Raw genomic sequence first — 70,312 nt, forward strand, 5'->3', positions numbered from 1 at the left:
AGAGACCGTTTCTTAGAAAAGCGTGGAGTTTTCTAAAGAATTTTAAGAGGGGCCGATTACCTGATATTGAAACCGTTTCTTAGAAAAGCGTGGAGTTTTCTAAGAATTTTAAGATGGTCCCGTCACCTGATATTGAGACCGTTTCTTAGAAAAGCGTGGAGTTTTCTAAGAATCTTAAGATGGGCAGGTCACCCGATATTGAGACCATTCCTTAGAAAAGCGTGGAGTTTTCTAAAGAATTTTAAGAGGGGCCGGTTACCTGATATTGAAACCGTTTCTTAGAAAAGCGTGGAGTTTTCTAAGAATTTTAAGATGGACTGGTCACCTGATATAGAGACCGTTTCTTAGAAAAGCGTGGAGTTTTCTAAAGAATTTTAAGAGGGGCCGATTACCTGATATTGAAACCGTTTCTTAGAAAAGCGTGGAGTTTTCTAAGAATTTTAAGATGGTCCCGTCACCTGATATTGAGACCGTTTCTTAGAAAAGCGTGGAGTTTTCTAAGAATCTTAAGATGGGCAGGTCACCCGATATTGAGACCATTCCTTAGAAAAGCGTGGAGTTTTCTAAAGAATTTTAAGAGGGGCCGGTTACCTGATATTGAAACCGTTTCTTAGAAAAGCGTGGAGTTTTCTAAGAATTTTAAGATGGACCGGTCACCTGATATTGAGATCGTTTCTTAGAAAAGCGTGGAGTTTTCTAAGAATCTTAAGATGGGCAGGTCACCCGATATTGAGACCATTCCTTAGAAAAGCGTGGAGTTTTCTAAAGAATTTTAAGAGGGGCCGGTTACCTGATATTGAAACCGTTTCTTAGAAAAGCGTGGAGTTTTTTAAGAATTTTAAGATGGGCCGGTCACCTGATATTGAGACCGTTTCTTAGAAAAGCGTGGAGTTTTCTAAGAATCTTAAGATGGGCAGGTCACCCGATATTGAGACCATTCCTTAGAAAAGCGTGGAGTTTTCTAAAGAATTTTAAGAGGGGCCGGTTACCTGATATTGAAACCGTTTATTAGAAAAGCGTGGAGTTTTCTAAGAATTTTAAGATGGGCCGGTCACCTGATATTGAGACCATTTCTTAGAAAAGCGTGGAGTTTTCCAAGAATTTTAGGATGAGTAGGTCACCCGATAATTGGACCATTTCAAAAAAAATTTCTAGAAATCTTAAATAGGCAGGTCATCTGATAGGGAGACCATTGTTTAGGAAAAGCAGTGAGATTTAGCAGGATCAGACGGTTTATCTTTACAACACTTACTACGCGAAGCGCTTGACAAGTTTTGCTTCGTAAGCATTGTAAAGAGGGGGCAACTGTTGTTACTCAATTTTGGACCCCACGTGCTGGAGACGGTGTATACCTCTTTTGACAGAGTGTAGGAGTTTAGCTCATATTCGCCAGAAGATTGACAAAAGCACAGAAAGAAATATTTTGTTTTTTTGAAACCTTGTTTGAGTTGTTTTCTGCTCTTTTTATCCTTCCCCTTTACTACCAAAATCATCAGGTTTTCTTAGGTTGATCAGGAGTCTTCATAATGCTAAATTCGTTCTTTTTTATCTGGTCTTTAAGGTTGAATAAATCCCTCAGAATTTGCACTAAAAAAATAGTTTTGTTGTTGTCGCAATTTTTTGTTCCAACTTAAGCTTTGATTTTGACTCGGTTTCGTACGATATCTGACCATCCTAGGTATATTTTGTCACTCATTACATGTTGAAAAATTGACGTACACCTCTATTAAGTCCTAGGGATCATTGTTTTTAGAGCAGATTCTCAGTCAGATTTGGATGCTCAGCATTGTCAGATCAAGAACCTTTTTGACCAACTAGATTACTGCTAGATTTTGTTCTGTAAAATAATTTTATCTCACTTCGACTCCTTCATCAAAGTTGTATTCCTAGACACGTAGATAAATTTGGGCTTTTGAATCACTTGATTTCGATATCAGAAGCTCAAGATATTCCCATTTGAATATCTAACGTGAGGGCAGAAAATTCTACCGCGAGAAGGATATAGCCCAAGTTCGCGGGACTGATTCGAAGGATTGTTTTTGGACCAAGGACTGAATCGAAAAGTGTTAAAATGAGGGATTGAATTGAAGAATGATATTGAAAGCTGGAGAGGGGGGTTGGATCATCATAAATGACAGGATTTTTACCACACTGAATAAGGAAAATAAGACCTTGCAGCTGCACCCTCCATCTGATTTCTTTCCTTTTTTCTCTGCAAATTCCTGCTGTTTTTCCTTTATCATCACGCCTGATTTTTGGAGCTGCAACCACGTTTTTATTGCCTCATTTCAAAGGGAGCAGCTGGCCCTATGGAAGGATAGAAAGAAGCCACACCATCCTCTAAAAAACTGGAAAGAAATTGGACATCAAAATCAGAATATGGCAGTTTTCTTTTTGCGTTTTTACTGCAAATCAGTAGGGATTTGCATCCTAGAATTAATGCATTAAATCTTTCCTAAATAGAGATATGTTAGATTATATATAAGCTCCTTTAATGACCTAGGAAAGGGGGTGAAAAAGGGAAAATGAGAGCAGAAAAATAAGAGAAAAAACGGAGAGAAAAACGCAGAAAAAAACAGCTAAAGAAAGAAAAGAAAAATGCAACAGAGGCAGGGAGTGAAAACACAGATAGCAGGGGAACATAGAGGTTTTTTTCTTTGATCCTTTCATCACTGTGAAAGAAAAAAGAGAGGAGAAAAGAGAGGCAGGCGACAGTAAAACCAGAAAAGCCAAGAGAACAAAAAAGGAAGTCTTTCTTTGGTTTTTCAGAGGCAAAAGGCAGAAGTTTTTTTCCATCGGTTTGTGTCTCATCTTCTGCATTTGAAACGTGCAGGATCTGCAGGTATGAGTCTCGACTTCCTTCATCTTTGACATATTTAAAGCTTTGTTTGGTTTTTTGTTCTTCTTTTCAAAAACATCTGTTGCTGCTTTTGTTTCGGGGACGTTCATTTTCCATCTTAGCAACAAAGTTGCTTGCTTGCCCACTGTCCCTCCCATGTCTTTAAGTTTAGTTTATTATCACTGTTAGAGCTGTGTTTTTTGTGTTTTACTCCCTGGTGATGAGAAACTGTGAGCTTTTAGAATCTCCACCACCCCTTTCTCTCGTCGCTCAAGCGTTCTCTTGCAATGAAACGCTATATAGAAACAAGTGTTTAGGTGCAGAATAAAGAGTTTGAAAAAAACGTGAGGGAGGGTCCCCTTTCTTCAGTTAAGGATTCTTTTATTTTCTGCCGATGCTGGGTTCACACTTTCTTCTTTGTTTTTTTAGTTTGCAGGGAGGGGTCACGGTTCATGTTGTAATTTTTTTAGCTTCAGGACTTTGTTTTTTTTTTTTTATGTTTTGTGCACGCTGACTTGTGTTTTAAATTGGCGTGCCGGACCTTGTTTATTTAAGATTAATTGTTTTAAGCTTCTTGTGAATTTTGGAACAAGTGAATATTTTTCGTGATGTTTGCGTTTTGACAAAAAAATATATATTAAAAATGTTTTCTTGAGTGTTGCATACGGCCAATACCCTAACATGTTTTGAACGCTCGTTTTTATATACAAAAAATATTGGAAGTTTTGAAAACGTGTTTTCGCATGGATTTCTTAAACACAACAAAATTATTTTCTTGCATTTCTGGATTTTACAACATGTTTGTAAAACTCCAAAGGGAATAGCCAATATTCCAAAAAATATAAAAATCTTATTTTGGGGGGAATTCATCTATTATTCACCGCTAATGTTTGGATAAAGAAATCCTTAAAGGACGAATATCCAAAATATTATTGGGAATAATTTGTTATTATTCACTGTTAATATTTGGATAAAGAAACCCGGAGTGGTAAATATCCAAAATAATTTTCTAGGAATAATAAATCCGCACACATCCTTGAAAGAAGCCTTGATTATAATCGAGGACATTTCATTTTTTTTTACTCCACGGTTCACGAGCCGTGAGAGTATAGAACACTAAGACAAAAAATTAGGTTTTTAAAGCACCCTAGATTTCTAAATTTTTGTCCCTCCTCCTTGCGATTTACGAGTCGCAAACTCTTGAAAAACTAAGGGGAAAAAGAGCTTTTAAAGCACATGAAACTTCCTTGGATTTCTATCTTAATAAATTTAGTTTGAATCAAACCTAGAAAAACTGATGGGATTAGAAAACACCAACACCATAGCAGATTATAAAGCAAACCAAACACCAAGCAGCTTATCTTAGGTAGGGCGCACTAGGGATGCTAATACCTTCCCTTTACGCAACCAGTCCCTTGCTTTAGAATCTCTGAAAGACCAGTTAGGGTTCCTAGTGACCAAATACTAGGTGGCGACTCCCCTTTACACAAAACAAAGACCCCGAAAGCAATCAAAAGTTGTCGCTCCGCCGTGAGGGTGCGACAAATAGGAAAATAAAACAATTCTTGTATATTAGATTCCGGAGCATATCGCAAGGTCTTTTTAATATTTGATCGCTATAAAATTATTTTTTTTTTTTTTTAGTTTAACGTGGGTGTTCGGACCAGCTTGCGCGCACCTCGACTAATCCCACAGGCCCTGAAGTTAACGACCATGTAAGCCTCCAGTGGCCATCATATAAGTAACCACAGGGCTCGAACCTGAGACCACAGAGGGAACAAACATCTTGGTCCCAAGCTCTTACCATTGGGCAACCACCTAGATGGTTGCTCTAAAATTTTAATCGTGTATAAAACACGATCTGTAAAAATTTATGGTAAAATCTTAGCCCGATTCAATGGTTGGATATAAAACTATGCTTGTTAGTGTAAAAATATGTATTAGAAAAAATAAGTCCAAAAACCATATCTAATGTCCTTGAATGATAAGAAACATTGCCAATGAGAAACCCGTTAAAGAAAAAAACAAGTTGCTAATTGGAAACCCTTGCTAAAATAATTCCAATTGCTACCACCTATGCTTTCCTTGTAGAAAATGAATCCTTGCTGAATAAGAAGTCCACAAATCATAAGAAAACAAATAGCAAAACTCATATAGAAACTTTTGACCTTGCTTCAAACACGTCGTTCTCTCTCATTTTGATAAATTACTAGGCATACTATATATTGATGAAAATATTTAGATGTCTAGTTTTCAACCCAACTAGAATCATATCAAAATGTCATTTATAGCTTCAGATGTGACCCAAATAGTAGACAACAGTTTAGATTGATAAATTTACAACTTGTAAGCCCAAATATCTAGAATCAACCAATCAATTACTCTAGGATCCGCTTAGTTTCATAACTTTTAATATGTTCAATTGGTACCTCTAATGAATCATTTGGTGATACTCGTTGATTTGTATCATCCAGGTAAGGGTTTGCCTTTATCTCTTCAATTTTCTCGTTATTGTTGTAAATGATAAAATTTGAGTTGTATTTATACAAGGTTATGATATTAAATAAATTTCAAATGATATTGATTATTCATGGTGGGAAAATGATATCTAAAACTATCGATTAAATTGTGCCTTCAAGGCAGGAAAATTATATAATAATAAGTTATGCCTTCATGGGAAATTGATATCGTATAAAAATATACCTTGAGGGCAGAAAAAACGGTATGAAAAGGAATACATCATTGTGTTGGGGAGGCAAATAGAAATTTTTTTCTGGTCAAATCCAGGGAAGGGATTTGAGATATGAAAAGTCAATCACATATCCAAGTACGTGGTTTACCAAGTATGAATGTTATTAAAGTAATCGTTCGAACAAATATGTGAGGAAACTTAATTTATGTAAAGGACCAAAATAAGCACAAACTTCGACAACAAATGAAGCCTGGTCTAAAATGTAAGATTGAATTCAATAAATAAATGAAGGGACACGGTTAAATACTAAAGAATAATTAAGAAAAAAACATGATTAGAAGAAGTTAATAAATTGAACTGGAGAAATACAAATAATCTTGAATTTCTTTGATCACATGAACATAACTAGACAATTCTTTGATCACACTAACTGGAGCAATGAAATAGCCGCCTCCTCTTCTTTTAATCTCTTTAATTTGCAATTTGCTGCGCGCTCGTTTTCTTGTTAATGCGTCTGCTTCAAATGGTCATGGTCGTTGACGAGCAAAACCTGGCTGAATGATATAATTGACGATGTGTGGTCCAAACATGAACACAAACCAGAAACATGGATATGCAAGCTGCATCAGTTATAGAAAAAGAAACTCATATCCATAAAAGACACATCTAGACAATATTTGGACCACCCTTGTTTCTAGGTGAACACTATATATTAGAATGTTTTGCAAGAGTCCTTTGAGCCTATGACATGAACTGAAAGAGAGATTATAAGGTCATGATACCTGAAGAAGCATGGATGGAGCTGCAGCAGTGTTATCAGCAATGACATGACTTCTAGTTTTTCTTCCATTTAGTGTAGCAACTGATGGGCTGTTAGCTGTTGTTATGTCCCAAAAGCTTCTTTTCTTTGCTGTTGGAATTGGGGACTTGAACCGGTGGCTTGGACTCTTCAATTCACCATTGTTTTTTTCCTTTGGCCGCAAACTAGCTCTTGTCACTACCCTCTTTGCTCCTTGCATTGTTCCTCCTGCTGATGGCTTTTCACTCTTTCGGGAAAGCTCATGTATACGATCATCCTTCTCCTTTAGCTGTGTAGCATGATCTTTCTTTAATTTCTCAATTTCTGCCTCTAATGCCTTGACAGTCTGCCGATGCTCTCTGACTGCTTCCTCTGCGTCCCTTTTTCTTGATTCTGGTGTGAAACAGTTCCCACCTAAGAAAGAGGGTCTAGCTTTCCTTTTTTCAATTGGTCTGGCAGTAGACGGAGGAGTCTGAGTAAAGGTAATTGAAGGAGGAGTTGGAGAGGTATTTGCAGCCAACAATTGTGCCTGGAGTGAAAGTAGCTTTTGTTGTTGGTGTACTAATTGCACTCGCAATTCGCGATTTTCTTTTTGCACTTCAAGCAACAGCTTGGCCTGGTCAGTTTCACATTCTGGTAACTGTATTTCTTCTAGGGTCTCGCATGCCTGCAATTAAAATGAGAGGTAAGAAAGCTTTTTTCCCCCATATTATAGTTTTATTATAGCAGAATCTCTAGGCAGTAAACTTTACTGTGGATGGTGCAGAAAAACCATTATGAATCCTCATTAGGAAAACAGATATGAGCTATTCCTAATGGAATAATAGTCAAAATTGCAATGAGTAGTATGGAATATAATGAACATGAACAGATGATCAGCTAAAAGGATGACCTTGGTTCGGATCTCCTTAGCTCGATCAGCCCAATGCAAGGTGTTTTGAGTTTCCCCAAACGAGAGATTACTTGGACTTATATTTGCAATCATTGCAGTGTTACAAGCTCCTCCTAACGAATCCTTGAGAAGTTGAGTGAGCTTTGAATTTCGGTATGGGATATGTTTCTTACCCTCTACAAGGGCATTGATGCAGCTGCTTAGTGCAAGAAGTGACCTATTTATATTGGCACCCTCAAGTGATCTAAGTGTTCTCTGATCAGTTGCAAGGGCCCTCTCTGAGCCAGCAAGGTCAATGAGTGACAGCTTTCCCACTCTTTGGACAACATTCATGGAAGCATCTCTAACTCGGTATTCAACAACCACCTGAAAAGAGCACAGCCAAACTTTAAAACAGCAAAAATACAAGAAAAAAAGGACCGTGTGCGTGTTTGTGCATGCTTGAGCAATATATACGTACGTAAAGAAACAGATATTACCTGCAGTATAGCATGGGATCGTGAAGAGGTTTCGTTGGCACGAGTTGGTTCAGTGGTTCGGTTTTGGTTTCCTTGCTGAAGCAATGCCATCACCTGCCACAATACAGGGCAAAATAGTAAGACGTTCCAATATACTCGCTTATGAAGAGTTCGAACTTTATCATATCTTTAATGTTCAAATTTATTGAAGTAGGAAATTACTTCATCAGTGGAATAAGCTCTGTACTGAGTGAGACCTGCTGCTACTATTCCCTGTTACATTGAAACGAATATCGTCAACAGCATATCAAATCTAAAATGACAAATGTAAGTTGAATAATTATCATGTTTCATTGCTGGGATCCAATCCTGATAAGCTGGACTAGAGGAAAATCATGATATAATCTCCTTTAACATTTACTTGCATCAAAATTATGTTATGCCTATACCACAAGATTAAACATAGTGAATATGTGAATTCTTCCTGGAAAAGAATGAAAAAGACGGAGCGTTTATGTTATGGCCTACGTTAGGGGAATATAAAAGGGAAAAAAAACCCACCAGGTCTTTCAAGGAAAAGAGGAACTTTCTCTATAAAACATCCTAAGTGACACAGGGTCATTCCAACTAGAGTAACAGAAAATTTAGTTGTTTTCTACTAAGAAAAATAGAGGGAAGACCTGTTTATCTTCTCGAAGCACCAGAGGCCTTCCTGGAGAGAGCAAATCTCTGACAGTTTCATTATAAACTTCAAGATATGAGAGGTGAACCACATGGTTTCCATCACAGCTCCTTTGCCTAATTTTGGTAAAAAGATCCTTAATTGCCAAAACCATCACTCCTGGATTCTCTACTGTCCCCAGCATTGTATATGTTTTACCAGCTCCTGTGGCACCATAACAGAACACTGATCCATTCCTTCCTTGCAATACTTGTTCTAGAAGATCTGCAGTCCTGAAATGCAATTCAAATGAATACCCATCTTGTTGGTTAAGCAATCTATCACATACACACATACGGTCCCCTGACGTTTCATATTGTGAAAATGAAACGCCGGGACAAATAATTGAGCTGCAGTTTCTCCGACAGGAAAACCTTATATTCTGTTTGGTTGCTCAGAAAATACGAGGTAGGAAACTAACAACAACACTAAGTTGTTCATAATGTGATTCGCTAAACAGCGACTCCATTGAATCATTAGACTTATTAACTTTATCACTCTTCAAATATTTAGCAGAGATTTGGTAAGTGATCCCATATCCGAGTACAAAGACCATGACATGTCGTAGACAACATTAACAGAGAGATTGCAGCGAGAACCATAAAATTCAGCTCTCAAAATTGTGTTTCTAGTATCCGAAACTTATTTCAAAAAATGGGCTAGCTACCAAATTACCAAATCAAACATTATAATTATGGAGAATTCAAACTGTGCACGAGAACCATAAAATTCAGGACTCAATTTTTGTCTCTAGCAACCAAAAAACTAGTGCCGGAAATGAGCCAACTCTACTAATCACCAAAACAAACACCAATATAATGAATAATTCAAAAGCACAATACCAAAGAAGCATTAAAATGTTGCAGAACCAGAAGGAAACAAATCCATGTAAAACTAATTAAAGCTGTTTTTTTTTAAACACTCACGTGGTGGAATAAACTTCCTTTTGAGATGTTGAATCTGGAAATGCAGCGTCAAATGCAAAATGCCGTCCACGGAGCCTCTTTAGCCTAAGATAATCATTCTCGTTAGCAAACTCAGTCAGATAAACATCTCTCCTATTCACAATCCTCACACAACACCTCAAACCAGCCTCTCTCTCCTTCTTGGCCATTGGCCTAAGCCTCACAAACACCAAAATCCGGCTTCCACTTGCATCATTTTTACCGGAAACAGTCTCCAATCTTTCATTTTCTTGCACTTTCTTAGGCACAATAAACCCTCTCGGCTCTGTCTGTGACACTGAGCTCTCCATTGAAAGCTTCCTCGCCACCGTACTTGAGTCTTTAGTCTTTCTTGGACATGTTAGAAACCTGATAACCCGATCCGGACCCATCACAAGATTCTCCTTGGCATCATCAACAGGCGGTTCTGGTAACACAAATGTTCTTGTCACTGTAGAACCAGGCTTTGCACTGGGCAATGTAGGCATTGTAGGCAATGCATTGTCTCTCATTATATTGTTTTGTTTCGGATCTTTTGTTTCTTTTGAATCTTTCTCTTCTCTCTTGCAACCATTCAGAAGATCCACACTCGAATGTGTTGAGAATCGCTTCTCTTCAGGTTTCGGAGACGGGTTCCTTAAAGTTAAAGAAGATTTCTTCTGCTGCTCATACAAGAGAGTTAAAGCTTTCATCTTTTCTTTCAAGCCATGATGTGGATTTCTCAACAGAACATCCATGTTACTGTCTTCTTGATTTGAGTAGCTGGGTGGTCTTGTTTTTAGATTTGGGTTTGGGCCATTTTGTTCTTGGCTGTTGGCTTTAGACCTTGTTGACACTGGCATTGTAAATTCTCTCTCTATCCAAACATGCCCTGATGGTTTTTTCAGTGACCCAGTTGGTGAAACTTATCAAAATGCAAGAAAGTTTGGATCTTGATGAAAAATGGATGGAAAGAAGGGTTTGGACAAGTGAATGGAAGCTAAAGAAAAGAAAAGGGAAGAGAGGGAAGATCAATATCACAAGTTTGACTGATTTGGTGGAAAATACGAGCCATTGATTTGGATTTAGATCGGACGGTTTGTAGTAAAGCGGGGAAGATGACTTTCAAAGTTTAGTGCCAGTGTCAGCCCTCTTTTTGCTTCTTGCACTCCGCTGGAATCCAAAGTAGTGCCCTGCATAGGAGTAGGAAGTGGAGTGGAAAGAGTTATAATTGGGGGAGTGTTAGGGTTAAATTTTTGAAATGAAGATTTAAAAAACGATTGATTGTAACGGTCAAAATATTGTCAGCCCTCCCAAACGGTTAGCTATTCGATGATGTGGGGTCCATCTGGGAATATTAAAAGCAAAATCTTTTTCAAAATCTTTTTTATTCTCAGTTAAACATAGGAAACGAACTAATGAAAATCGTTGGAACATCTCAAAAAAAATAAAATCGAACTAACCCATTGAATATATAAAAACGTTGGTAATTAATGAAAATCTTAAAAATCCCATATCCTATGAATATTATTTTATTGCTAAGATATATTTTTATTTATAATGCTTCGTGGACATGGTTTTTATTTTTATTTTTAAGTTCTTATTCTAGGCTTTTTAATTTTTTATGTTATTTGGCTTCTCATGTTTTGTTTAAATTAACTTTTCATTCTTTTATTTTTTTTATTTTGAAAATTGATTTTTCTTTTTATGGTTGTAATGCATATTCATCTAAAATAGTGACAAAGTGAATTTAAATTTTGTTAAGGATCTTCGAAAAATAAAATGTGAGTATGATAAGTTCAAGTTCCATATAAATAGTTTGCTTGATTTTACTCGCTGCTAATCTAATGACTATCATGCTTAAAGGCCTAAATTATGCATTTGATAGGGATGGATTGCCATAACCAAATTTGAGATGGCTAAGCAATAAACATTTGGCCATGCAATGTCATAATGATTTCAATTATGGAATAAAATGAAAAATATCATAATTGTTTTGGTCATTTCTTGGTTTCATCAATTTTTTTAATTTTTGCCAACAATTTCTATTTGTTGACAACTTTGAAGAAAAGTTCTCAATGACAAGGAAACTTCCAAAACACATGTATAATGTCTTTTGTCCCTTTACGTGCTATTTTATCTTATATTTACAATATCATATTGAATCAACTTACAATTTATGGGTCTCATTTTCTTTTTGTATAAAGTCTGAATTAATATCTTCTTATAAATTGAGTACTGATATTTTTTTCAAGAAGAAAATTTTTTTGCTTACTGTTTCGAATGGCCATATGGTGTTTGATAAAATGCTAATGTAAACTGGTTGGGATAGGCCATATGAATTTACTTTCTCTATCTCTTTTTATTTGTGCTAAAGTTTAAAAACTTATTGTGACATTCAACCTTTCAATTTGTAACTTTAGCTCTTTAAGAGATTATTTAGGAATTTAAAGTTAGGATTAGGGTTTAGAAAATGGAGAAAAGGTTAGGCATACAAAGTTAATGGATAAAAATTCACCATTTATAAGGAGATATAAATCTAAATAGGGTGCTAAAAAGCTAAATCAAAGACTTTTCATTTAAATTTTCACAAAAGATTCTAATACATGGTTTGAATGGTCATTATATACTTTGAACAACCCTTTAAGTCTAGGGAAAAACCATAATAATAGAGTTGAGACCAAAATAAATGAATTTGATAAAAAAAAAACTAGACAAATAATAATGAACACATGTTTTTTTACACATTACAAACACAAACAGACATAAAAGAAGCTAGAAAACTAAAATAACCATAACTTCTTTTACATAACTTTAATGCATGCATGGTTAGATAATCAGAAAAAATCATGTTTTGAACTTAAAAAACACACATGATTAACTTATTTTCTATGCAAATTTAGGCTCAAAGTTGGCCCATGAGTTGATAGTAAACAACATCAAGAACTTTATTCATTTGCTTTGCCAACCCAAACTCAAGTAGTTCAACATCAATAGGACCATTAAAGAACACTCACATGTCAAGTTTGGTCCTTTAATTTTTTGTAAATTTGGTCCTCTTTTTCTTAAAAAAAATATGTTTTAGTCTTAAACTTTATTTTGTTTACACTTCAATCCTTAATCATTATTGAAGAAGGGAGAAAGTCATTAAAAAAAAAAAAAGAGGAGAGATGGTTTGTTCAACCATATTCCAACCATTAAAAAAAATCAATCTTGTCAATGAATTCTTCTTGAAAAGTAGAGCTTAGTGGAGGTTGTGTTGCTCTTTAAACATGTCAGAAAAAATAGGTTGGAGCCCCTATAATTATTTTTTATTTGGTTGGATTTTTTTTAGAAGTGATTAGATGGTGTTTTAAGGTTGGAAATAAGTTTATTGAGGTTTTTAGATTGTTTTTGGGATTTTTTTCAAATGAAAAACAAGCTGAGAGTTAGGTTTTTGAGGTTTGAAGATTTGAATTCTATTTTTCTAATCATTAAAGGTGCCTAGAAAACATGATAGTTGATGACACATCGTCTGCCTAGAAGAACAACGAGTTATCTGATCAATTTTTTAGAAAAAATAGACAGATGACTTGTGATCCACACACGTTTTTTGAAAAAACAAAAAGATATTCATAAGCATTTAGACTTTTTCCTTTTTAACCCTTTTTAACTAGGCTTGTAGGCTTGACTTTCTAAGACCAGCAACTCTTGACATTTTTTTTTATATTTTTCATTAGTTTTATTTTTTTATTTGATTTTTAATTAATATCTTGTCTTTTATTTATTTTAATTTGTTTAGTTTAACTATTTTTTAACTTGTCCATATCATTACTTTATAAATCTTTTTTATTATTTTTTATAGTTACATAATACCTCAAAAAGATTATTTTAATGAATATTTACTTCTTTTTTTATTGTGAAATTTAAGATAGAACAATTTTATTTGCATTATATATTTATAAAAATAAAAATTATATGTACTTAATAACCATAGTAAATCTCAAAGATAAATAAAAAAAATGGGCAAAATAAAAAAAAAGTCGAGATAAAATATTTATATTTGTATCTATTTTTTACTTCTTGTTGAAAAAATTATCTTCTCACTTTAGTATTTAATTAATTTGTTTTTTTCAATTTATGATGTTAAGCATGAATATCATTTTTATATTTCTAAGCTAATAAATTTCATGATATCAAAAAACAAATTCATAGTATGAGTGCCTTCTTCTTTTATGTTTGAAATTAACTTGAAATTCTACTTGCATCATAGTGTGTCTATAATAGCTAGTTCCTCCGACAGATTTTATTTCACAACTCTCAAATAAATTACAGATAATAGTTCAAAATGAATAAATTAACAAAGAGAAAACAGTTTGCTTTTTTCCTTTGTATAGAGTTTTACAGAAAAGACAATTCTTTATTAACAATGCATCCTATATTTATAGGATTGGAGAAGTGCAGTATATGTAGGACTATACAACGTAAGATAAGATGAGAGTGATACAGGGGATAAGATATAGCTAATCTAAGGATAGAAATCAATAACTGTTACTGCTGATCTAGTGATAGAGATCAATGCAGTTACAACTACGTGATTTCTTTTACACGCCCCCGCAAGATAGGCGTTCCATCAGATAAGCCTATCTTGGAGCATAATGTTTGAAATTTCTGACGAGACAAAGCTTTGGTGAGGAGATCGGCAAGCTGATCGTGAGTGCTGACATGAGATACATGGAGCATTCCTTTAGAAACCAGATCACGGACAAAGTGAAGATCAATTGCAATGTGTTTCATCCGTGAGTGTAGTACAGGATTAAGACTTAATTGAGTAGCACCAATATTATCACAAAATAAGTTTGGAGGTTTGGTTATTGGAATACCAAGTTCACGAAGTAAAGAACGGATCCAAATAATTTCTGAAGTGGCAGAAGCAAGAGCCCGATACTCTGCCTCAGTGGAAGAGCGTGCAACTGCACGTTGTTTCCGTGTACTCCAGGAAATGGGACAGTCTCCTAGAAAGATAAGGTAGGCAGATGTGGAAACTCTGGTATCCTTATCACCTGCCCAATCTGCATCAGAGAACCCTTGAAGAGTGAGATCATTGGTGCGCTTGAGTAGAATTCCATGATGAAGAGTGCCTTTTAGGTAACGCAAAACACGTTTGGCAGCAATCCAATGAAGCTGAGATGGTTTTTGTAGAAATTGAGCCAGCTTGTTGACAGGAAATGAGATATCAGGCCGAGTCAGAGAAAGATATTGGAGAGCTCCTATAACGCGACGATATGCAGTAGGATCAACAGAAGAAGAGCCATCATTAAGTTGTAGACAATCCTTAGTGGCAAGAGGGGTCTTTACAGTCTTAGCACCATCCATATTTGTGCGTGTCAGGAGATCACAAATATATTTGTGTTGCGACAGAAATAACCCTTGTTTGACAGAGAACACTTCAACCCCAAGAAAATAATGCAATGAGCCAAGGTCCTTCAATGAAAACCGAGTGCTGAGGTGCTTGATAATTTTAGACATAGATGCAGAATCACTTCCAGTGATTAAAAGATCATCCACATAAACCAGAAGGAATATTGTAACCCCATCACATGTGTAAATAAATAAGGAAGAGTCAGACTTGGACTGCTGAAATCCCAGCTGAAGAAGAGAAGTGCGCAATTCTTGGTACCAAGCACGTGGGGCTTGTTTTAAGCCATAGAGAGACTTCTTTAACCTGCAAATATGAGAGGGCAGAGTAGAATCAATGAAACCTGGAGGCTGAACCATAAATACATTCTCTTGTAGTTGGCCATGCAAAAATGCATTATTCACGTCAAGCTGTCGAAGTGGCCACTTGTTGTTAACAGCAATAGAGAGAACAGTGCGAATGGTCACTGATTTCACAACAGGACTGAAGGTCTCAGTATAGTCAAAACCATGTTGTTGATGAAACCCCTTGGCAACCAGTCGTGCTTTGTAGCGAGAGATACTGCCATCGGAATTACGTTTAATTCGAAAGACCCATTTGCATCCGATAGGTTTAATGGTGAAGCTAGGTGGAACAAGCTCCCATGTGCCGTGTTTAACCAAGGCAGTAAACTCCTCAGACATGGCATTGCGCCACTTTGGATCCTGTAATGCTTGAGACACACAGGTTGGCTCTATAGGTGAAGGAAGAGGATATTTGGTGGCAAGGTAAAGTTGTTTTGGTTTATGAATATTATTCATAGATCTGGTGGTCATGGGATGTGTACGAATGGGTTGTTGTGAGGCTGCAGGACTGGTATGTGGATGGATGTCTGTAGATGGAGGTTGTGTTGGTGGAGGAGAAGGTAAGGATGAAGCAGTAGAAGAACTAGTCAGCACGGTGGTAGTCGAGGACGGTGGCAATCCAATGGAAGGCACTGCTGGTATATGAAGATCTTGTGCTTTAACACCTGAAATTGACAGAGAAGGCATAGTGACAGGGGCAAAGGTCGAAAAGGGAAAGTGACTTTCATCAAAAACCACATGGCGAGACAAGTAAATGCGTGAGGAATTAAGATCCATACATTTATAAGCACTTTGTGTGGTTGAGTAACCGAGAAACAGACAAGGCATGGATTTTGAGTGTAGTTTACTGGTTGTGTAAGGTTTTAACCATGGATAACATTGACAACCAAAAATACGCATTTTTGTATAATCAGGTAAGCGACCAAATAGACACTCAAATGGACTTCGATTTTGTAAAACAGAAGATGGCATGCGATTTATCAAGTAAACCGCTGTCTAAAAAGCATAGGACCAATAGGATGGAGAGAGATGTGCTTGACTTAATAGAGTTAATCCTGTTTCAACAATGTGACGATGACGTCGTTCACTGGTGCCATTCTGTTGAGGGGTATGGGGAGTTGTGGTTAGCCAACTAATGGAATTAGAAGAGAGATAGTTGCGCAGAGCATAATATTCTCCCCCATTATCAGAGTATAAATGCTTGATTTGAAAACCAAACTGTTTTTCAAGCAAACCTTTTAATTGGCAAAAAATGGAGCGAACATCACTTTTTCGATGAATTGGAAATAACCAACAATATTTGGTAAAATGATCAATAAATAGTACATAAAAACGAAATCCATCAATTGATGTTGAAGATGCAGGCCCCCAAAGATCTGTATAGATGTATTCAAGAGGATGAGTACTGGTAAGAGATGTAGAAGAAAATGATAATTTATGACTTTTATTGCATTGGCAAGCAGAACAAAGTGATGGTAAGGAAGGACGAGACCCGACAACAGGAAGAGAAAAACGACGAATAATAAAATCAACAATTTTATTTGACGGGTGCCCAAGTCGTTTATGCCATCTGTCAGATGTTGTTCGTTCACCAACAAATGCTAAAGCAGAAGATTGGATTGCAGCAGAGGGCATTGGCATTGGATAAACACCATCCTGACATTTACCGCGAAGAATAGTCGCCCCCGTGCTCCGATCCTTCACAAGAAAATAAAATGGATGAAACTCAATAGAAACATTATTGGAACGAGTGAAATTATGAACAGAAATCAGATTCTGATGAATATTAGGAACACAAAGAATATCTGTGAGTTTAAAGGATTTTGAGGCAGAGGGAAGAGTCATAGAGCCAACATGGGTGACTTGCAAACCTGAGCCATCGCCAATGACAACTTGATCAGTGCCATCATACTCTGAGTGAATAGACAAATTAGCAAGATCAGAGGTAATGTTGTGAGAAGCAGCTGAATCCATAAGCCATTTTTTTATCTTTGGTCCCACTAGAGGATGCACAATTGACAGACTTATTACTGGAAACCACACGACAGGTCTTTGCTGAGTGGCCAACTTTGTCACATAACTGACAAATAATTTGAGGCTTACCAAACCATTCTCGACGACTATGCTGATTATGGTTGGTGCGATTTTGTCCGGAGAAACCATTGTTAGAACGTTGGTTACGATGAAATTTGGAGTGCACTGGACGACGTTGAGTGTTGTTTGCAGTAGCAAGAGTGATAGAATTTGAAGCTTCAATACGTTTTAGATAGCTTTCGTGGGAAACCAACATATCATGAAGTTCTTCAAAGGTGAGAGAAGACTCACGATTTCGAATGAGTGCTGCAATGTCACGAAATTCAGAGCCAAGACCATTTAGAGCATAGAGGGTTATGTCATCTGCTGAGATTGGGGAGTCAATCACTGCAAGTTCATCAATAATAACTTTGATGGTATGAAGGTAATCTGAGACTGAGCGAGACTCTCTCTGAATGAGAGTTAAATTTTCCTTAAGTTGCATAACACGAGAACGTGAGCGATTGGCATACAATCGTTGCAATTTAGACCATGCATCATGAGCAGTAGATGAAGCAGCAATGAGGGGCATAACTGATTCAGAAACAGATGCAAGAATGGCATGAAGTATCAGCTTGTCTTGCCTCAGCCAACGCAAAAAGGCTGGATTTGGAGCATTTGCAGAGGCTGAGCCATCAGGGGAGATGTTTGGAGGAAGCGTTGATGATGGGCAGATAGTAGTGCCGTCAATATAACCCTGGAGATCATAGCCTATAAGCAAGGATGTCAGCTGGGCACGCCATAACGGAAAATTGGTGGAGGTCAATTTCAAAGGTAATTGAGAGCCAGCATTGAAGGCAACAAGAGTAGTCTCATTATTGATAAAAACTGACTCAGGTGATGTAGCCATTTTGAAAGAAAATCTCGTTAGAGGAAGAAGCTCTGATACCATATAGAGTTTTACAGAAAAGACAATTATTTATTAACAATGCATCCTATATTTATAGGATTGGAGAAGTGCAGTATATGTAGGACTATACAACGTAAGATAAGATGAGAGTGATACAGGGGATAAGATATAGCTAATCTAAGGATAAAAATCAATAACTGTTACTGCTGATCTAGTGATAGAGATCAATGCAGTTACAACTACGTGATTTCCTTTACACTTTGCACCAAGTTTTCAAGAGTGTTTTATTTCTCTTTTTTTTTTTTTTTATGTTTTGTGGGTTTTTATTGATTGATTGATTTGATAGTTCATCTGGAGCTTTACAAATATCAAGAGGAATAAAACGAAGCCATGAGTCTGCTTTATCACTAGTGGAACCAACTGGTAAAACAAGAGTGAGTGTTGGGCATGTTACTTCATCTGAACCTCCTCTGTGTAGGCCCTGGGACAGAGGAGATCTTGTGAGGAGGCTTGCCACTTTTAAGTCAATGACCTGGTTCGCTAAGCCCAAGGTTCGTTTACTTTCAATTTCTCTTCTTGTTGCTGACTTTGTGCATATGTATGGATGGGTTTTTTTGAGGAATGTCGTCTCCAGATGATTTAACTATTTCAATATGCGGAATCCAATCTCCAAAGCAACTTTTGTTGAACGATGGGGCTTCCTCTTCGGTGTATTTTATATTCCTCCCTCACTCAGTTCTGTAAGTGGTACATTCGTTAACGATAGGCCAAGTAAAATCAAGCCTGTTATACCATCCTAAAACATAATGAAAGCTAGCTCTGATAGTAGAAGCCCTTAACATCATCCTGAACTAGGAAACCTTTCTGATTTACTGTGAGGGACTTTTTTTTTCTTCTTATATATTACTGAATTTGTATGTACCTCTTTTGCTGTGCACTGCTTTCGCTTGTTTTTATAAATTTATGGCACTGCCTCTGCGCTTACATTAATATAGTATTCCTGCATCACCTCTCTCTCTCTCTCTCTCTCTCTATATATATATATATATATATATATATATATATATATATATTGTGTGTGTGTGGGTGTGGTTTTCATATTTGCATAATCTTTTTTTCATATATGCTTAAAGCTAAACAATGATTAGATGCATGGAATAGTTGCTATACATTCACACAACATGTCAATGGCTGTTTTCCTTGTGCTAGATTTGTTGGTGAAGGGTAAGAATAATTTTAGCTTTAAGCATATGCAGGCCCGTAAGCCTTTTTGTGAATATTATCTTTTCTTTTCAGTATATTAATTGCACCGTGTTTGTAGGTTCTATGCTCACAAGAATATGCAATGTGTGCCAAACAATGACCAGTACAAGAGATAATTTACTTTGCCATGTGTTCATGATCAATATGTTGATGGTAGTTTTCCTTGTTCTGGAATTTTGATAAGAGTAATGACAATCTCAAGCATTTGCAGGCACAAAAACTCGTCAGTTTATGTGGCTGGGAACCACGTGCACTGCCTTACGTTGTTGACTGCAAGGACAGATCTACACAGCTTGTTAAGGATTCGGATGTCAGGGATTCATACCATATGGTCATTAATGGGCAGAATCCAAGTATCCGAGTCCATTCTGTTGCTTCTGAGCAAAGTGTGGAGGCAAATGAAGAATCTGGCTCTTGTAGTGGGCGACATGCTGATCCTAATGCTGATGTTTTAGAGTGCAAGCTCTGTGGGGCAAGTGTGGGATTACGGACTTTTTCTATGGTTCCACAGCCATAAGAGTTGTTTAGATTGGTCGGATATACTGAAGTCATAGTGACAGTAATTCAGGACAAGATTCAGCTAACGAAAATCATGCGGGCAGCAGGGGAGTCATTGGAGACTCTGCCTCAAATGGTGCTTTGTCTTCCATGCATAGACCATCAGATTTAAGTGTGACGATTGTTGGGGGTCCACTCCCTACAAAACAGAACTTCAAAGCAACAATTTCATTGCCTGTTATTGGCCAGAATTTAAGGGCCAGGCTTTCTTATGATTCTGATTTTAGGGATCGTATATGTGATAGATAACCAAGAAATTACTCGATCTGGATCTGAAAACAATAATCTAACTTCAGAGGAATGGGAATCTGCAGAACAGAATTTTGGTGAACAAGTTTGTCAGCATGAAGCTGTGGATCTGTTGAAGAGCAATAATCATGATCAGGGCAGGGGCAGTGTAGTTATTCAAGAGGCAACCAATCTTCTTGTTTGAACTTTGAAAGTAGTGAAGGTGTTGCATTTAGAAAAGAGAATAACTCCCAGATGTCTTCAGAAAGGACAGATATCACTAGAGAACCAACTTTTCCTGAAACTGCTGGGCATGATTCTGCTGTGCAATGTTCGACACAGAGTCCAAGAAACACAGTGCATGGTTATGATGCAACTGATCAGCTTCCTTAAAATGCAAACAACATTGAATTGCTTGGTTCGGTAGTGGGGGCTTTTCGAGGTAATCAAGCTAGCACATCTCAAGTTGCCTGGTCAGATGCTATTGTCCCTGTTGGAAATGGAAAGAGAAGTGAAAGTAACTCCTCGGAGATGATTATTTCATCTATCAATCATCATGGACAACAAATTCCAGGAGCAGATATCTCAGGCAGTAAAAATAGATATGAGGAAAGGTCAAACTTGTTCTGATATCCAAAACACTATAGGTGCTCAAGAAAAAGGCCAAGGCACCACAGGTGTTGTGCAGGTTCCAGTGAACAGTGAAGTTGTGGCCAACAGTACAGGTAGCCTTCTTGTCCTTTGACTCTAATATTGAAGTTGGTTGAACATTCATCACACCTTGGATCTATAGAAGCATTTTCCAAATGAATGGAATACTGGCATATAAAATTCTGTCTAGATCTTTTATTGAAGTTTTTGATAAGTAGCTTGTCATTTGAAGAATACGTTTTCCCACCACGCATCTGCGGAGGTTGCAGTCAACATTCAAGTGCTTTTCTTTTCTAATTTTCATTTAATCATGAAAGATGTTTATTAACCAAGATGCCTTCATGTTCCAGGAAAGGATCCTAAGCAACTGGCATTAGACAAAACATTGGGATTTAATCCAATCAGGCAACGTAGACATTTTTGCACCTGGATTGTATCAACAAGCAGCGGGCCACCTGGTTGGCAACAAACACTATCTGCTTTAGAGCGTCAGAAAGAGTTCTCTCTTCCTTCTACAAATTCTCCTCCATCTTCCTCCCTGATCAAGGTAATGAGAAACCTTACATCCCTTTTGGTGACGCACTATGGTGCTAACTATGTTTAATGACCTCTCAGAGTCTTTTTCAAACTTTTGTGCCATCCACCAAATCAGTGATATCTTTTTTAGTTAAAATTAACATCATCATAAAGGCAATGTCAGGTTTTAGACAATTGAAATCAACTAGAGTGGTGTGTGAGATACTGGTAAATACTTGAGGAATATTGATGTTTGTAATGAAGACTACATATGGAGGGAAGTGATGATTCTGTCTCGGTCCCTCCATCTTGTAGATGTTGCCAGAATCAATGACACTAATAGCTGGGGTTTGTTTTGGTTGAACAGCCTTGTTCTGTAATTTTTATCTTCGATGGATGATTGCTCAAAATTTGTTATTTAAAAGGTGGATGATCCCATTGCTTCAGTTAGAAAGCTTTTCATGTCTCCTATAAAAAGAACGAAGCCTACTAGTGGATCAAGTTGAAGCAGCAGGTTCAGCTGATAAGTTTTGCAGGGTGTGGAAGTGCTTTCAGAGATATTATGAGATTGTAGTGAGGAATAGCAATAGAATTTTTTTCTCACAAAATTTGTGATCCCGTCATTTAAAAAATAAATCAACAGAAAAAGGGATGCAACTAACATTTGGTGTTACTCCAAGCCGCAATTAGTGACCACCACTTTAGAATACGGTCGGTTAAAGCCTCTTTCTGCAACCACAGCTCTCTTGTCCCCTATCAGCTTTGCAACTCTGCTCACCAAACGAAATAAATATTACTGTCAATGATTGATGCAATGCTACGTTATTATCAGGTTAGATTGAGGTATATAATCTTTGCTTTCTCCTGCAGATTCGTTAACTGACCTGAAATAAGGAGATGTGGTATTCTCCTGCACGGTCTTCACTTGTCCAATCTTCTCTACAACCTCCATCCCTTCCAATACTCTTCCAACTACCAGAGACGAGGCATCCAGCTCTGGTGAGTCCTTAGTGGCTATCACAAACTCGGTACCGTTGGGGTCAGTCCCAACTTCCTCTTGATCGATCTCAAGCTTTCCTTTCCTTGCGACCAACTTCAACTTTGGAGGCGGTTTAGAAGGATCCCTTACAATAATGCTTACAGTTCCAGCCAGATTCTTGATACCTGGACAGGTTTCATACTCCCTCTGCCATTCATCTACTAGACTTTCCGCTGCCAAGTTGCTTCCCGTTCTCTGCGCAAGCTCAGCATCCACACCATATGACCTTACCCCACCATGCTGCACATAGTTTGGCGTGATCTTGATGAATTCTTTTCTTCTGTAACTAACACCAGCAGCTCCTCTTACAAGATCGCTAAACCTAGCCGCTCCAGCCGGGACATCCTCTCCATATAGTCCAACAACAATGCGGCCAACAGGTTCTCCATCAATTGATATATCAAGAAATGCTCGCGCTGTAGTTTTATTGCTGCACTCTGGTCTAGTGCTTGTATTATTTTCTTCCTGTGGACCGTTTTCATTGGCATCTGGCAAAGCTTCTTCGGCTTTTGCTTTGGACGTATTGAATGGCTCTAGGGTTTGAGAGCTTAGAAGAAGAAGCAATGAAGAGTTGCCAAAAATGGCAAGCTTTCGTCGCGATAGTTTGCAGCATTGCTTGATTACGGTAGATGATGGAGAACTGGGTATGTTTTGGATCTGCGAAGGGTGTGTTGGTGGTATTGGAAGATGGAGTTTAATGGAGGACTGAAATACTTCTGGGTTCCGCAACATTTCCCTTTGAAGAGGTTTTTGTGGTTTTGTTTCTTGAACTTGTTCAAGATTGTTTTCTGGTGTCAAGGAAGTCTCTGTTTCTTCTACTGTTTTTTTGGTTTTTGTTTTAGGATAAGGAAGATGGAAGCACAATCCATCCACAGGATTACAGGAATAAAAATTGATGGTTTTTATGGCATGTAACGCACCCGATTTATCTGAACAAGACTCTGTGCCTGTGGGACATCCTCCAGGAGTACATGGAGTAGAGAGCAAAATTCAATTCAAAAAGAAAGGAAAAAGGAAATCCTGTCATTTCTACGGGGTGTCCATATTTCGAGTCCCATTCATGATTTTTTTTTTTTATTTATATGGGTGTCCGGATCAGCTTATGCGCACCCTGCAAACCTAGTAGATATGTAAGGCACCGCGGGGATGACAGGCGTGCACATGAGGGCTCAAACCCAGGAGCAACGGAAGGAGATAAGCCCCTCCCACCACCAGGCCAAGACCCTCAGTGCCCATTCATGATTATTAAACCTCACCGAGTACAAGGCATAGACCATATTTGGGGTAGATTAATTTTATTTTTCTTAAAAGAAATTAAATTAATTTTATTTTGAAATTTTTATATAAAAATAACATTAATAAGTTTTGATTAGGTGAATTGATTGTGGACTAACCATAGTTTTTTTATTTTTTATCATTGTCGTATTAGATTATTTTTTTTATTTTTTATTAAATTTAGAGCTTGTTTACTATTGCAGTGACGGTTGTTTTTCAAAATATTTTTTATTTGAAAATATACTAAAATAATTTTTTTATTTTTAAAATTTATTTTTAATATTAACATATTAAAACGATTTAAAAACACTAAAAAAATTAATTTAAAATTTTATGATAAATCAATTTAGCCTTATTTTTATGTTTAAATAAATTAAGCCCGAATATTTTGAGAAATCTTAGTAAAAGTAATCGTATTCCAAAATGGTTTAATTTAAAGAATTATACCATATATATATATATATATATAAACATTATTCTTCTCTTATCTCTCTTCAACCTAGCTCTTCCCTTCTATAACCCCGACCACTATAAACAAGCTAGCCAGCCACCACAAAACAAAGCCACCTCCATCAAAATCCAATATAAATATTTTTTTATACCAAATCATAAAAAAAATCCCCAAATATATAAACAGAAAATTCTTAAAATCTTAGATCTAAAAACCAGAAACCATAAGTCACCAACGCTACCATCTTCAACAAAACATAATATAAATTATTTTGTTTACCAAATAAAAATTCATAAACTAAAAATCATAAATCAAAATTGAATAGAAAGGAAAGGAACATTTAATTGATTTTTAGGGCATTTACACAATAAATAAACATTCACATGCCGATTAAGTGAGAATAGTAGTTATTCACTATTGAAGATTGAAAGAAAAGTTAAACATGATTATCAACAATAAAATCAACTAGGTTTAAAAAGAATCCAAATAAACCAGGAAGGTTAGAAGGTGGTAAAATTAGAAGTCATAATTGTTTATGAGAGCTAAAATATATAATCGACCGGGAAAAAGCAATCAACCACAGAGATAAAGGTTCACATGATTAATAAGAAGACAAAGTCTTATTTTGAATAAAAGCATGTAGCAAATTATATTGATATAAGTTACAAGTTAGTTAAGAGTCATGCAACTATCAAGAAAAAGACGTGCAAATAAGGATATGAATTGTATTAAAATTCATGTTATGAGCTCTTGATATGTTATGAGTAGTTTGCATAGAGTTAGAAATTGTAGTTCTCATTGTAAAATATACTAAAACTGCTCAGTGTTTCACTGTGCAAGTCCACAGTGAAACGCTGAGCAGCTGCTTTCCCCCTCTTTTAGTTAAGAGTCATGCAACTATCAAGAAAAAGACGTGCAAACAAGGATATGAATTGTATTAAAATTCATGTTATGAGCTCTTGATATGTTATGAGTAGTTTGCATAGAGTTAGAAATTGTAGTTCTCATTGTAAAATATACTAAACCTGCTCAGTGTTTCACTGTGCAAGTCCACAGTGAAACGCTGAGCAGCTGCTTTCCCCCTCTTTTTTTTCTTTTTTTTTTTGCTGCTTTTTTACTCTCTCTTTTTAAGCTATTTTGTTCTATTTTTTTAAGCTGTTTTTTTCTTTGATTTTTTTAATGATTTTTTTTGTTTAATTTTTTTTTGTTAATGTTAATTTTTTTTCTATTTAGTTATCAAACTTTCATGACACGGGTTCCGGGTTTGACGGGTTAACCCAGATTTTTTTTTCTGGTTTACTTTTTAATTAATTATTTTTTCGAGTGCAGTCCAAAGTGAAACGCTGAGCTGTTTTTTTTTTTTTTTGCTTTGTTTTTTTAAGCTGTTGTTTCTTTGTTTTTTTTCATGAATTTTTTTTTGTTAATGTTAAATTTTTTTCTATTTAGTTTTCAAACTTTCATGACACGGGTTCCGGGTTTGACGGGTTAACCCAGATTTTTTTCTGGTTTTTATTTTTAATTAATTTTTTCATTTAATTTAGTTTGTTAATGTTAAATTTTTTCTATTTAGTTATCAAACTTTCATGACACGGATTCCGGGTTTGACGGGTTAACCCAGCTAATTCTGGGTTAACCCGTAATTTTTTTTTTCCTATTCAGTTATCAAACTTTCATAAATAGCTAAAAGGAATCAGTGTTTTACTGTGGACTGCACAGTGCAGTCCACAGTAAAACACTGATTCCTTAGGCCTTTTTGTTTTTGTTTTTTTTTTTTTTTTAAGTTGTCTAAGTTTTTTTAGTTGTTTTTTTTATGCTTTTTGGGATTATTTTTTTGCTTCTTTCTTTGTTTTCTTAAATTAATTTTTTTCGTTTAGTTTAGTTTGTTAATGTTAAATTTCTTTCTATTTAGTTATTAGACTTTCATGACACATATCCCGAGTTTCACGGGTTAACCTGGTTTCACGGGTGAACCTGGTTAATTCCGGGTTGACCCGTCAATTTTTTTTTTATTATTTTCATAAATCTTTTTGTTTAATTTAGTTTGTTAATGTTAAATTTTTTTTATTTAGTTATCAGACTTTCATGACACAAATACTGGGTTTAACAGGTTAACATGGTTTGACGAGTTAATCCGGATTTTTTTTTCTTTTTAATTAATTTTTTTTGTTTAGTTCAGTTTGTTAATGTTCACTTTTTTTTATTTAGTTACCAGACATTCATGACACGAATTCCGGGTTTAACGGGTTAACTTGGTTTGACGAGTTAACCTGAATTTTTTTTTTTTTTTGCTTTTTTTTCTTTTTAATTATTTTTTTCGTTTAGTTTAGTTTGTTAATGTTAAATTTCTTTCTATTTAGTTTTTTTTCTTCTTAGAGGTTTTTTTTTCTTTTATTTTTTCTTTTTAATTAATTTTATTTAATTAATTTAGTTTATTAATGTTAAATTTTTTTCTAAGTAGTTCTCGGCTGATGCCTTTAGTTTTTTTTTTTATGCCTTTGACTGTGGACTGCACAGTGCAGTCCACAGTGAAAAGGCTGGTGCCTTTTGTTTTTTTTTTTCTTTTTAATTAATTTTTTTCGTTTAATTTAAATTGTTAATGTTAAATTTTTTTGTATTTAGTTATCAAACTTTCATTACACGGATTTCGGGTTTGACAGGTTAACCTGATTTGACGAGTTAGCCCAGTTAATTCTGGGTTAACTCATTAATTTATTTTAATTATCAAACTTTCACGATGCGAATTCAAGGTATGACGGGTTAACCTGGTTTGAAGGGTTAACCCAATTAATCCATATTTTTTTTTCTTTTTTTCATTAGTTTTTTTCTTCTTGTTGGTTTTTTTTCTTTTTAACTAATTTATTTAATAATCACATTTTTATGACACGACCTTGCAGCCAGACCCACGTCCAATGCTATTGGGTCTGGTATTGCAGTCCAGACACTTTTATGCTAAGGGTTAACCAAAGTTTAATGTTATTATTAATATTATAAACATTACTCTTGGGTCAGGCGTTGCAACCAAACCTGAGACTCTTGGGTATAACTTTGCAAAAAAACCTAACACTTTTAGATCTTGACTATTTTTAAAATGCAAAAAATAATTGACCCGCGGCATCGCGCGGGGCATGTAACTAGTAAGATTCTATTTCTATAACAATCTAAAATGGTTATCTAGTTAGTGGAACAATGGCCAAACCCTTATACACAATTTCTTATATACAATTTAGCTTATATCTACAATATATCTTTTGTAAGTTACTTTTATTTATATAATTTTTTTCTTTACCATATTTACAACTTTATTTTGTTTTTATTACTTTTTTATATTTTTCTAGTTTAGTTAATATTCTTTCTTTCAGATTTATTAAAATGAAGTAAAGCTATTTATATTCTATTTGATTTGTGAGGAAGCTATTTGTCTCCTCTTAGGATTAATTTTCTAATTTTATTTTTTCATTATTGAAAAAAAAAATAGCATAATTGATCCAAAAACTATTTAGCTGATTAATATATTGGCGTGCCTTGTGAGACTTACTTATTTTAACAAATTACACTATCAAAGGCTAATATATTGGTACTACCTATTTGTTAATATAACAATAAATGTGTCATCATACCACCTAAAAAATAAATTGATAAAAAATCATAATAATGATTTATGAACAATCAATACAAGTAATTGACAAAGGTCAATTATATGGCCATGAAGAATTTTATAATCAATCACCAACTCAGAGGTCAATTAAGTAGCCTTAATTAGATGTATCAAGTGATGGTCTTTTATCATCTAACTCTTTTGATCAATAAAGGGTTGCATATGGATAGTCATGCTTCTATACAATCTACACTTTTGCTACATTTCTTAACGTCATCATTTCCACCGACCTCTAAAGGACACGATTGTATTTCTACATCCTTAACACAACATAACACATATCTATTTTTAAGGATGGATGGTTTAGTCAGGTGTTTATAACCATTGTGTCAAATTCCAATTAGTCATTGATGGCTTCTTTTAGAGAATTATTATTTTATCAACAAATGAATCTATCTAATACTAATTTAAGAGTCATCTAGTTGGAGATGAAAAACACAAAAAACATAATTTATATAATAATATTATGATAGTCAATAAAACCATATAGGTCATGGTCGATCAACTCATTCAAATTCAGAGTGAGTAGAGATAAAATCGATCTCTTTTGCACATTAAGAGGGCAAGTGTCAAGGCATCTTCCAACAATGAACACTTTAAAATGGATGTATTTGAGTTTTCAACCACATTCTAGATATTATATGCCTATGTAGTAAACGCAATCATAAACCTAATAATAATAGAGCATGATCACACACAAAGTACCACCCCCTCTATATGTATATAGATACTCTCAAACTAATTACATGGCTTAACAACCTCACTTACAGATAACTCAACATGTGCTTTGGCAATATCAGGTTGTCTTCTAACAAGGTAATGCCAATAATCTTTACCTCAATGACTATTATTGACCAACAACCAAGAATAAGTGCAAACCCCTGGATAAGATACATAAAATTAATAACGGAAAATATTATTAATGAACATTTTGTTCACAAATTATAGAACATAAATTGAAAGCATTTTTTTTCTTTAGAAAGTTCACATACAAGTAATGAATATAGATGAATTTCATTAGAAGCACAATATTATAAAATTTATAATGTATTTATGAAACTATCAAAAGTAAAAAAGAAAATTTTGTTATTGTTGTTACAATAATAAAAGAGCTTAAAGAAATTTTCTTTCTAAAAATCACTTTTAAGTTTCTCCATCCAGTTTCTATCTTCTTCTGTTTTGCAGATGTTTTGGTTCTGTAGTACATAATATGTTCCTATCATTTGCTAGAGTTTAAAGTTAACGAGATCAAGGAAATTGAGAAATTTCAATTGAGGAGAGATCTTTACAATAAATGTTATTGTTGGTAACTATAAAATGGAAGATGAATAGTTCTCCTAAATGTTCAAATGCGTGAACTTCATTGTCCTTTTGTTAAAGAAAAACTAGCAAAAATATCAAGTCCTTGTACGAAACCATGGAATAGAGAAATGACAGCTAGTAGTTCCTTGATAGTTAGTAATCCTTTTTCTAGTTTAGTAAGAATTCTAGGCAATTGAATCTCATAAAAAATCTTATAGAATCTTCATTCCTCACTATAATGTTGTTGTATTTTGTTAAACCATCCAATATAGTTTGCATTAGCAATGATGAGCCATATGGGAACATCATTTTCCTTATTGTTGAGATCTATGTGATAGTTTTGAAGGGGAGATCTTCTTTTTCAATAATTGTTTTTCCTTAGAAATTTCTTTTCAGAGAGGATTAAGAAATTTCTTAGTCATATTTGCTAATGTGTTATTGATAGCACACAAGTTTAGATAGGGAAACAATCAATGTGAATTTGAAAATGGATTACAAAGGTAAGAGCATAACTTAAAGATGTCATTTTCTAGTTTTGGAAAGAGAAGGAAAGCTTAAGGTTTGTGGCTCCATTCTTTTCTAAAACTTTATGATTTTTGTATGAAAGAGAGTTAGGGATTTTATAAAGGAGATGATAAGCTAGGTAAAAATTGCAATATAAACATTGTAGTTTGAGATTTTATCAAGGAAATTATAAGATAGGTAATAATTGCAATATAAACTTTTTAGTCTCTCAAAACCTAAGTGTTGCACATAAATAGCTAAACCATACTCGTTTGAAATGATTTAATTGGTTGACATGTTACACAAAAAGGTATGGTTGATGTTTTTAGGTAATAAGTCTTATTTTTCACATCATTTATGATCAATTACTTCAGTTCATTTTAGCATTTAAATGACAATGGATAGTCCTTCATTTGCTCTGAAATAAAAGAATACGAGGGGTATTATATACACCAAAGATAAACATCCACATATCGAGTAAGTAAAAGTAGTACTTATTCATTGTCAAATATGGAAATGAATGATAAAATTGATCATTAATAGTGAAATCAATTAGGTCTAAGAAGAGTCCAAATCGATCAAAGAAATTAGGAAGTGATTAACCAAGGAAATTAGAAGTTTTGATCATTTTTAGGAAGCAATCAACCAAGAAAATTAAAAGTCATGATCGTCCAAAAGAGTTAGAAGTCATGATGTACCTCGAAAAAGTAATCAACCATAGAGAAAAATGTTCACGTGATTGACTAGAAGACCAAGTTCTACTTTGAATAAGAGTCTATAGCAAATACAATAGTAAAAGTTATAAGTTAGTTAGAAATCATGTGACTACTATGAAGGAGACATGTTGATAAGGATATATGTATTAGGATTCAAGTTTTTGAGCTTCTAATTTGCTATAAATCGTTTGTATAAAGTTAAGAATTGTGTTCTCATAGGATTCCATCTATGTAACAATATAAAAAGGTCATTCAAGTATTGGAAATGATGGTCAACCCTATATACATATATTTGTTTTTATAGAATTTACCTTTATTTTATAATTTACCTTTTTTAAGTTATCCTTTATTTATATTTCCTTGCTTTTCTTTATGATATTTATAGCTTATCTTTCTTATATTGTTTTTTTTATATTTTTCTAGTTTAGTTTATCCTTGTGTTCTTTCTTTTGAATCTATTAAAATCAAATAGATTTCTCTATATTTCATTTGATTTGCAAGTTCATATATATATATTGAAAATGATAGTCAACCCCATATACACATATATTTTTATATGCAAGTCACCTTTCTTCTATAATTTATCTTTTTTAACTATCCTTTATTTATATTTCTTTGCTTTTGTTTACGGTCTTTATAGCTTTATCTTTTTATTTTGCTTTCTTACACTTTTCCTGTTTAGTTTAACCTCATGTTCATTCTTTTGGATATGTTAAAATCAAGTAGAGTTTCCCATATTTCATTTGATTTGCAAGGCTACTTGTAATAACCCTAATTTATTTTCACAATATTTCATATATACATATTGTATTATCATTGAAAGTTCAAGAGTTTTTTTTAATTTATACTGAAAATTCAACAGAGTTTCCTCTAATTTCTTAATACCAAGTTATTGACTCAACTAATTTTCACAACTTATAAATAAAAATTTCAATATTTTTTCCGTCATCTAAGACTTTCTTATTTGTATTAAACCCAACATAAGAACTTCTTGTTCTTCTTCTTGTTCTTGTTCTTCAATATTTACTCAAATGAATCAATTATTATATTATTCAATAAATATTACAAATGATGATTAATTTAATTACGACATAATTCAAGACACAAATTCATTTTAAAGCAAATAAATCTAAAATTAGTCCATATAATTACGATTATGTGTTTTCAAAAGAAAACTAATTTAAATACATCATTTGTACTTAATTTAGATTCATATACTTTTTTGGATATAAAATTACATTACATAGCAAAACATGCATTTAATTATACAAAAATTACAAATACAAGATCTACTACTTGACATGACGCTGCAAGGTACCTGGAAATCTATATAATACCCAATACAATCAACTTATAAACAATGAGTATTTAATATTACTACTTCTATATATGTATATATTCTCAACTAATACAATTTGTATAGATAGCCCAAACCAGACATTCGTTCCAATACTACATTAACAGTTTCTTCAATTGTCCATTAACTAGGGAACTAGTGCTATTAACCCAGGAACTAGTTTCTTCAATTATCCATTTATTAGGGCACTATCCCATTTCGAGAGAACTATTATCTCCATTTGGCCATTAACGAGAGTATTAATCCCATTAATCAGGGTAACTAGCTTCTCCAATTGCCCATTAACCAGAGAACTAGTCCTATTTACTAGTATAACTAGTTTCTCCAACAATTTAACATTTATCAAATAAAAGTTAGATAGATTTAAGGAAAATTATATTCACGGTTAAATAATACTTTAGTTTTAAGGTGTCAATCACTTATTTGATGTCTGAGCACGAGAAATGGTCTCTTGTTGTTGAGTGGATCATGAGGTCTCTTTTATGTCAACTGGAACAATATCATTTCCTATTCAATTATTAACTTATTTTGAAATTTAACTCTATAGATAAACATTTTATTCTTGACTTAAAATAACTAACTACAATTTCTTATCACTTAAACTAATCATCATTAACCATTTAACCCATATTAAAAATTTTATTCTTATAATTTCCATCATTTAAATCTTACATTAAGAACAATCCTAAATAAATCTTAAAGTTAGCTACTTCTAGTCAACTTAACTTAACTTTATAGTTGAAAAACGCTTGTCAATATTTTAACCATATCTGAAGTTATAGAATTTAGTTTCATGCATAGTTTGTTTTTTTATGAAAGCTAAGATACATGGCTATAATTTTACTAAAGGGAAGACAACCTAGTTCTGCCATCAATACATCCAAAACTATCATTATTGCAACATTAAAAAACTGTCTAACAAGATTTAATTTGAGCATCTCTCAATTTTTAACTCATATCTGGAGTTTTATAACTCTGATTTAAGCAAGGTCAATCTTGCTGAAAAGCTAACATCCCTAAATTTAACTTTTATGACTTATTTCAATTTTCAAGCCCTAAACCTAACGGGAAGTCGAGTGATGAAATTGTTCAGTTTTCCTATTTTTGCTTTTGACATATAACGAAGTATTGTCATTTGTTTTCTCGCCATTCAAAGTAATTATTTTTCTTCCACATATCTTATAACATTATTAATCATATCACCCTAATAATCAACTTGTTTTTTTTTTTCTCACATCCTTCTTAGAATAACAAAAATTCTTTCACCGAAAGCGTATTCATTTTCTCTAACATTCCTTCAATAATACTTCAACATTACATGAAAATTTAATAATTCCTTACAAACTGGCAATGTTCATAACTCAAAGCATAACCAATCTTTTCATTACAAATTAAACATAAGATTTCTATTTTTTTTCAATTCATTATTCATTTTTCAATACATGTTACAATAATTACAACCAAGCAACATTCATGTATTTTTTTTTTAATTCCAATTTTTTCTCTTTATGGCAGGCACCATCACCCTCCACAACACTAGGATTATTTTCTTCAATTGTTCATTATTCTGAGATGCTTTCATCTATTTCCATCCCAATTAAATCAAACAAGGCAAGTTTCTCATTTCCCCTGATTTTTCTCGTGAACCCTAACTTAGAATTTACAATTTAAACATCAATTCTTAATCGTACTCAATTTAACTTACGTAATAGAGTTTAAAACTCCATACTTGGTGATAAAGTGAACTTCGATCCTTGACTAGTCAAAAAAATTTTGACACTCCTTCTTTCTCCCTCTTGGTTGGTTTCCTTCCCTCTATAAATCCCCAATTTCTTTCACTTATTCTCCTTTGATTCCTGCCTTGAGGTTGTTTCCCTCACCACATAAATTAGATCTTACCCAAACCCCTTCAATTTGTAGGATTTTCTCTCAAATTTTTTGTAAATAAGCTTGAAAATACCCCCCCTCTCTTCTTTATTGTTGTTCGCTTTAGAGAGGAAAGAAAGGGTATTTATAATCTAACATCATTTTGTCCATATCTTTTATCTTTTCTAACCATTAGTGTTATATACTCTTTTATTTCTTTTAATTATATTCATTGTCATTTAATTCTATATCCTTAATTTAATTTAATCTATTCTATCTCAGGGTTAAAATTTTAATATTTAAAAAAATTAACTATTATTTATCTTCATTTCAGATGTAGTTCTTTTTATAATTTCTCCTCGTTGGAAGGAATAAACAAAGAACACATAACAAAATTAATCTATAAATGATCTAACTGATCAATAGATAGATCGCATATAATTTAATGTCACCATGTTCTTCCCAAAACAACATGTAAGTAAAATTGTAGTCACAAGTTTCTTTTCCCTCACACCACTTTAATTTTTCATCATATATTACAACCATCATATGTTATCTTGTCATTTGCAATCTAGCATTGTGACAATAACATGATTACAATAGCTTTTTTTCTACAAGAACAATCCCATAGCAGCAAAAGATCCCACAAGAGTAGCATATGCCTCAAGCAGTGAGCTCATTTGCATTTGTTCCCTTCCTTAATGCTTCCTTGTCATATATGTAATTGTTTAGTTTTTTTGCTATGGATTTTAAAATAAAATAAAAAGACTTAGAAGTAAAATAAAGATTTTGATTTGGAGAAATGATGGTAGGAGAAAAAAAGCAAAAGCCAAGAGGGAGAAAAGCTTAATTAAATGAAATATTAGGGAGATTACTATAATTTGCAGAAATATATTAGTGACTAGCTGGAGCACAAGATCTCCTGCAGGGTTTTAGAATAATCCCAAGAGATCAATGAATCACTAACGCCATCCCCCTAGGGTTTAAGCAAGGCCCCCTTTTTCGAAAAAAACACACACACACAAAATGGCAAATTCAATGGCTGTTCTCTCACGCAGGCTTTACCGTTCCCTTCTCTCATCAAACCCAAAAATTTCACAGCTTTCAATGCCCTTTTGCACCTCCTCCTCCACCACCACCACCACCACCACCACTAACAACCTCTCTTTTCGTGAAGAAGAGTCTGAATTGGACGGCTCAGACACTCACTCAGTCCCCAACTCAACCACCTCAAGTTCACCATCATCATCAACAACAACATCTGAAGGATCGAGCGGGTCACGAATGGTCCAGGATCGTCCCCTTGAAAATGGCCTTGATGCTGGCGTTTACAAGGTAAATGCTACATTATACTGAAAAATGTTTACTTATTCCTGTTTTTTGTTTTCTAATATTTAGTGTTTCAATTGCTGGGTCTTTTTTTTATTTTTTATTTTATTTGGATTTTGGCTGCTTTTCTTTTAGGAATCGCAGAGAAATGAGAAATGTCTCCTGGCTTTGAATTTTTTTTTTATCGTGTCAAATGAGCTAAGATTTAAGCTTTATAAAGATTGCTTTTCGGTCTGTAGGCGATATTGGTGGGGCAGGTGGGGCAGAATCCATTGCAGAAGAAGTTGAGGAGTGGGAGGGAGATAACGATTTTCTCAATGGGGACAGGTGGGATTCGCAATAATCGAAGGCCATTGCAGAATGAGGATCCAAGGGAGTATGCAAATAGGTGTGCTGTTCAGTGGCATCGAGTTTCAGTCTACCCAGAGAGATTAGGTCGTGTTGTAATGCAGAATGTTTTGCCCGGGTAAGGTTTAAGCAAAGTATATTTGTTTTAACGCTACAATAGTTATGAATTGGTTGTTAGAATCTTATAATTTGACTCGATTCGGTTACAAATGATGCTGAGTCATGTGGCGAATCACAGATGGACATGAATTATGCTAATCAGTCATGGTTGAATTTGGTTCAGTATGATGCACTTTAATCATATGATTTGACTCAAGTAGCATATGGTAAGAACTAAAAATAAGAATCCTACAAGTCCAGATATCACGAATGGCAATATATGTGAACCCTTTTGTTTGATAAATATTTTGATTTGAAACTGTCTGTAAATTAAATTTCTGCTAAGGGATGAAAAGAGACCAGTAGATACGAACAAAGGCAACAGAGATGGTGATGGTGATATCATTATTGCGGAGGATTAATACTTCGTATTAAGACTCAGAGATCTGGTAGTTTGATAGAGATTAGAAGATGCCTTTTAGATATTACTATATATACTATAAGCTAATTAAGTCACTTGGATGATCAAGTACCAAAAATGCCTCGAGCTTTTTTGAATTATAAACATGTAGCATTGCCATTTATCTTTTGTAATGCATATTTTGTTTGTTGCCGAATCTAACAATTCACTATTCAATTTGATAAAAGAATCCCAAAATGGGCTTTCCGATTCAACAGTTGAATTTTGATTCGATGATACACACTTACAAACAAACACTTACAAACATGGCTAGTTTCAGTTATTTGAATGTTGGGATTTGTCTTCAAGTGATGATCCTATTACTGGAAAGGTTATTATAGTGGCCAGTGAGTGGTAGTATCTTTTATGTCAGTGAAACTTCAGTAGAATTTTGAAACCATCCATACCATGGTATACCATCTCAATTTCAATTGCCAAACAATTTAGTTATGGTTGTATTTTGTTATCATTTAGCATTTTACATTAATGAAGGTGTCTTGTACTTACATTGGAGTTTAGATTCTAGCAACAAAACATGAGATGATCTTGGAAGTTAAGGTGTTGGGAGGGAGGAGGGTACAATTCATCTTGGGATGGTAATTTTGAACCTTGGAAGTTGTATGAATTGGAATGGAATCATATTCTCACCTTTGTGGTTTGAGGTTCAATGGTGCATATTTCTTGAGGGTGTGAATTTTATGTGGTTGTATGCATAGCATCATTAAGAGATGATGTTTCTGATGCAGGACAAATAGAAAATTGAAAAGAAGTGAGAGGGGAGAAAGATAAAGCCAAGAAGAGAAGAAAAGGAGCTGGGGAAGAGAAAGAAATGAGCTGAAGAAGAGAGGAAAATTAGGGGAGGAAAACTAAAAGTTGGTAACTTTTTTATCTATTCATCATCAACTAACTACAATGTTAAAAATTACATTTAAAGTAAAACCCTAAAACAATCAACAATTACGCTAAAGGCCTGAAGTCTAAAATAGAATAACTTCAAATCTAATAATAAAACTCAAATAAAAGTCCAAATAAATTAAACCCAATAACATAGGCTAAAGCCCAATCTCCCATTCAAAGAACAATAGGTTGGGCTACCCTCCATCATCTATGATCATACGTGACCGGTGTCCCCACTAGTTTCTCAAAGCAAGAAGAAACAATGTTCATTTGTCTTTACAGCAACAAAATCATTTAAATGAGGAGTTTGTATATCTTATTTTCGTGGTTTTAATATTCTAGCATTTAGGCTGTGATGATGCTTTAATCATTTGGCTCATACATAGGGAAATATAATTTCGTTATATATTAAACCATGTCTTAGATCTGGTGTCCCCGCTAGTTTCTCTAAGCAAGAAGAAACCATGTTCATTTGTCTTTATAGCAACAAAATCATTTTAAATGAGGAATTTGTATATGTTATTTTCATGGGTTTAATATTCTAGCATTTAGGCTGTGATGATGCTTTAATCATTTGGCTCATACATAAGGAAATCTAATTTCGTTATATATGTATACGCTTTCTTTGAACTGGTGGATGTATGTTATTTAGCCGTAAAGCAATAGCTGTCTGATCAGGAGGTCTGGATGGCTGTGAAGAATGCTGGAGTTATATTAATGTAAAAATTATGAGTAATTCTACTAGCTTTTTAAGATAACTATAGATAGTAGCTGTGAATTTGCTTACTTGAAATGTTAAGAAAAAACAGAGATGTTAACTTGATGTTTTAAGAACTCTGCAAATAGAATTTCTAAAATGTGGTGAAGCCCTATTCAGTACTCTTTATACCATCAACAGTCAATATGTGATCTATAGTAAAAGTTTGATCTACTAATTTTACAAGGTGAAAATGCAGAATATGTGAACAGTTTCTGTGCTTTGTAAAAACCTTCCCAATTGGGTATTGCTATTAGCTACTTGAATTGGTGAAAATGCAGAAGCCCTAGCTTTTGTTGTGTTCTGGGGACCTCTTGTGGACTTGTAGCAGTGGTTGACCGATGTATGAACTGTTTAGGTGCCTGTTAGGGATCAGTTAGTGATGAATCTCTTCCCTATCTAGTGTCGTTAGCTTATTAACTCTAGATGGGTATCATTTTGTTATTTACTTCTTGAGGTTGGCCTTTTTCAACCTAAAGGTCCAGCCTTCTCTTCTTGTGATACGTGTCTCTGGAGTTTCTTATGTTGTGAAATCATCTTTTGTACCTGTGCTTCTTGAATTTTCTTGACATTTGACTTTAACTTTTGGTTACTATGGACATCTTTGTTGCTATCTGACTAGTTTTGTTTTTTTTTTTTAACTCCTGTTTATTGTAGTTCAATTCTATATGTGGAGGGGAATCTGGAGACTAAAGTCTTCACTGATCCAATAACTGGTCTTGTACGACGTATAAGAGAAATTGCAGTTCGTCAAAATGGTACGTTCACATCTGTAGTCCCTTGACTAAAAATGAGGAGGAGACGCTATGATCTATGATCTTCTTGTTGTTGTTGCTGTTGTTATTTCTGTTCTTTCCCAATTTTGTGTTTGGGATTAGGATGCAATTGATGAATTTCTTTTACAAAGATGGAGATTTGTTAATCATTAAGATGGATATGCTACTTTCTGTCAATATGCATATCTATATATACAGACTCCTCCCGATAAAAACGTGCATGACAGCAAAACTGCAGTCTGATAATTCAATGGGATCTGCTGCATCAGGTGGCAAATTCTTGTCACGGCATCTTTCTTTTACTCTTTTATTGATTTCTTAGATTGATGGTGAATTATAAAAATAAACCTGCAAAGCAATTAATAATTTTTTTATCTTTTGAAGCACTGGTAATTACTATACATTGCCTTTTTTGGTCGAGTACAGTTTTGTGAGGTTTTTTTTTTTTTTTTTTTTTAAGAAAAAAAGACTAACTGGTTTCCTTTATTCTTGTTGGATCTAAAGAGGTATTCTCTCTGTAGTCAACCTCTTTCGACCAGATTAGAATCCGTGAGATTAACTTTATTTTTGGACTTTGCAGGTCGGCTTGTCTTTCTGGGAAAAGGTGCCAATGATCAGCAAGCCAGTTCATTGGAGTTGAAAGGTCTTGGCTATTACTAGAAGCGTAGCTAGAACTGCTCAAGTATTAACACAAGACTGGCTTTCACATTTGTAGTTATTTTCTCAGTTTGTTTCAAGGTTAATAGAGGTAGAACAAATGTGAAATTTCTATAACATTGCGTGACGGTAGCATGGGAGGTCTGGGAATCAACAATTTTTTATTTTCATTTGGCAATTGATGTGAACTGCTAGCAGTTTCAAGGTATGATGGTGTGGCTCATGTGGCTACGGTTCTGGTCATTTTTTCACAGCTTTTGCAATAAGCTCCTATTTAAGATTTGGGCCATGCCTCCTCAGAACAGCATCTGGTATCTCTGCAATATAGGGGCTGTTTGTAACTGTATTCCAAACAGTTTTTTTTTTTTAATTTTGAAAAACAAATTATTTAAAATTAATATTTTTATGTATTTGTATCATTTTGAATGTGATGGTGGCTAGTGATATGGGGTCACGGTGGCAATGTAGGTGGTGGCTAGGTTAGGAATAATAGGTTAGGGTTTTTGTATGTGGAGGGAGAGAATATGGGGAAGAATTTTTTTTTTTTTCTTTGGCCTCCCCTCGTGTGAGATTTCTTCACCATTTTATAGGTAGAAATTTTTTTTTTTTTCCTTTCAATTGCTTGGTGTCCAAGAAAATCAAATTAACTTAGTCTGGATTTTTATCTCTTTGTCCATGTATTTTTATTTTTTTATTTTTTTTATTGTGATTTTTTGAAAAATAAAACATTAACGTTGATTCAATGTGAAGAATTAATCAATGATTTTGAATTGTACGTGTTAATAGTTGAACATGTTGATAATAAAATTTTGAATTTTAAAAAAAAAATACTAAAAATTTATGCGAGAAGATAAACACTCATTATAAAAAACAAGTTGATAGAAAATAATTATCAATGAAATAAATATTATACTGGCAATCCATGCTTAAGCATGAGAGACTGAAAGGTTGCTTTTCTTATGCCTTGTTTTATGCTTCTTCAAAATATTACGTTGTAATTTGTTTTAAATTTTTGTGTTCTTATAGCTTAGGTTTTTTCTTTTTAAGAAAATCTTGAAGGGATTTCTAAAGATGTTTATTCTGATTTCATGTTAAATCCACTAGATGAATGAGCCAGCTCTCCTCGCTCATTATCAAAGGAGAGGTCGTGCAAAGGGAAGATAAAATCTCCCTCTTAGAATAGAGTAGGGCAGTTTTATGATTTTGTGATGCAATCAAGAGCAAAATACAATGAGAATTGTTATAATTCAAACTTTAAAGATTAAAAACATCATAATTATAGAAAAATATTTAATTTTTATTCACTCTTGTCTCATTTATTAAAAAGTTAATCAATGAGGCATGTTCTTCCCATCTCTTTTTTGCTTTGTAATTGTTTAGGAGCCCTAAAATCTGACTAGGAAGAATGTTTCCAGCATTAATCAAGGCAACTTGAGTTAAATGTCATAGTGCTGCATGGTGTTTCTTAAACTCTATATATTTATTCTTCTTTCTTGTAGCTCTGGCTACTGCTCTAAGATTTTGAAATTCTTTCTGTGATTTGCTTAATAAAAGCTTATGCAGTTCACATCTTTTGGCAGAAAAATAGTATATGCACAATCAGGAACATTGCAAATGTCTCAGCAACAACGAGTTTGATTGAGGCAGCGTCGTCTCTGGAATGATTATAATAATCTTTAAGAGTTTGAGCGGTGATTTCTCAACATTAAATTATATTTTCTGGTGATGGATGCTTCAGACATTTGGCTTCTACAAAGTAGTAAAATCGAAGAAAAATGTTATTGTTTTATACAAGGATCAAGTGCAAATTTCAAAGCTAATGCTAGGACCGATGTTGATAAGAAAACAGATAAAATGCTTCCTTTACTGGAGATGGAATTGATAGTACTCTAAAAAAAGGAACTTTGTAGCAAACAAGGTGAAAAGAAAAACGTGTTTGTTCACTGAATCCATGCAGGAAAAGGACTTTCAATACATAACTTGGGGATTTACCATAAAGAATTTACTCACAACGAGTTTATATTACAAATAATCTTTACAGAATGGAAACTGACAGCCCATCCTAGATTTAACATGAAGCTTGTCAAAGAGGAATGACAGCGGTTGTTAAGTGCTGAAAATACAAATAATATGCCTCAATATCAGATGACCCAAAACCAAGCTACAATTGATCCAGCAGCAAGGCCAGCCACAAGGTACAGCACTATCACAATTCCGGCAGTCTCTGCCTGCCGTAACGGGACAACCTTGGGAGCATGAATCATCAGAACACTAGTCAAATAGCCATTTGTTAGCCCTAAAAGACATGTGAGTAATGTTACTGGGATCTCTGTTCGAAAGAATTTAGGACCGTGCAAGCAACCAAAGAAGAGAGGATAAAACAGCAATCTTACAAAACAACCACCAATGGCAATCTTTGCATTCTTTAAGAGATAGACAGCAGTCAAAGACTTGCCAACCAAGTCAAACACATTGTAGCCAGTAATGAGGATGATTGAGTACCAGTCCTTGAGAATCTCAGAGTGCACATCCTCCGTTATATATCCTGGAAATATCGATAAAGTTACAACATAGATGATGACAATTCCAATCCCATACCATTGGACACTGCAAACAATCTCCCACAAGGTTGACCGCCAACGAGCTCCAGTCAAGGAACCTTTCTCCTCTTTGTCCTCATTCACTGCCTGAATTTTCAAGTCAGCATAGTACTTCATAATTGGCAGTCTATGTGCCATGTTGTAAAAGACAAGGCAGATGGCCATAACTACAATTCCAACAGCAAAGTAGAGGTTCGCACTTTTTCGCAAACCATGGGAATCTTGTGTATATACAGCTTTGGTTAAAATTCTTAGAAGTGAAACAAGGACCCCTGCATTTAACACTTACACAGTTAAAATTGTACTTTGAAAAATTGTAGTTTCATTGCATGATTAGTCAACAACACATAGATAATCATTACATCCTATCCTAGTAGCACATGATTAAGATCTAGCATATATAGGAAACACACTAATGATTGCAGTAGATACTAGGTAACTCTTAATTAAAAACATGCTCAAATCTGTTCCAGCATGAGACAAACTTTCCGAACATAATTCCAAGTTTCTTCAAAGGAGAAATGATGAAGTTGAAAAAGCCCTTTTTGTTTGCTTCTAACGCTTATCATAGGGTAGATTGGTTAGGCAACCAAACCATCCAGTTTTCTTGCTATTTAAGATCACAAGTCCAATGAAAAATGATTACATCCTAAGGTTTGCATTAGTGTTTGCTTAAAGGAACTGCCTATTAAATTTTAATAGCATCATAACATACAACATTTCAGCTCACAATTTGCACAGGCAACTACCATTACATGGTAAATCATCACACTAAATTTAACTACAATCTCAACCAATCTTAATAGAAACAAAAACAAAATTCCAAGTTCATATCTTTATCAATTATTTAATTCGGCAGTAATGCAAAAACGAAACCCAGCAATTAATTATTATGATCCTTATAAACTATATCTACAATAAATCAAGAAAGATTTAGAAAACAATTCAAGAAATAGTACCAGAGGCAGCAGTGCCAGCAACAACGGCTTGCATATACCTCTCAGGCAATTCACCAGCAGCACCAATAAGTCCACCTTGGACTAAAGCATCCGCCATACCCGAAAGTGCCAAAGCCCCAACAGTAACATAAAAACCATCATACAACCCGACCCGACCCTTAATATAAACAGCATCCATAACAGGAACAACCAAAAGAGCCACAATAAAAAGACCCAAACCCAGATTAATTCTCAAATAAGCATCTGATTTATGTGCATAAAAAAGGATGATTACTACAAGACACGCCAGGCCCATGACCATGTAAGCAACGGAGAATATGCGATCAACTGAGACATCTGGGTAGATGTAAGAGAAGTAATCAACGGCTGTGATGAATGCGTTCCATGGAAGGAGAAAGCCGAGGCCTAGAGTGAAGTAGATTATGTAGGCTAAGTGGAATGTGTCTTTTGGGATTTTTTGTTGGGAGATGGTGCTGTTTGTGGTGGTGGTGGTGGTGGTGGTGGTGGCGGCGGTGGTGGGGAGGAGGAGAGAGGATTCAGTGTCTGGTTCTGTGGAGGTGAGTCCCATCGGGTAGGATTTGGGTTTGCGTCTGGGGTTCGATGAGAGAGAATTGTGTGTGAAGGATTTCCTTTTTCACGGATTTGTTGCGTTCCGTAAAAGGAGGGAGAAGTTGATTTTATTTTTCCTGTAATTAATTAACTTTAGTCGTGAGATGCGTGGCTTGTGATCTGGTTTTTTTTTCTTTTAGTATTAGGAGGAGGAGGAAGTTGATTTATTTTTTTTTCTTCTGTAATTAATTACCCTTTGTCGTGAGATGCGTGGTTTTGAATTTTAGATTTTTTCAATCCTTTTACGTGGACATTAAATTTTAATATTTATATAATTAAATTTTTTATTTAATTAAATTTATTTTTAAAAATTATAATTTAACCTCTAGACTCTAATTTCTTTCAATTAAAGTCTAAATTAACTTTTAAAAATTAATTTTTCTTGCAATTAAACCCTCAATAAATTCAAATAAACCTTGAAGAAATCTAATTAAGTCCTTAAATATTTAATTTTGAATTTTCCTTCTCAAATTGAATTCTCTTTATGAATGGAGCCTTTATCTTGAAAATACACTGTCAAAATTTTTTTATCTTGTATATTTAATCCTCCTTAACCAGTCTTTGAAAATTTCTTAAGCGTTCTGGTATACTCTTCTCACTGATATATTTTCTTCCATTATTGTTTTTTATTTTTTTGTATTTTCTCTTTTATTTTTTTGTTTATATCGAACCCCAAATATGGTTAACAACAAGGAGCACATGAACCCAATAATGTAAACCCCGGGTTAACATTTTAAAAAAAATATTAAAGTATAGTATATTTTAAGTGAGTTTAAATGAGAAGTTGATTGTTCAAAATAGGAGTGGACCTAATAGTCAAAAATAAAATAATTATGTGTGAATTTTCAATTATAGTAGAAATTTGGATGAAATAAAAGAAAATAATATGTATGGGGAAATGAGAAGTTCTTTTTGAAGGTTAATCACGAATGAATTAGATAAATTTTAGTATTAGATTATATTAGTAACCAAGAGAAATACCTAAAAATATTGGAGAGGAAAAGGAGTGGGAAAATTATAAATAAGTTGAAAATTCCATCTCTTTCTCCTTATAACAGGGTGATAACCATAGAAGCCAAGAGGAGAGCTTCCTTCTTCTTCTCTTCTTGTTTTTCTTTCAAAATTTCCACATGAAATCAAACCTTAGGGTGTGATAAGAGAGATTAAAAGAGTGTAAACATCTAAATACAAGAAATTAGTGAGAAAAGTGGGGTTTAAAGAGAAAAACTAAGAAAATAGAAGGATGAAGAAGAAAAATGTGGTAGAAATTCATCATGGAAGCATTTAGAGAGTATACAAAATCAACTGGTAAAGTGTTCTACACCCCTTTATCCAAGTTCTAATGAAATTAAATGAATTTTGAAAAAAACACCCAAATTTTGATTTAAAGTTAAAATTAAAGAAAATATAAAATTGATGTTAATTAATTTAATTAGGATGAAATAAGTTAGGAAGGGCACAAAATCTCAAAGAATTGATGTTTATTTTGCTTTTGATAAGAAATACAGATTAACCAAAGAAGGCTGAGAGTCTAAAAGGAAGCTTACATGTAATATCAATAATCAATTTATCAGAATTTCATTTAATTGGGATGAAATAAGTTAGGAAGGGCACAAAATCTCAAAGAATTGATGTTTATTTTGCTTTTGATAAGAAATACAGATTAACCAAAGAAGGCTGAGAGTCTAAAAGGAAGCTTACATGTAATATCAATAATCAATTTATCAGAATTTCATTTAATTATTTTATTGTGTTTATTTTTAACAAACACCCTTTATGTTTTTGTTGTAGACTCTGTCAGTAAAAAAAAAAAATATGTTGGTATCTTAGAATGCGTTTAGGAATGCAGTGCAAACCGTGTTCCCAAAAAATTTAAATTTTGTTTTGCTAAAATTTAATATGGTTTGTATGTTTTGGATCGTTATGATGTGATAATGTCAAAAATGATTTTTAAAAAATGAAAAAACATCATTGGCATATATTTCGATACAAAAAGTTATTTGAAAAGCAATCGCTACCATACTGCCAAACACTCCCTTGGTTGTTAAAAGAATTATGGAGGATTTGACATCCTAAATTTAGAGGCATTAGGGTTTAAAACCTTTGAACATCAAGGGTGCATACAATGAATTAATTGCTTTCTAATTTATTAAGAAATGACCAAATTAAAAGATACGAGACCAAACTAAAAAACCATGGAAAAACTAGGTGGTCGTATCAAAATTAATATAAAAAATTGACTTTAGTCCTCTTATTTTGTAAATTACCCATTTTTCGGTCCCTTTAGTTTTTTAAAAAATTTCTTTATGTCCAACTTATTTTATTTTATTTTTTTATCCCTATTTTGAGGTAAAAGTGAGAAAGTTATCGAATTCTAATGGTAGAAAAAAAAATTACTGGTTGAGACTGATTTCAACCACTAAAATAATCGATCTTGGTATCAACAAGTTTCATTTGATGAGACGAGTTCCATTAAGTTTTTCTTTTGGCTTCAAGTTGTATGAAATAATAGATTTGTCTGTAAAAAGTTTTTAGGTTTCAAATTGATTTTTTATTTTTGGATGTATTTTGATTTATTTGAAAGCATAAACGATTTTACTTGAATCTCTAAGGTGTTGTTTTAGGTGTTTTTTTGGTCAAAACAATGATAGAAAAATGGAGTTTTTGGTGTAAAACACATATTCCTTGAGTTTTCACCGATCATCTGGTTGTTAAAATCTAGGCACAACAAGCGACGACTTGTTTTTTTTTCAAAAAAGCGAGGGCGGATGAATTTTAAAAAATAAAAAAATAATAACAAAAGCTATGCACGCGGGCTTTGGGTTGGCAGACTCGCGCACATGTATTTTTTTTAAAGTCCCAAGCATGCAACGCCTAGGCTATTTTTTTAGGTACTTTGGTTTTTTTTGCCTTTGATTTTTCTCATTTTCATCCATCCTTGTTAAGTTTTTCTTTTGAATTTTTTTTTTCAATTTTCTCCTTTTATATTTGTTTTATTTTTAATTGGTTTTCATGATTTGTTTTGTTTTATTTTATATAAAATTATCGTAGTCTCAAATAACCATCCTGTTATTTTATTGGTGTTTAATTTTATGTATATTTTTTTGTTATTATTTTTTTTTATCATCCAAATTAAACTTTGGACTCATCAAATTTATCGAGTCATATCGGGTTAACCCCTACATTACTTAAATTTTTTATTTATTAAAAAAAATATTGATATAGCCCAAAGCTTAGCATAAATCTAGCTACAACTAAAAGTAAAGCGAATTTAAGCAAAGCAAACCCGCCACAAGTGGGAGCACCTAGTCGAAAATATCTAATTTGTTTATCCTACCCAACCCGGTCCAATTTCTTCATTTTGTTTTTGTATAAAACAAAAAATAAAATCCAGCATTAAAAGATCCCACCTATTTTTGTATGATATAATAATAATAATAATAATAATAATAATAATAATAATAATAATAATAATAAACAAAATATTTTATTTTAAAATTGACGTAATTATTATACTCTCTTGTAAGACAATTATTAAAGTTTATCATGCTTCATTGTTTGAAACCTCCATAGTTTTTTTTTTTTTTCAATCTTCTTTTATCCTTTTAATTTTCCCTCTAATTTTATTATTTTTTTGTTTTTTCATGATTTTTTTAAATTTAATCCTTCAATATTAGTTTTGTATTAGTTTTTGTATTAGTTTTTTTTTTCAATTTAATCCTTCAACATTTGATTAATTTTAAATTAATTTTCATAATTTATTTTATTTTATTTTCTATAAAGTTATTAAAGTTTCAAACAAACATCTGAACATTTGATGTGTACTTGATTTTGCGATAATATATTTTTGTTATTGTGTAATTAAGTAAAAAATAGTTTTAGAAAAACAAAGTTATCAAATAGATTCCATGATCTAAATTGTGGGTTAGACAAGAAAAGTCATGAAACCCAGGTTGATCCAATAGGTTGTCATCTTAATATTAATCTCAATATTAAAAAAATAATTATTTCACCTTGAAATTTTTTTAAAAGCTAAATTATATTTTTTCTTCTTTAATTCAAGTTTTTTTTGGACCATTTAAAATGGTTGGCTAACTTGGATTTTTTTTTTTCATGTTTTAAAAAATTTGGATCCGGATCAAAGTATAATGTAGGCTTTTAAACTAGTTTAAACCAATAACTGCAGTCATCTGGCGGGTCGGAGTTTTTCAATCGGCTAACCGGGCCCGCATGCATCATGGTAATTATAAATCATATCATGCAAACGGTGCCGTTCTCTTTTTTCTTTTATCTGTTGTTTTTTATCTGAGCCGTCCTACTTGTGTTGGCAACTTGGCAGAAACGGATGGATTGTCTTGGTAGCTACTGAAATTTTGTTTGGTTTCCAGTTCGTCCATTCCTAAAAGGAAAATTATTGGTCAATCTTCAACAAATTATTCGACCCGACCTTGCCCTACCCGGGCACACACCGGGCAGAGGCTCTAATGAAATACCTGCCTGCGCATGCGTGATCAGCGAAGCCTAAATCGAAAGATTGTCGTCTGCGATTAATTAATTGGTAAACAAACAAGCATATTTTTTTTCACTGATCTGTTGTTTGCCTTTTGATATCCCAATTTTTTTTTTTTTTTTGAGGTAATCAGATCAGATTAGATTCGATGGATTGCTGTGTTTGTTAGAATCTTAAATAATAATAAAATCATAGATTATAAGGTGAATTGGCTTCTTCTTCTTTTTCTTTTTTTTTTGGGGGGGGGGGGGGGGTGTTGATTATGATTGAATAATAAATAAACTGTGTTGTTTTGCAACAGGTAGACAGTGTTTATCTAAGAAAAAAAAAGGTATGCTAAGGACTAAGAGGAAAGTGCCTTCATTGGTGGATCTTTGTGTTAGTTTAGCAGTAGAGAATGTCAAGTACCTAGGAGATGTTGGAGAAACTGATTTACATCTTCTTGACCGCATCTTACCTCATTGTACATTGGATCAGCTGATGCACATCGAGAAGAGTACTGTTGTAAGAATTTACTACCATCTTTATTTCTCCAAACTTCTTTAATTTTAATCCAAGTTTTCCCTTCTTTTTTTTTATTGTTCTCTTTCATTCATTCAGGGACGCGATCTTAGTTCAGTAACTGATAAGCTGTGGAAAACATTTTATGAGAAACAGTTCGGTGAGAGGAGTACTGATCTTGTGATTCAGAGGATGAGGCAGAAGAAAGTTTCATTTCGATGGTTACAATTATACGAGGTACTTTCCATCTGGAAAATTAAAATTCCTCATAAGAAACTTCTTTCCCCTATAAAACTATGTGGAATGACTTCTTTCCAGGCAAAGCTGAAGGACATTGCGGAGGCAGAGAACAAATTAGCTGCTCGAATCAGGCAACTATACAAAAAAGAAGATGACAGTATGTTTTTTTATTTATTTTCGAAGTACATAAAAAAGCTTAACTTGTTGATTTTTTATTTTTTTCTATAAGGGATTTGTGTTTATTAGTTGTATGTCATATGGTCTAGTAGTGAGTTACTGAGTTGTTTGTACTTCATGCTGTTTCGTGCTATGGTGTATTTTGCTGTATGCATTTTGCATTTAGGATCACTTAAAGGCCACTTTTACTAAACTGTGGGTGTGAGTTCTGAGAGCAGTCTCATGCAAGTAACGCTGAAGCTTAGAAATGCATCTTAATCACTCGTATGAGGCTGTACTTTACCCAGACTAAAAACCAATTGTTGGTCTTTAGTTCTGAGCAGCATATGCTTATTTTTCTTTCAACTTTGTTTTTTTCCCTTTCTTGATGTTGAATTTACTCTATTGTATCAAGATGTTGAACACTGGGATGATAAGGTTTGGTCAAACATCCTATTAGTTTATATGTTTGTATTCAAATCAAGCTTAATATATAACAAAACACACTTCTTTTTGTTCCCTGAGAACATCTTTGTTCTTTTATTGAGATCTCTCATATCTCTGTGCACAGTTTTAAGCAAATGTATGTGTTTGGAAAGAGGAATAATTTAGATGGTGGTTTTAGGAGATGCCGTCACAATTTTTTGTTACTGAAGTCAAGAAAAATATTTGATGAAACTCTTTTTTTCTCCCTCTCCTCTCATATATTTGCAGCCTTTAATGTTGGTAACCTTTTAGAAGCTTAATGCGCTAAAGACTATTACTGGAAAAATCACATGTAGTTTCTTGAATGATTGAGTTTGTGGTAGAAGCTTAAAAATGGATAATTCTAATATGTAATGAAGTTTTTCATTGAATTAGAAATTCTTAATATGGAATTTTCTTATCTAGAGTGAAAATTTTAGGGTTTGGAGCTAGGTTTTGTAAAAGTTACTTCCTGAGTGAACAAGGTACCCATTTACTTGATTGGGCATATTGTGATTTGAGCTTGTTCCTATTGTCCTATCCTTTCTTTTCATCTTTCTCACAAGGCTTTTGCTAGAATGCCAAGTGTGAAGTAAAATCCTTAATAATTTCATGTACTCTTGTGATAAAATTTTATCTTACCCATTTCAAAAATAAAACTTGGCATTGCAAAAAAGGTTAGAATTGTATCAAATCTTTTTCATAGTGCCAAAACACACAATTATGTTATTTTGATTCCTTTCACTTCACTGGATGTGTAGGAGGACACTCAGGACCACTTTCCTTGTGTTCAAATCTGAAAGCTCCCAATATCCCCAGTTCTCTTCTTAAAGTAACTAGCTGATGCAGACACATCTAGTTTGATTTTCACTAGCACAAGCATGCACCTTTAGGTTGATTTTCATACTTGCACTACAACACACTTGGTTTCTTGGCACTGAAATGATACTCCACATTTGTGCTAGCTTGTCCACATTAACATCTTTAGAATTGGTTGATTTTTTACGGTAAGAATTAATTTTGAGGTAATGGAATGAAAGATTTTTCACAAAATGAAGAGGATGCATAACTCCCCTTTTGGTACAAATTCCGGAGTCTACCTTTTCTTTTTGCCTAAAAGCTAGTGCCGGTTTTCTTTTTATTTTTGACAAATGTGGAGTCATTTCTTATACTCACTATCTTTTCTTTCTTTCTTTTGAAATAATAAGTGGCCACTCTCATTTTTTTAAAACTAACAATTTTAAACGAAAGCCATTTTTGAAGGAGGCCCTTTTGGACCGGGGTTCTTTCACTGTAATCAATGGAAACTATTTGAAGGTTTTATGCTGCTGAGTTTTTTTAAAATAACCCATCCATTATGGAAGATTTTTTTTTCTCTTTCATTTTGTCACATCAAATCTAGCATTGTTGCAGGACCTGATCTATAATGGAGTTCTTTTCTTTTTATGGCTGAGTTCATTTTTTTTTCTTTGTTTTTTCTTAAAGGTGGGAGAGGGGGGTGGCTGGGGGTGTTTGATTTGTTAAATTAACAAGTCTAACAAGTAATCTGAGTACTATTCTCTGAGTTTGTATTTTTGCAACTCCAAGGCAGTATGTTTTGTATTGTATGCTTTACTTTTTGTACAAATGAAATTCTTACTGAGTGGTTCATTTCTGTAGGAAAACAAAGTCGACAAGTTCGTCTTTGCTCGAAGGTTCCACCTTCAAGCAATAAAAGAAGCTTTTGCGGAGGTAGCCATACTTATTCCCTTGTAATTGGTTCTTTTGTAGTTCAGCGACTTGTTTTTAGAAGTTGGGGTTCCTGCAATTCCCCCTTTCAGTGGCTGGGAAGGGGAAGATGATGCATTTTAAAATTTTCATGTTGTTTTATTCAATATAATATTTGTTAGGAAGTGGACCTGGCTACAATCTTTCCAACGGGAAGAGCAATTTGATGAAGAAGGCAAAAATGGATTTTCTGAAGAGGTAATATTATTTTGTGCAATTATGTTCATTTGAAAGAATTCATTAGCTTTTCTTTCTGATTTTTACAATAGTTCCCTCACCCACAACCATTGATCTGCATTTTACATGCCCTACAAAATTGTGGTTTGGGCATTAAGGTTTCACGAGACTACTACACAAACACCAATTCTAGATCAAAAGAATAACATATTTGAACAGAGCGCTCCATACTTGTGAAAACAAAAAAGACAGCAAGTATCTTTTGGATCAGGTTAAGTTTAAAATGTCTTGTTGCATCCATTTAGTGCTGGATCTTGATATTTAATTTTGAAGTCTTCTGCACGAAAAATTTGAATTTCTTGCCTAGGCCTTAGATAACTGTGCTCAAGATTTTGCTATTTTGAGATGAGTTTGTCAGGAAATGATTTCATTTGTCTTCATCCTTGATGACTTTTGAGCAGTCGCGAGGTGCAAAATATTGCCGCCATGAAGAAAAATGCTCTGCAAAGGAATAGCAGGTAATGTTAACTGTGGTGCACATTTCAATATGGCAACCTTGTACTCCCAGCACTAACAACTACTGCTGCCATTTTCAGTTCGTCTTCCATGATGAAGCCACCGGGTAGCTTTCCTGGGAAAAGTTCTGCATCTTCGAATCCAATGAAGCCCCGGGAGAGGAGATTCTAGAAGCATGATGCTATCCAACTCAATTCTAGCAGCATATTAAATGTATGATTTCCTTGCAATAAGGGCCTTTACTCTTTTTTATTTTGTGGGTAGAAGCAACAAATTGAGATTGAAATGATGTATTTATCAATAATTAGATGGATGTCTTTCTTTTTTTCCCCATTATTATTATCGTCATTGCTCTAATCTTCATCATGCCATTTCTTTTTTCAGACAGACTATCTAAACAAAGAGGGAGGAGGGAAATTATAATCTATTTGTTTTTCATTCTTTGTTTTTTCAATTTGTTTTGGGACTATAATACGAAGCTTTATAACACTCTCCCTTCGGAGGATCGTCTCGTCTAACAAGGATTTCCAGACTAGTTCTTGTTCTTGTGTCCTATAATGACTCCATCTCTTGGCACACGTTAACAAAGAGAATATTCTAATTGAAGCTCGATTTTGTTATTCCCAAAATTAGCCTAGATATTGGGCCAGACCTGTCCATGGATATAAAATCAACAGATGCTTTATTAAATATAACCGATAATAAATTACATTTTATATCTTAAATTGATCCAAAATTTTATACTAGATGAAATGATTAAATAACCCTCGTATATAATATAAGTCATTTGTTATTGATGGAAGTTCATTTAAGTTAATACCGGGCCCATATAATATAAGTCATTTGTTATTGATGGAAGTTCATTTAAGTTAGTATCAGGCCCTGAATCACGAGTCTCGCAACTTGATATTTTTTATTTTTTTTATTTTCAGTAAAACAAATCATGTTAGGCCTATGTTAATTCATAAAACTAAGAGACTCATCGACCAAGCTTCTCAAAACCAAGCTTAAACTAAAATGTTGCCAACTTGATGTAAACATGAGGAAAACCCATGAACACATTTTTCAACTCATTTTAAGATTAAAAAACATCGTGTTAGGTCTAAGTTTGTCCCTAAAATTAAGAGACACATTGACCTAATCATTAAAATCTAAGTTTAGTCGCGACATGATGAAAACATGTTGACATTATTTTTTGTCCAATTCAAAAATAAATATTTGTACATAGCAACAAGTCAACAACAACATCAACACACATATAATTTTATACAAAAACCAAACCATTAAGCCTTGGATAAATCTGTTATAACCCATACTCCCAACCCATCGTAAGGTATTAATTCCAGTCTTATTCCATTTTAAAAAGTCTCCCTAAAGGCATAATACCCCAGGGTTGTCATACAATGGTGTGGACCCACCCTAACACTTCTAATTTCATAATCATTCATAATAAGACATCAATAGCATCAATAATAATGCATTAAAACTAATTTTTTTTAATGATTTTTTTTATTATTGATTTTGATAATCATTAAAACTTATTCAATCCTAAAAAAAATTAGGGTTTGAAATCAACCTTCTAAAGTAGTTAGGGTGGACCAGACGCAACTAGAATAGCAGAAGAAAGTGAAGGCATGTGCAAGCCACACACGAGTAGGCTACCAATGTTATTGGTGCATCATTTAACATATTAATAAGTTTAGAAGGTGCATGAGTCACTCTGCTAGGTGTATGACTTCTTGGTCTTCCTTCTTATATGGGTGGTTTCATCCACCACCGCTCATAAAGAGAGATTAGGTCGTCCAAAGCTTCATGTTTTTTTTTTCTTGGTTTCTCTCTTTATTTATTTTTCTTCCTCTCTCTCTTCACTGTTGGCTGTTGTTGTTGTTACCGTATGTTGCTTTGAGTGTGGCAGTTCACGATGGTTGTGGCACAGTGGAGAAATGTGTGGAAAGATGGTGAAAAACAAGGGGATAAGTTGTTACATTAGGCTTCAGTCGAATCTTATTGTGGCTGTGAAGAGGAGTTGGCCTGCTAGCTGTGAGTGATGGAGCTTGATGAGAGAGAACAACAATTGAGAAGGGTGAGGATAGCCGAAGCTAGTTGTGCAAGTTTTTTTTCTATGATTTTATCTTTTTTTTCTTTTCTTTTTTTTCATAGATTTTTCTTTTTAAACGAAATTTTCTCTTTCAATTCTCTCTATTTTCTTTAAATTTCTCTCTATAATTTTTCCTCTCAAAATATTTTTTGCACCCCTTAATAATGGCTAGGGTTTTTTTTTTGCACCCCTTCCCCATTTTGTTTTCTACCATTCACACTTTTTTATACTACCCTAGTTAAGAATATTCTTATTCTTTATTCCTTATTCTTTCTTACCCTTCATTCTATTTTTTTTTTCATTTCTTACTTGATTATCATTCCACTCATCATTTTTTAAAAAAAAAAAATTCATTGATATGAAAATGATAAGTGAAAAGGTCAAAAATTACAAAATAACTAGAAATTGGCCGGATTGAGTTGATAATACATTTTCTTAAAAAAAATTATATTTTCTTACATTAAAAAAACAATGTTTTAAAAAACGAATGATGACAGCTTACCTCTCTTTACAACACTTACAATACAAAAGTCTACAAAAAGTATTTTTTTCTTAAACTTTGTTTAATAAGCTTGTAAAGAAAAAAATAACAGACATTGGAAAATTTGAAAAGTAGTTAAGTCGGGAGGTGACTAGCTTTAAGAATTAGAATTTAAAAGAATCACCTAGAACTCAAATTCTTAGGAGCGATGCTTTGGACTTAAGTTCGCAAAAGACATCTAAGACATAAAAAGGAAGATTTGTGAGAGCCTTTTGATGCTTGAAATTGCAAAAAGATTTTCAAGAGTCCTCTAAGACTCATAAGCAAAACAAAATTATGAGAACCCTCTTAGGTTTAAAATCAAGAAAGAAATCATTTTGGACTCTTTTTTTTTGTTTTTATTTTAATTTTAGAAAATTGTCATTTTCTAAAGTGATGAACTCAAAGTTATTTTCAACAGGTTATTTTATAGATTATTTTATAGAGTGACAAACTTGAAATGTTTTTCAAAATAATCATTTTATATAGTGACGAACTCAAAGTGCTTTTCAACCTGTGAGTTTTCAGAGTGAAAAACTCGAAATACTTTTTAAAATAATCATTTTATAGAGTGACAAACTCGAAGTGATTTTCAACTTATCATTTTATAGAGTGATGAACTCAAAGTGATTTTCAACTTATCATTTCATAGAGTGATGCAATCGAAGTGATTTTTAAAATAGTTATTTTATAGAGTGACAAACTTGAAGTGCTTTCAATATGTTATTTTATAGAGTGATAAACTTAAAGTATTTTACGAGAGTCCTTTGAGACTCAATGTAGAAGTTTCATATTAGCAGGGTTTGGCTCAACTTTGTAAGAATCCTCTAAAAATAAAACATAAAGATATATTTATGAGAGTCCTCTAAAACACAAGCATAAAAGAAAATGTAAAAGTCTTTTAAGACTGCAAAATAATAAGAGATTTGTAAAAGTCCTCTTAGACTCGTTCACATAAGAAATTGTTGGAGTCTTTTGATACTAAAAATATTTACAAGAACCCTTTGAGAATAAATCATAGGAAGAAAATTAAAAGAACCTTGCTGGGTTCAAATTCGTCGGAATCTTACTGGACTCAAATCTACAAAAGCCTTGATGGGCTTAAAAAGAAAAACAATTAAAAGAGCCTTGCTAGGCTCAAAGTAAAAGAGAATCTTGTTGGGTTTAAATTTGTTGAAGTCTTACTAGACTCGAATTTTCTAGAGCCTTGCTAAGCTCAAATAGGAAAAATAATTATGCGAATAAAATATCTACCTGGATGCTTTTTGGGTATAAATTTGCTTGGATAAAAAATCTGCCTAGATGCTTGTGAAGTTATGATCATTGTAACAACCTCATCTTTATATGCAATTTCTACATAAATTTTGTTTTAATAATGTCAAAAAAAAGGTAATTGGTTTTTTTATTGTGACATTACATTGTTAGTTTAATGGTCAACCAAATTAATTCGGTCTAATAATTTGGTTGACCGGTTTCTCCGATAATTCTTAAATTTCTCTTTCGGTTAATAAATCGTTCAACCAGTTTAATCAACTGATTGAGATAGTAGCAATTTTAAGTGTTCATGTAATCAAGTGGTTGACTGGGTGAATTGGTAAACTAAATCGGTCGATCGATTGGAGCAGAATCATATCACCATAATCAATCACATATCCTTTTAATTCACATCACCATAATCAATAATATAATATAATATAATGGGAATGAATTATTTGAATTATATTTAACTATCATCCATTATCATGATAACTATTAAAGGAAATGCATTTAATAACTACAATTTTCCTAAAACTTCCAACTTAATCAAATAAAGGTAAGATTATGCTAAATTTTAATAACTTTCATTTATACAAGTATTATCCCAATAAAATCAAAATACAGTAATAAGTTATATTATAAAAGTTCCCTAAATAATTTGATTTCTTTGATCAAAAGTCCAAAACATGTCATTCCATGCTAAAGTGCACTTTTGAGATATTTTTATTAAGCTGTGACAAAATAAGTGTTGTTAAAAATGTGAAAAAAATGGTTATCCTAAAATTTCATCTATTAATAGCTCAAATAAATTCTCTAATTTGACATTATGGCTAAAAAAGGGTTTTGTTTGGCACTTTTCAAATTGTTTCGATTCGAACGGTTTTACTTTCATAATTTTTTTAACTTTCATTTTGACCCCTTTGTTTTTTGCAATTTATGTTTTGGTCTAAATTTTCATTTTATCCATTTTACGGTCCCTATATTTGATATAGGATAGCGAGATTCGTTGAGAAAATAGCAAAAGAGAGAAGAAGTTGATGGTTGACCAATTTTCAGAGATGAAACATGTTGTTCTTGGTGTTAAGGGATTTTATTTCATGAGAGAATTCCATTTAATTTAATTTTTTTCCCTTTATTTTGAAAGAAAAGGTAGATTGAGGTTGACAAATAAATTTTTTCTCAACTTAACTTTGTGTTTTAGGATCAATTTATGGGTGTTTTGAGTTGAATTTTGTTTTTACTTGTAAAGTGTTTATTAGGTTTTTTGAATAATTTTTTTTTATGAGTTCAAAAAAACCCAAATTAATTTTCTAAGCATTGCTATAGTAGTATGAAACTAGGCTTTTGTACATATAAAAAACAAAATGCAAAGAGTGCAAGCCTGTATGATGATCTTTTTTTTTTATGGGCTAGACACACTTGCCCATTTAGGTGATTGACCTATTTTTTTCCTTCAATTTTTTTCTTTATTTAATTTTAATAAAATATTTTTTGTTTTGTGTTTATCTTAAATATTATTCTTTTTCTTGTGAATGTTTATTTTTGGTTTCATATAATTAGATGGAAGATAGATTCTAAGAAAATTATTAGACCCAAACAAATTCATCACTCATGTCACTATATTAACCTATTTTAATCCAAAACATGGTCATCTCTATATTTGTTTTAATAAAATAAGGTAAAGCTACTTCATCTTGAAATATGTCTTCTTCTTTTTTGTTTTTTTTGTTTAACTAGGTATTGAAAATTTTTAATTGAAATTCATAAATAAATAAATTAAAAATGTATTTGGGATATTAACAATACTCTAAAAGGCGTGGGGAAAGTATTGTAGCTTTCCCCACGCCTTTTATTTTTGTTGTAAATGCATCAGTGTTTCACTATGCACTGCACAGTCCACAGTGAAACTCTGAGCTGCCTTTTTTTTTGTTGTTTTTAATTTTTTTTAACTTTTTTTTTTTTTTTTTTTTATGCCTTTATTTTTTATTTTTTGCTTTTTTCTTTTTGTTTTTTTATTTTAACGAATTTTTTTTGTTTAATTTAGTTTGTTAATGTTAAATTTTTTTTATTTAGTTATCAAACTTTCATGACACGAATCCCGGGTTTGACGGGTTAACCTAGTTTGATGAGTTAACTCGAATTTTTTTTTTTGCTTTTTTTCTTTTTAATTAATTTTTTTTGTTTAGTTCAACCTTGTAGTCAGACCCACATCCAAGGCTCTTGAGTTCGGTGTTGCAGCCAGACTCACTTAAACTTGAGTCATATAAGTTTAATATTATTATTAATATTATAAATATTACTCTTGGGTCAAGCGTTGCAGCTAGACTCAAGACTCTTAGGTATATCTTTGCAGAAAAACCTAACACTCTTAGATCTTAGCATTTTTTGATATTTTTTATGAAAGAAAAAAAATTAACCCGTGGCGTATGCCTTTGTTTTTTTTTCCTTTTTAAGCCTTTTACTATGGACTGCCTCGTGCAGTCCATAGTAAAAAAGCTGATGCCTTTAGTTTTTTTTTTTTTCTATAGTTTCTTAATATTAAATTTTTTCTGTTTAATTATCAAACTTTCATTACACGGATCCTAGGTTTGACGGGTTAACCTGGTTAATTCAGATTTTTTTTCTTTTTCTTCATTAGTTTTTTTCTTCCTGTAGGTTTTTTTTCTCTTTGCTTTTTCCTTTTTAATTAATCTTTTTATTTAATTTAGTTCATTAATATTAAAATTTTTTTTATTTAGTTATCACACTTCCATGACACGAATCACAGGTTTGACGGGTTAACCTGATTTGACAAGTTAACCCAGTTGATTCAGATTTTTTTTTCTTTTTCCTCATTAGTAAAAGGTTGATGCCTTTTGTTTGTTTTTTTTCCTTTTTAATTAATTTTTTTCATTTAATTTAGTTTGTTAATGTTCAATTTTTTTCTATTTAGTTATCAAACTTTTATGACACGGATCTCGGGTTTGACGGGTTAACTTGGTTTGACTGGTTAGCCCAGTTAATTCTGGGTTAATCCGTCAATTTTTTTTTCTATTTAGTTATCAAACTTTCACGACACGAATCCAAGGTTTGACGGGTTAACCTGGTTTAAAGGGTTAACCCAGTTAATTCAGATTTTTTTTCTTTTTCTTCATTAGTTTTTTTTCTTTCTGTTAGTTTTTTTTCTTTATTTTTTTTAATTAATCTATTTAATTATCACACTTTTATGACACGACCTTGCAGCCAGATCCACATCTAAGGCTATTGGGTCTGATATTGCAGCCAGACCCACTTAAACTTGGGTCATGCAAGTTTAATGTTATTATTAATATTATAAATATTACTCTTGCATCAGGTATTACAGCCAAACCCAAGACTTTTGAGTATAACTTTGCAGAAAGACCTAATACTTTTAGATCTTATTTTTTTTAATATTTTTATGTAAAAAAATTTTACCCGTAGCATCGCCCGTTCCATGCAAGTAGTTAATTACTAAAGTATACTTAATTTTTTACTAAAGAAAGATAACGTCACAGCTAATGATTCCATTCATCTACCACTAAGATTCTAAACCATGTCGTTCCCGCTTCGCTTGTCTTCTCTTCGCACACCTCTAAGATGCTCAGTTGACTGAATAATTGAGGCATCCAACGGTGAATACGAAGCTTCGATGCTCGGAAACACCTTGAGAGACACGAAAGCGCAGGTAATGCCAGTTGGCGAAGTGGCGTTTGACATCCCTAGAGACATGAAACGACAGCTAGATAACCCGGGTGGATTAAAAACACGGTCGTCTCAAAAACAAAATAAAAAATTGAGAAATTAAAACGATGCCGGCTTGATATTTTTTTTCCTGTCACATGAGGTTTTGAACGGCATAATCAGTCGTGTATGAATATGCTAAGTTGAAATGGTTATTTTAGAACATTTTTAATATAATATAATTTAAAACTAGATCATGCTATATTGTAAGGACAAATCAAGTTAATAATAATAATAAAAAACTATGATGGCATATTATTTGGTTTCGATTGAGTTTCTATTTTTATTTTTATTTTTTCTAAATAAATAATTAAATAAAAATATTAAATAGCATAACACGATATAATATAATGATTCTTTATCTAAATCTATTTTTTATATTCTCATTTTAGTCTTTGTTTATTATTGTCTCATTTTAGCATTTAGCTTAATTTTATTCAAAACCAAAACTGAATTAAAATCAGTTCAAACTGATCGGTTTTGGTTTGGTTTTTTAGGATAAAAACCGGTTTAAACTGGCTTGGCTCGGTTTTGGCTCGGTTGTTTTTCCGGTTTGGCTCGGTTTGGGTTCGGTTCAGTTCGGTTTTTTCGGTTTCAGGCTTATAAAATCGAAACTTAACCGAACCGAACTGGTCGGTTTTTTTAAAATTTTAATCGGTTTTTTTTTCACGGTTCGGTTTTTTCGGTTATTTTTTTTCTTGATTTAATCGATTTTTTGATTTTTTTGCTCACCCCTAGTTTTTAATGTGTGTTTGGTATTGTGGTTGTGGTTTGAAAAAAATTATTTTATAAAAAGTACTTTTAGTTGAGGTTGGTTTGAAAAAATAGGTATTTGGTTAAAACTGTGGTTGAAATTGAGGTTGAAGAAAAAGTAGTTTAAAGTGTTTGGTTAATAATGCTTTTAAAATTGAAGTTATAAAATAATTTAAAAAAATATATATTGATGGTTTTAAATTTAAATATTGTAGAATTAATTACTCCTATTACATCATGAAATAAATAAATACTTTATATAAAATATTTTTTATTATTCCATTAAACTATTTATAATTCCATTATGTACAAAATTCATCCGATAAGAACTATAGTTTTCATAATTGTTTGAGCGTATAATAAAATTAGATAAAATATTATCAGGTATAAAATTGATATTACAGTGCAAGTGAATTTAATTCACTCTATACTAGTTTTTCAGGAAAAAAAATATTGTTCACATCACAGTGCGAGTGAATTTAATTCACTCTAAACTAGTTTTTTTTTTCAAAAAAAAAATGTTAATAAAATTAACACATTGAAAAGAAAAGAAAAGAAAAAATTGTTCACGTGAATAATACAGTTGTTTTTTAAGTGAACAGTGTATTCCTCTTGCACTGTTCACATGAACAGTGTATCAATGTACATTATTCATGCTAATTGCACTGTTCAGTGAACAGTGCAATTAGCATGCACAGTGCGTGAAAAACAGAAATTCTTTGCTTTTCATTACATGCGTTTCGGATGCAAAAATCATATGGAACCCATGAATAGTAAATTATTTTTTTTCATTATCAAACGACTATAAACTATGTTTTAATTAAAACGCAGCCGCAACCTGGCCTCATGCCTTTGTATTCTTTTTTTATTATGTTAAAATTAACCTTTATTCTGCTTGCACTGTACCACGAGCACTAGTACTAGTTAATTAAAACCTGACTGCTACATTTATTTTAATAAGTTCATCTTCATCTTCGAAGCTTTCTTACCCAATTCTTATATTATTGCTTCATTGACAGTTTCGTAAACTTTAGGATATTCCTTAGAAATATTTAATAAAAAACAAGTCCTATTAATCATTTTTTTCACCTCATTTAGAATTAATTATTTTAGAAGTGAAAAATGAATTAAATTTTAATAAAAACATAAAATTAATAATATCACCATTTCCTTATTAAAAAAAAATAAAAAAAGATATATCCTAGTTTTCCCACCCATTTTCTTATTAAAGAAGATGAAGGGCTTGGAAAATCTTGAAAAACTTGTATTGGTTTGGTGTGAACAAGAGGTAATGAACTTCATTTTCTTGTTCCTTTGAAGTTTTAATTTGATTTGAGTTTTTTTTATTGAAATGGGTAAGCGATGATGTTGGGGTTTTGATGAAATGCGATGGTAATATAGGTTTTGTTGCTAAATTAGTTATGAAATATGTTATTTAAGCATGTTTTATGCTTGGGTTAAGTATAAATCATAAGAAAAATTGAAGGAAAACCGCCAAGGGTGAAAATGGGAAGAGCTTGGATGCAAATGAGGAACTAATGTGTTTTGAGTCACAACAAAGGTCTAAAATGTTGATTTGACTTGAAAAAAACAAGAAACTAAAGGAATACATGAATGGGGCATTAAGCTATTCGGCCAAATGGGAAGAATTTGGGTTTGGAATTGTGTTGATGGGTCAATGTGTTTTAATGCATGACTTTGTTCTATATGATGAAAGAAACTCGTATGGGATTGATGAATTTACAATGAAAATTGTATCAAAAAACCATCTCAGCCCAAAAGTTTAAGATTTTAAATAAGGTTCTAAGATATGATTTATATTATTTTCTAACATACCCCCTCAAATGAAAGCCCTTTAGGCTTGAAACTTGCACATGCTCACATTACCTTGTGCTTAATTTTTATCAAATAAATAGGGATGGTGAGATTCGAACTCGTGACCGCTTGATCATTAAGACTCTGATACCATGTCAAAGAACCATCTCAACTCAATAGCTTAAACTTTTAGATAAGGTTCTAGGATATGATTTATATTATTCTCTAATAGATTGAAAAAGAATTCTATGAACTTTATGTCCTTCAAGTTCAGCTAATTAAAGGGTGTTAAGAAGGGAAAGTGTATAGAACATGTGATTTTGTATGATAAAATATGATCCGTCTTCGCGAAGACTAATTGTAGAAGGTGTTTGGGAATATGTTTGTGGTTGTTTTTCAAAGTGTTTTTTACTCGAAAATGCTTCAAAATAATAATATTTTTATTTTTAAAAAATTATTTTTGACTTCAACGTATCAAGATGATGTGAAAACACTAAAAAAAATATTAATTTAAAAAAAATAAAAAATTTTAATTTTTTTAAAAATATTTTTAAAAGATAAAAACAAACAATAACTTAATAAAAAATATATTGGCAGGGACTATTGATGAAGAGAACCTCGTATGGGTTCCAAGAATGATGGATTAAAATCTGATAAAGACATAATTATAAAACTGAAAAGGAGGACCTTTAGGTTTGACGGAAAACATGTGTTTTTGCCGGGATTAAGACAAGGAAAGAAGTACCATTGACTTGGATGAACATGATGTAAATTGTCGTGTGTTGCATGAATAATTAATTACGTGATTGAAATTCCACAGTAAGGGCCAACAGAATAAAAAAGAAATCCTTCCATTCCTATGTAAAAGACCAGATTTCTTGTTGTTTTATAATTTTTTCAATTAAAGAGACAAGATAAAAATGGTGGGAGTTTTATTAATTATATTTATTTGTTTTTCTTATTTTTATTTATGATTTTTAAAGTTTTTTTAAAAAAATTATCTACCTTTTCTCTTTCTGTAACTTTTTTCAAATATAAAGATATATATTCTAAAGTTGACCACTATATATATATATATATATATATATATATATATATATATATATATATATATATATATATATTATTTCGTTTTTCAAGTAATGATCTTATTAATCAATGTAGAAAGTTTTGACAATTATCGTGAGTGTTTTAAGAATATGATAGCTTTTGTTTTTTTGTTGTGTTTGAAAAATGTGTTTCACTTGGGAAAAAAATATCAAATTAATTCTTTTTTAGTGCTTTTTAATTATTTTAATGTATTAATATCAAAAATTAAAAAAAAATTATATTAATGTATTTTCAAGCAAAAAATATTTTTAAAAAGTAGATTATATCACAATAACAAATACGCATAACCTCATAGGATTTAAGAGAATTAATTGGATAAAATCCACATAAGATTTTTTACAAGGGCAAACATGCCATTAACTCATTTATATTGGTTAAATACATACATGATTGATACGTGGTCTTTTAATAAAAAAAAATAGATAAAAGGGTATAAATTTTAATAAAAATAGTTTTTTTATATATAGAATTCATAAAAAAAAAATTATAAAAATAGAATAACAAGACACAACATTAACTCATAAAAAATAAATCATTATAAGTTTTATAAGACAAGTTTAATAAAATGAAAAAAACAATTGAAACTTGAATATTTTTTTTGTTTTATATTTAAAAAAACCAACTCACTACCATCATTCCCAATAAATATAAAGATTACTCAAATAATCACTGCGTGACGCATAATTCCCCTCTTAAAATCTGTTATATTATTGGAAGGAAGGAGGATAAAGTTTCTGTGCATAATTCGCTGGACATGTCTCTGATAATCTGCACCTGCGCACATCATCAATGTCCCACCGATCATAGTCTTGATCAATCTGCACCGTTGATATGCGACTGCATTTGTCTCTTACCCAAAAAGCAAAAGTACCGAATGAATCCTTCTAAAACCCAAAAAAACAAAAAACAAAAAACAAAGGAGGCCAAGAGAAAACGACAAGCAAAAATAGCCAACGACACAACCACTGCAGTGAGTACAGGGAATGTGAATATTTCAAACGACACAACAGCCACTTCCATTTCTTAAACAGAACGTTATTAACCGTACGCGTGGGTCATCTGCTCTGTCAGCTGACCACTAGGGTGGAAAATGGGACACTTGGAAACCATGAACGACAATAAGACCTTAGAGATTGACCACTAGGGTGCGTCCACGTCAGAGATTAACAACAACTGCATTTTCTTATTCATTCTCTGAAAAGCAGTAGTACAATAGAGAAACTACATCACTCTCCCTCACTGAATCGTCACATAAGATTGTACATGTGCTTGATGAATCACTCATTTCACACACACACACACACACACGCACACACACACACACACACACGTGTACACACACACACACATCGCATAGTAAAAGAGAGCGGTAAATTTCTTCTTATTTTCTGTAAAATTATCTATATAATTTGAAGTTCACTCATTTTCTCTTTGGTAATTTAGAAAATACTTAACATCAATTGTATAGTAATACTTCACTCTTTGTTTAGAAAACACAACTGTGGAATGCCTCCGTAAGCCAAGCATCGATTCAAATCCTCAAAAGCCATATTATTCATAAATCTAATTTTACAATGTAAATAACAATTTGCAATTATACTTGCTTGAACATCTATTGTTCAAATTTTAAATTGAGATTGAAAGATTCATTGCATCTAAAATATTTATCTTCTTCGAATTCAAGATTTTAATTTTATAACCCTTTAAAAGATATGTAAAATTGACAACGATGATGCATCTTGAAAGTTTGTATGGTCCCTATATCACAATGCTTAATTAGGATTCTTAATAAATTTTAAGAAAAATTATAATTGATTATGAAAGTGTGTTAAGATTATTGAAGTGAGTAGAGAAAATAAAAAATTATGGTAATTAAAGCAAAATTTTGGATGTTCTTGAAGAAGGGATTTTTGGCAAAATAATAATAAGAAAAATAAAATTTAAGAATTTTGATGAGATGATGGGATTGTATAGGAAATAGATGAAATTAATGTTAAAAAGTGAATAGATCATGAAAAAAAACTTATCTTTAAAAAATTAATATTAATATTAAAGAATGTTAAAAAGTGAATATATATATATATATGTGTGTGTGTGTGTGTGTGTGTGTGTGTGTGTGTGTGTGGAAATTTGAAGAATTGGAAGGAAATTTACAAATGGAAGAAGGGAATTTTCATGTTTCCTTTTAAATTTGATTTTGGCAAATGAAAGGATAATTGGAAGGATTTTATTTATTGATTTTGTGTCAATATGGAAAGTAGAATAATGATGTGATATACTTGTTAATTCAGGAGAGACTGTCAGGCCGACACCACAGCAAAAAACTTCGGCTCGAGCTCAGTCGCCAGGTAATTACACGGTACCCGAATTCATTATTGGTCAATATGTATTTTTATCTAATTAATTGTGGTTGATAAATTAGTAATTATTACATTGTTTACTTGAGAAAATAAAATATGTGATGTGATGAATTAATTGGATTAATGCCATAATGAATGGACGTGATAAAGAATTAATTCTCTGGTTAATGAGATTAGAACTCTGGTTAATGGGATTAGAACCCTGGTGAATGGACAAATCGTTGAACTAATTTCTGAATTAATGAGATTAATGTCCTAGTGAATGGACGTGATGAAGAATTAATTCTCTGGTTAATGAGATTAATATCCTGGTAAATAGGTAAATCGTTGAACTAATTCTTGATTTAATAGAATTAGTGCCCTGACAAATAGACAAGATGAAGAATTAATTTCCTGATTAATGAGATTTGTATCCTGATGAATAGGTGAAATGTTAAACTAATTTTTGAATCGATGAAATTAGTACTTGTTGAATGGACCGGTGGAAAATTAATCATCTATTAGTGAAAGTAATGCTGGGTTAATTGGGTGATAGGAATAATTATATATTTGGTTGATGAAAAAAAAAAAAAAACAAAGTCATAGATTATTCTTAAATTTAATTGAATATATATATATATATATATATATATATATATATATATATATGATTGAGCAAGTTAATTTAATTATCTTTTGACTAAATTTTCAAAAAGAAAGAAAGAAAGAAAGTAGAAAGAATTTTATAGATATTTTTTTCTTATCTGTTTAATTGAATTATTGTATGAAATCAATTTTTAGGTACATCCCCTTATCGGACTGAACAATAAAATAGTTTCCTTATATTTTATTGGGTATCATCTTGTAATGAATGAATTTATCATTTTGAATTATCATGAACACAGGTTATTACATAAATTTTCAATGGAAGTTGACACTTTTTATCTTCCTCCTATAGTCCATGAACTTTTACTTCTTTGCAAATTCGATCCCAAAGTTAATTTCTTTCTTCAATTAAAAAAATTATATGAATCAAATTATAAAACTTGAGGTGCAAATTACATTATAATTTTTTTTAATAGGCACTGTAACGTAGTAAACAAATGATGTGATTTCTTTCTTTTTCTCATTTTTAGTTTCATTTTATTTATTTTTTATTTGTATATGGAGAACAATGATGTGTTTTTTCCTAGAAAGAATAAAATATGGAGTTTTTTTTTGTTTTTTTTTTTCTAAAAACAAACATCATAATAGGGGAAAAATACCTAAAATAGCACAATTAATAGCATAGTTTGAATGCATGACCCACCTAGACATACAGGTACAACCCACGCAACCCCAAAATCACAATAATATGAGCATTTTTCTAAAATTTCAAATTTCTACCTAAGATCCAACAACCTCAACAGGTTATATTCAACACAATTCAACAAAAATCACATGACCTGTAATTTAATTTAATGTTATTTCAAGTAAATTCATAATTACACAAACTCAATTCATAATTTAAAAAAGCTCAATTAATTTATTATATCAATATAATCAATTCTCATAACATTCAAATACTTACATCTAATAAATTATTTTGTGGACAAGTCTATACCATCAAAACCATGAACATATATGCATTATGCATGAAAAATGGCATCATTCTCCTTTACTGTAATGTGTAGACAGTAAGCCTCCACATGTAGGATATAAAAGTGAGAAATCGTTTGGGAATGCGGTGCAAACCGTGTTTTAAAAAATTTAAATTTTTTTTTGCTAAAAATTAATTTTTTGTATGTTTTGAATCGTTTTGATGTGCTGATATTAAAAATAATTTTTAAAAACTGAAAAAATATCATTTTGATGCATTTCAGTACGAAAAACACTTTCAAAAACAACCGCAACCATACTCTCAATCAGGCCCGATCTGGTTGAAGCGGTTGCTAGACCATTTTGGAGTCCCCCAGTTGATGCCCTAAATGTGTTGATGCATTGACATGTTCATGGTTCAATAATGCAGTCCTGATAATTTATTACATGTAGTTAATTAATGTATGAGGATTGATTATAATTATAGAATAAATTAATTTACCTTTTTTTAATTACGAATTGAGTTTGCGTAATTATGAGTTAAGTTGAAATGATTCTGAATTACATGTTATGAGATTTGCGATGAATTGACTGTGGATTACGTGGGGAATATAATATGTTGAATTTGTTGGCGAAGAGTTGAAAGGTTGGAAAATTGAAAAAAAAAAATTGACTTTTTTTTTTTATCTCTTCTGTGTTATTTCTGAAAAAAAAAAAACTTGAAAATATGTCGTAGTCTTTCTGACCTAAAACCCAACGGCATCAGTCCTTCAGTTTGAATGGAGTAGATTTGCTAGTCATTTCAATCCTTTTCATTTTCGTTTTTATTTTCTGTCAAAAAAAGGGGAGCGAAAATTATTGACCAGTAGAAATTCTGAAATATATTTCCCTGAAGATGAACTTTTTTTTTTCCTGTTTGAAAAGTCTGGTTGTGGTTGTTTTTCAAAGTATTTTTTACTCGAAAATATATAAAAATAATATTTTTTTATTTTTAAAAATTATTTTTGACATTTAAAATGATTTAAAAACATAAAAAATATTAATTTAAAGAAAAAAAAATTAATTTTTTTTTAAAATACTTTTAAAAGACAGAAACAAACAAAATTTTAATTTAAAAGGGTATTTTTCTATGCAGTAAGAAACTTAAGCGCACTAACATTAATAATTGAAACTAACACAACATGGCAATCCTCGTCATTTCCATATTTTAGCCATAGACTTCAATAACGCCTCGAGGACTTGTTTGAGATAAGAAGAAAAAGGAAACCCTACCCATCCTTCTTCGTTCATGAACATTCTTGTTGTGACGAAGATTATCATGTATATTATATTTGCCTTAATTAAAAAATTCTAAGTGTGGTTACCTACTCCATTTCCCTTGTATTTGTGAGATTAATCAAGCAAAGTTAGCGAGTGATCGGCTCATCCAAGCTTAGGCAGACAGAGAGAAATTAACAATAACTAAGACAACTCATGAGGCAAGTAACGTACGCAGCATACGACTTGACAGAAACAACCCCAACTCTTCTGAAGAAATGTTAATTAAGAGGGAAAGAGACAAGTATGACTGCTATCAAAAAGCCTATAGTCTAGAAAGGTAGATAGCGAGACTGAGAGAGAGAGAGAGAGAGAGAGAGAGAGAGAGAGAGAGAGAGAGAGAGATCGAAGGGGAGGTAGGGAATGGATGTGAGGAAAATTGTGGTGGTAGTAGAAGACGTAGACGCAGCAAGAACAGCCCTTAAATGGGCTCTCCACAACTTGCTTCGTTTTGGCGATTTCATAACTCTCCTTCATGTTTTCTCTCCTGCTATGAACTCATCAAGAAGCAAGAACAAGATAAGGCTACTTCGCTTGAAAGGTTACCAATTGGCTCTGTCATTCAAAGATATATGCAACAACTTCTTTAATGTAATTAAATCTTGTCTTGTATATATTTTGTTTAATTAAATGCTTTTCAGTACTTCAATTGTGTGTGTGCGCGTGTGAATAATATTAGTGAGCATTGATACGATGATAATTTTAGATTCATATTGTACAGACAAACGTTGAGATTATTGTAACTGAAGGCGATCAAGAGGGTGGAAAGATTGCTGCTATGGTGAGAGAAATTGGTGCCTCTGCACTTGTTGTTGGACTCCATGATCGGAGTTTTCTATACAAGTAAGCTCAGTTTTAAACTCCCATTTTGTTTTTGTTTTGAAAACTTATGTTTACGGTCCTTGTGATCAAAGAAATGATTTCTGTAACGATCATAGCGATGCTCATGAGTAAAATTCAATGCTGAGCTTATTGAGAAGATACAGGAATTGGTCAACTGGTTGATGAATGATGGGTCTCTAGGTAATTTCTTGCAAATCCAAGGGTACCTAGCTAGCACAAGGTGGTTTCCTTGTTGGTTTCAATTCAATGCTTTTTAAGGATTCAAAATCGAAACTCGAGCACTTCTTTTAGTATTTTAGCAATCGTCAAGCGTGTGAGCTTTGAGGTTGACGGTGGCCAAAGATTAGAATGCTTGAGTCAGAGGAAATAAAGCACGACTGCTGGGGCATGTGACATGTCCATGGTGGTGAAAAAAGCCAAAAGTTTCTGGGATCCACCTCGGGGGCAGATGTCGGTTTGCCTGTGGCTGCTGACTCTGGAGTCTCTGTTTGGATTGCTCCTAATAAACTTTTCACGAGAAGGTTCCTTGTCAACATTTGAAAACCTCATAATCATGGAGCTCAAAATGAATGAATCATCGTAACATTTCTAATCCCGATACTAGATTTCTGGGAAGGGGCCTTATCAGCGATTTGCCAAGGCCTCATGAAAGTTTGTGCATGAAATGATTATGCTGGGTTCGAAATTAAGGTTCTCATCAACTGATGTAAACTAGGATGACTTGAATCCAAAGACACATTTCTGATCTTTTGACCCAAGTACTGGTTCAAAAATTCTATTAGTTTTGAAAATGAATGCAAGCCAATTCTGCGAATTGATGATGAGCATGTGTGTTCTCTGCAATAAATGAACCGACAGGTCCATTACAAGCTCCTTTACAGTAAATATCCTATAAATATACAATCTTGAAGGCACACAGGACTCATGGCAATGTTTTCTGCCCTTATTGCTAGGTTGGCAATGGCCCACAACAGTATTGCAAACAGCTTCAGCTGCAGGGTACTGGCCATCAAACCACCACCATTGCCCCTGTGGAGGTCTACCTGTGCCAGGGCCAGCGCAGCACGAGCACCAGACATTTCAATCAGCAGCATGGACTTCTCGCAGATCGAGATTGGTAGACCATTAGAGTAAGTTGAATCTTGACCATTTCTACAGTTTTCAAGTGCACGACTCCTCCAATCCACCCCTTAAAATGCCCTCTCGTCATAATGACCATGATACCCTGAGAAACACAATGCTAAGAAGAAGGGTACTGGCAAATAAATACTGAAAACGAACTGGAAAAGAGAGAGATAGAATAATACAATGGGATCTTACCGTATTCTTATTAACTATCCATCTCTGACATGCAGGGTTCCTGATATTGCTCCACCAAAAGTTCCTTACAAAATCTGCCCAGATCCATCTGCAATAATATGGAGATCGAGGAAGTCAAAGAGAAAGGGTAGCTCTTGCATTAGCACTTAGCAGGCTCAATTCGATGATATTTCTCAAATACACAGTTTCAGCTAATCAATTCCATCGTTAGCTGCAACAATTTTTCGGCATATGGTTATAGAACTTTGGCCTTAGCTTTCTGACCTGTCTCACACATAAACATTGAAATATACAAATGGAAATAGTGGAATTGACTGCATGTAGTTATTTTTTTTTTTAATTTAACGTGGGTGTTCGGGCCAGCTTGCGCGCACCTCGACTAATCCCACGGGCCCTGAAGTTAACGACCATGTAAGCCTCCAGTGGCC

The 70,312-nt window shown here is 33.0% G+C and overlaps 6 protein-coding genes across 14 annotated transcripts; 4 read left to right on the plus strand and 2 right to left on the minus strand.

Annotated features, from left to right (window-relative positions):
- Nucleotides 1–5,720: 5,720 nt before the first annotated feature.
- Nucleotides 5,721–10,480, minus strand: LOC7487081 (kinesin-like protein KIN-8A). Of its 2 annotated transcripts, none has more exons than XM_024582180.2 (7): nucleotides 9,328–10,480; nucleotides 8,361–8,634; nucleotides 7,903–7,953; nucleotides 7,702–7,794; nucleotides 7,223–7,588; nucleotides 6,314–6,997; nucleotides 5,721–6,151 (listed from the first exon to the last, which is right to left on the minus strand). In XM_024582180.2, exons 1-7 carry the CDS (start codon nucleotides 10,185–10,187, stop codon nucleotides 6,059–6,061), a joined length of 2,421 nt encoding a protein of 806 aa, XP_024437948.1. In that variant the 5' UTR covers nucleotides 10,188–10,480; the 3' UTR covers nucleotides 5,721–6,058. The 2 variants fall into 2 exon arrangements, with proteins under 2 accessions (XP_024437948.1, XP_002318559.1); XM_002318523.4 differs by having other exon boundaries at nucleotides 5,783–6,085; nucleotides 9,328–10,470.
- Nucleotides 10,481–18,346: 7,866 nt separating this feature from the next.
- Nucleotides 18,347–23,154, plus strand: LOC112323523 (uncharacterized). Of its 2 annotated transcripts, XR_008056861.1 has the most exons (4): nucleotides 18,347–18,729; nucleotides 19,464–20,763; nucleotides 21,040–21,236; nucleotides 22,076–23,154. XR_008056861.1 is itself a non-coding variant. In XM_024581985.2 (3 exons), the coding sequence occupies exons 1-3, from the start codon at nucleotides 20,595–20,597 to the stop codon at nucleotides 22,082–22,084; spliced, it is 375 nt and encodes a 124-aa protein (XP_024437753.1). In that variant the 5' UTR covers nucleotides 20,522–20,594; the 3' UTR covers nucleotides 22,085–23,154. The 2 variants fall into 2 exon arrangements, 1 of the variants encoding a protein (XP_024437753.1); XM_024581985.2 differs by lacking the exon at nucleotides 18,347–18,729 and having other exon boundaries at nucleotides 20,522–20,763.
- A 10,987-nt stretch (nucleotides 23,155–34,141) lies between these two features.
- LOC7490083 (single-stranded DNA-binding protein, mitochondrial) lies at nucleotides 34,142–39,091 on the plus strand. 2 transcript variants are annotated; one of them, XM_002317888.4, is made up of 4 exons: nucleotides 34,176–34,705; nucleotides 34,939–35,165; nucleotides 37,918–38,018; nucleotides 38,617–39,091. In XM_002317888.4, the coding sequence occupies exons 1-4, from the start codon at nucleotides 34,397–34,399 to the stop codon at nucleotides 38,694–38,696; spliced, it is 717 nt and encodes a 238-aa protein (XP_002317924.3). In that variant the 5' UTR covers nucleotides 34,176–34,396; the 3' UTR covers nucleotides 38,697–39,091. The 2 variants fall into 2 exon arrangements, with proteins under 2 accessions (XP_052301712.1, XP_002317924.3); XM_052445752.1 differs by lacking the exons at nucleotides 37,918–38,018; nucleotides 38,617–39,091 and adding an exon at nucleotides 36,353–37,888 and having other exon boundaries at nucleotides 34,142–34,705.
- A 1,521-nt stretch (nucleotides 39,092–40,612) lies between these two features.
- On the minus strand, nucleotides 40,613–42,965 carry LOC7487083 (equilibrative nucleotide transporter 1). Its single transcript, XM_002318525.4, has 2 exons — nucleotides 42,253–42,965; nucleotides 40,613–41,565 (listed from the first exon to the last, which is right to left on the minus strand). Exons 1-2 carry the CDS (start codon nucleotides 42,818–42,820, stop codon nucleotides 40,835–40,837), a joined length of 1,299 nt encoding a protein of 432 aa, XP_002318561.2. The 5' UTR covers nucleotides 42,821–42,965; the 3' UTR covers nucleotides 40,613–40,834.
- Nucleotides 42,966–47,158: 4,193 nt separating this feature from the next.
- On the plus strand, nucleotides 47,159–51,728 carry LOC7470750 (uncharacterized). 5 transcript variants are annotated; one of them, XM_024581950.2, is made up of 9 exons: nucleotides 47,169–47,419; nucleotides 47,673–47,875; nucleotides 47,972–48,109; nucleotides 48,191–48,269; nucleotides 50,393–50,464; nucleotides 50,623–50,698; nucleotides 51,139–51,195; nucleotides 51,274–51,406; nucleotides 51,578–51,728. In XM_024581950.2, the coding sequence occupies exons 2-8, from the start codon at nucleotides 47,705–47,707 to the stop codon at nucleotides 51,362–51,364; spliced, it is 684 nt and encodes a 227-aa protein (XP_024437718.2). In that variant the 5' UTR covers nucleotides 47,169–47,419; nucleotides 47,673–47,704; the 3' UTR covers nucleotides 51,365–51,406; nucleotides 51,578–51,728. The 5 variants fall into 5 exon arrangements, with proteins under 5 accessions (XP_002317925.3, XP_024437718.2, XP_024437719.2 ...); XM_024581951.2 differs by having other exon boundaries at nucleotides 51,582–51,728; XM_024581948.2 differs by lacking the exon at nucleotides 51,578–51,728 and adding an exon at nucleotides 47,505–47,574 and having other exon boundaries at nucleotides 51,274–51,526.
- A 16,076-nt stretch (nucleotides 51,729–67,804) lies between these two features.
- On the plus strand, nucleotides 67,805–70,203 carry LOC7487084 (uncharacterized). 2 transcript variants are annotated; one of them, XM_024582246.2, is made up of 4 exons: nucleotides 67,805–68,312; nucleotides 68,428–68,564; nucleotides 69,518–69,694; nucleotides 69,920–70,203. In XM_024582246.2, the coding sequence occupies exons 1-4, from the start codon at nucleotides 68,085–68,087 to the stop codon at nucleotides 70,032–70,034; spliced, it is 657 nt and encodes a 218-aa protein (XP_024438014.1). In that variant the 5' UTR covers nucleotides 67,805–68,084; the 3' UTR covers nucleotides 70,035–70,203. The 2 variants fall into 2 exon arrangements, with proteins under 2 accessions (XP_024438014.1, XP_024438015.1); XM_024582247.2 differs by having other exon boundaries at nucleotides 67,817–68,312; nucleotides 68,443–68,564.
- Nucleotides 70,204–70,312: the final 109 nt, after the last annotated feature.

The sequence above is a fragment of the Populus trichocarpa genome, chromosome 12, assembly GCF_000002775.5.
Source record: "Populus trichocarpa isolate Nisqually-1 chromosome 12, P.trichocarpa_v4.1, whole genome shotgun sequence".
Lineage (NCBI taxonomy): Eukaryota > Viridiplantae > Streptophyta > Magnoliopsida > Malpighiales > Salicaceae > Populus > Populus trichocarpa.

Excerpts from the sequence above, each read along its gene's own strand:
- LOC7487081 (XM_024582180.2), bottom strand. The coding sequence starts at position 10,187 with ATGCCAGTGTCAACAAGGTCTAAAGCCAACAGCCAAGAACAAAATGGC. Across the intron at positions 7,795-7,902 it reads GAGCTTATTCCACTGATGAA|GTGATGGCATTGCTTCAGCA; the intron begins GTAATTTCCTAC and ends GTATTGTGGCAG. Across the intron at positions 6,152-6,313 it reads CTCCATCCATGCTTCTTCAG|CTTGCATATCCATGTTTCTG; the intron begins GTATCATGACCT and ends TAACTGATGCAG.
- LOC112323523 (XM_024581985.2), top strand. The coding sequence starts at position 20,595 with ATGGACAACAAATTCCAGGAGCAGATATCTCAGGCAGTAAAAATAGAT. Across the intron at positions 20,764-21,039 it reads AGTTGTGGCCAACAGTACAG|GAAAGGATCCTAAGCAACTG; the intron begins GTAGCCTTCTTG and ends TTCATGTTCCAG.
- LOC7490083 (XM_002317888.4), top strand. The coding sequence starts at position 34,397 with ATGGCAAATTCAATGGCTGTTCTCTCACGCAGGCTTTACCGTTCCCTT. Across the intron at positions 35,166-37,917 it reads ATGCAGAATGTTTTGCCCGG|TTCAATTCTATATGTGGAGG; the intron begins GTAAGGTTTAAG and ends TGTTTATTGTAG. Across the intron at positions 38,019-38,616 it reads AATTGCAGTTCGTCAAAATG|GTCGGCTTGTCTTTCTGGGA; the intron begins GTACGTTCACAT and ends TGGACTTTGCAG.
- LOC7487083 (XM_002318525.4), bottom strand. The coding sequence starts at position 42,820 with ATGGGACTCACCTCCACAGAACCAGACACTGAATCCTCTCTCCTCCTC. Across the intron at positions 41,566-42,252 it reads TGCTGGCACTGCTGCCTCTG|GGGTCCTTGTTTCACTTCTA; the intron begins GTACTATTTCTT and ends TGTTAAATGCAG.
- LOC7470750 (XM_002317889.4), top strand. The coding sequence starts at position 47,705 with ATGCTAAGGACTAAGAGGAAAGTGCCTTCATTGGTGGATCTTTGTGTT. Across the intron at positions 47,876-47,971 it reads ACATCGAGAAGAGTACTGTT|GGACGCGATCTTAGTTCAGT; the intron begins GTAAGAATTTAC and ends TCATTCATTCAG. Across the intron at positions 48,270-50,392 it reads ATACAAAAAAGAAGATGACA|GAAAACAAAGTCGACAAGTT; the intron begins GTATGTTTTTTT and ends TCATTTCTGTAG.
- LOC7487084 (XM_024582246.2), top strand. The coding sequence starts at position 68,085 with ATGGATGTGAGGAAAATTGTGGTGGTAGTAGAAGACGTAGACGCAGCA. Across the intron at positions 68,313-68,427 it reads TATGCAACAACTTCTTTAAT|ATTCATATTGTACAGACAAA; the intron begins GTAATTAAATCT and ends TGATAATTTTAG. Across the intron at positions 69,695-69,919 it reads GAGATTGGTAGACCATTAGA|GGTTCCTGATATTGCTCCAC; the intron begins GTAAGTTGAATC and ends TCTGACATGCAG.